This window comes from Sitophilus oryzae, unplaced genomic scaffold, assembly GCF_002938485.1.
Source record: "Sitophilus oryzae breed Bouriz unplaced genomic scaffold, Soryzae_2.0 scaffold_1442_pilon_pilon, whole genome shotgun sequence".
Lineage (NCBI taxonomy): Eukaryota > Metazoa > Arthropoda > Insecta > Coleoptera > Curculionidae > Sitophilus > Sitophilus oryzae.
In genome coordinates this window covers 3792913-3865001 of record NW_022146107.1, presented here as the reverse complement: position 1 = coordinate 3865001, position 72089 = coordinate 3792913, and positions in this window count along the sequence as shown.

Below are 72089 nucleotides of genomic sequence, written 5' to 3'. Positions count from 1 at the left end.
AAAAAGATGGATATAGGTACTTTATTTCGTTGTATAATCTTTTGAATACAACTAGATGTTTCGGGATTACCTAATACTTTTGCCTGACACTCAATGCGATACCGAATAATAGGGTAACGCATTTCATGTCACGTAAAAGTATTATTCGGTAATCCCGAAACATCTTGTGGTATTACATTCGAAAATCTTTAATTTTTGTCATTTATGACATGTATTGAATATTAAGAAACCACATCCAGTATCTCTAGATTGGTTGCTCGTCACAATTTTTACCAAGAGACATTTTTTACGTAGTTTTACAATCACAATTAGAATCCTCTACTAGTTCGTTGTACATTACTTTAGCTTTTGTTAAATTCATTTTAAGACCCACTTTATTTCTGGCTGTATTTAGTTCGTCAATTTGTGCTTGTAGTTCTTCAGGACAGTTCTTGAGAACCAAGAATATCGAAGACAAACTAATATATAAAAAAGCCCAATCTAAAGTACGAAGAGAAATATGCCAGAAGAAAAATGTGATATGGGAAAAGAAGTGTAATCAACTAAACACATATATAGGAGGTAGAAGAAGCACAGAAAGTTGGAAATTTATAAAAAATGTCAGAAAGGGAAAAGGCAAAGAAATCATCTCCCAGATTACACCACAAAAATGGGAAGAATACATGGAAAATCTTTTGACGGAAAATAGAGTCGAATTTATGGACTGCCCTGATGTGACGACAAATATCAGAACAATGTGATCCCCGATTAGAATATCAATGGACGAAGTAATTAAGGCATGTATCTCACTAAAAAATCGTAAAGCACCCGGACCGGGAAATATACCGGCAGGGTTAATTAAATCAGGACCGAAAAAACTGTACGAACACTTAAGGAAAATATTCCAAGACTGCATAAACGGAACAGATGTACCACAAGAATGGAGTGAGGCTTACCTGTCAACTATATACAAAAAGAGAGATCGTACTAAGTGCGAAAACTACAGGGGAATAATAGTAACAGCCACCGTGAGTAGAATATATGGAAAAATTTTGAGAAATAGAATCGAAAGCGAATACCAAGAAATAGAAGCCGAAGAACAAGCAGGATTTAGAGCCGGAAGATCGACGGTGGACCACTTATTTACAGTCACTCAAGTAATAAGTAAAAAGAGCAATCTAAACCAAGAGCTACATCTTGTGTTCGTGGACCTGCAGAAGGCATACGACATCGTTCCCCTTGTGAGACTTTGGGAAGCTGTGGAAAAAACAATATAAATGTAGAGCTAATAAAAGCAGTAAAATCATTATAAAACAAACAAAAAACTAGAATAAAAGTCGGCAAAAAGTTAACAACAGGATATAATGGAACCAAAGGTCTGAAACAAGGGTGCTGTATTTCACCAACACTGTTCAAGATATATCTCGAACAAGTTCTCAAAGGTTGGAAGCAAAAATGTAGAAATATGGGAGTACCCATTGGGGATAACATGCTCTACACACTTTGCTTCGCGGAAGATCAGGTGATCATAGCACAAGATTACGATGACATGTAAGCTTATAGAAGAATATCAGAAATGGGGACTCGAGATCAATACTAACAAAACAGAATATATGTGTATCGGAGGAGAACAACAAGATCTAATGCTAGAAGAAGGGAAGAAAATTTAGTGCTGCACAAAATACAAATATTTGGGTATGCAAATCACAAATGATGGACTGTTGGATACAGCAATTAAAGAACGAAACCAACTTGGAAGGAATACTATCACGGTATTGAATGGAATACTGTGGGACAGAAGCATAAACAACAAGAACAAAACTTTAATATACAATACCATCATAAAGAGTATAACCACGTTCAGCTGTGAAGTCTGGCCAATTAAGGAAACAACAAAACGAATGCTGGAAGCTACAGAGATGGATTTTTGGAGAAGATCAGCAGGCAAATCAAGACTCGAGCGAATAACTAATGAACGCATAAGAGAGATTATGGAAGTTAAACATACGATAGAGGACGACATAAAGAACAGTCAACTCATATGGTACGGGCATGTCCAAAGAATGGCAGAAATAAGAATCCCTAAGCAAATTATAAACTGGAAACCTGCAGGAAGAAGAAAACCGGGTAGACCGAGAAGAAGTTGGCAGGAGGGATTGACACGTTTATGGAGGAAAGATCTCTCGGAGACGGTGCATGGAGAGACAGACAGGCATGGAGAGGTGGCATCGGAAGACGTAGAACGTTTTAAACCCATTAATATATATAGTACTTCAGAACTATTGGCAGTGGTACTTTATTTTCAATATGTTATTGTTAACTGAAATTTCTGTTTTAATTTTTCTCTATTCACAGGATTCCTGTTTATTATCGATATCTAATGAAGTTTTCTTTTTCCGACTCAACCAGTGTTAATAAAAATACTACAGACAGTTACATAGTTGGTCACTATAAAAACTTTCAACTAAAAATATAAATAAAATAAGCTGATTTTAAATGGTTTGGATTATTACTTCGTACAATAAAAGGTAAGTAAAATAATAAGAAATATCGATAGCGTCATCACATTTTCCACAACTCTTGCCGATTTCAACGAAAAACATCTAGAAATACCGATAACTCACTCTACACTGATCCAAAAAAATTTATCGAGGCACACAAGCAAAGGCGTACCTTATAGTCCGAAATAGTAATCGACTTTGTAATAATAAATCTTCTAGAAATTAAGTTGCAAACTATAATCTAAATCGCGAAATGGACCGTATTGTCGAGACAGCCTTGGGAAATAGACGGCTGGCGCTGCTATTTGCTGATAATAATGCAGAACATGTAGCGGTAAGAAGTATTTTCAAGAAGAATGGTACGTGAGAATAGAAACAGAAACAAGTTAAAAATTTAATAAGAAAAACTGGTACATTACACTCCTGGAATATATATTAAGAGAATACTAACAAATGCTATTCTAAAATAGAGTTGTAAAATTTACTAAATAAAAAGATTATTTAACTGAATATAAGTAGGTTTTATACCGTGTTGTGCGTTGGGACACCGGACATAAGAAATCACTTGTAAATTTTGAAAAGGTCAAATATTATCTCCCCGCTGTTGTGATCCTGAGTTTATCCCACCGCTGCCACCAATTCCCACCATCAAATTTTTCCGAAAATTTGTATGATTTTCCGTAGCCCGATCTTTCAATTATTTAATTTTATATGGTATATTATGGTTAGGTTAGATTGCATTTTTTTAATGAGAAATTTTGAGAAGTAGCAGTTTTTAAGAGAGATGAGATGAACAATTAATTTTAAAAATACATATTTGTATTACAGTTGAGGGTTGGAACCTTTGGTGTTACACAGCAAAATAAAAACACTAACTCACCACAATTATAAACTAGAGTTTATAATCATCTGCTGATGATGCTAACATGGTTAGCGAAACGCGCGTCCAGTGTAAAAGTAAAAGTGTTTTGGTGTATTGTGGTGAGTTAGTGTTTTTATTTTGATACATATTTGTATTTTAGATGTTTTAATAATATGAATTTGTTGAACTTAATAATCATATTTAAGTAAAATGGTTATCGAACTCAAATTTTGGGGGTGAGAAAATTAAACTGAAAGTTTTACACGTGCCAATTTAAAAAAGTTAACAACATTGTATTTTGTTTATGCTAATTCTCTTACATGTGTTTTTTATGAAGAAATATTTCATTTCATTTTAAAGTAAAATGCCAGTAAAAGTAAACATTATTTTTAAATAGTAATATAAAGTAATAAAAAGTAATATAAATAATTTTGATTTCTGATTTGTTATTTATATTTTCCTTCCATTATACTGCATGCTTTGAAAATTAATAAATGTTTATATTTCATGTTTTCCTACTTATTCCTTATTTTCCTACTGTTTTATTATTGTATTTCTCAACTAACTCAAAAATAAATTTGTAATTTAACTATGCTTATCAAATTTAAATAAATACTTACATTAAATTGGCTTCACAATGGTAGATATGGCTTTTTGAAGAACTTCAGGCTGGCGTCTTATTTTCTAGAGCCAGATTTTTCACTGTTTCTCTTGGATAGGGTAATCTTAAATGTTTTTCCAGGAGTGGAAAGTGTCGTACTTTTGCAACTTGGTACCATACAGTGTCGATAAATCATTTCGCATTCGAAAATTAGTGAAACACTTTCAAGTTGAACACGTCCAAGCCAATGTTCTAATAGACAGGGGCGGCTTGTCCTATGAGACAGATGAGGCAGCAACCAATACATTTGAAGAATTACACGTATTAATCGATAAATCTTTAATCACAATTTTATTTTTTTTTTCCTATTTGCATCAATAAAAATTGTTTTTTATCCGTCATTCTACAATAAATTACGTCGATTCCTTTCCTATATGCGACAAACTCGACGATGTATATCCATCTCATTTGTTCTTTAAGAAGTATATGTGCAGAGGTTTGCCTCTCGCCTTTCCTTGTCTAGCGTATTGTGGTATATCGCATTGACGGAGCGACAGCGTTCACTGGAATCTTAAATATATAGAATGAAAAAGAAAAGCATAGACAAAACCTTTGAAGTTGAAGAGATAAAATGTAAGGAGCCGTAGCGCGTAAAGACCGTATTGAGAGGCGAGCCTCAAACAAATCTTAAACCTTAAAAGCCGTTCGTTAAAAAATATGATCACTTCCCGATCAGCCTCCGAGAGATTTTAGGCGACAGGTATTGAAAATGCAGAATTACATTATTTGGGAATTTGTTAATTTTGAATCAGAGTTTGAATTAACTCTGCCGGTTATTGCACTGTTTTGTCTCTAATTGATTAATATATACGTTTTTAAAGTGAATTGCAGCCGTTTAATTACTCGTCTTACTGATTACAATCGTATTAAGCACAAATACCTAAATAGGGCAGTGACTCTGTTGATTGATATGATGATTTAGAGGGACCATGCATCATCAGAAGACTCCCCAGGTAAAGTTTTTTTCGAATTCGAATCATTTAGATAAATTGTGTACTCGTATAGTCAAAAAAGTAAAGCAACCTGTTACAGATTTCATTTTGTTTTATTTTATAGGATGGGTAGAAACAAAATTTTACCATACACAGTAAAAATATAAGACAAAATATCCTGAGGTCGCTTTGATAAAATTTACTGTTGCAATAGCCCTATGTAATAGGTACCGTATGATCGAAAAAAACGGCGTCCAGTTGGTTTGACATTTCCCATATAATTTTAAGATATAATGACAGCGATCTTCATTTCATAGCTATCGCTGACGCCTGTTTTTATTCGATCATACGGTATAATACTGCGAATTATATTACAAATAAGGCTATTTCCGCAACTGCTAAAAAATTTAAAAAATATTTTAAATACAAAATGTGCGCTTTTAAGTCTGTAGGTATCTAAAATACTAAAAATAATATACAGTGTGTATTGCATTTAAAAATTGAGATATAGCATTATAATATTGCAATGTTGCTCGTGCCATAAAAAAATCCCTGTATAAAATAATGTAAATTTTTCTCGGATTTCTTTCTTTGTCCTATATACCCTCACTACATATACATACCCTAACAATAATATATCAATAAGTTAAATTCACTCCAGGTTTTTACCACTTTTTAAAAAAATGAAATTTTTCAAATATGAATTCATGGAAATCCTGCATATATAGTGCTTTAAATAAATCAATAGTGTGATGTATGCTGAATTTTATGCTGAACCCAATTCTGTACAGAAAAAATGGTAATGCGATTGCAATTTTAAAGAAAATATTTTTTTAGGATATGCACTTTTTATATAGAACTTTTTTTCATATATTTGTCAACTACGAAGATACTGGACTTCGTCGTACTAATGGTCACCCATATAGTACATACTAATAAAAATTTCTCTTCTAATGTGCCTTGCCATCTTCCAGTGCTACGAGCCGCCCCTGCTAATAGATGATATATACACCTATGGAGAGAGTACAAAAATATAAATATCTAGGCAGTTGGTTGACCGAAAACTTGGATCAATCAGCAGGAATAAAAGCTCGAATAGAAATAGCCAGAGCATCTTTTGCAAAACTCAAAAAATGTCTGTGCAGTGGAGACATCAACTTAAAGCTTAGACTAAGAATGTTAAGGGGTTACATATTTGCAACTCTACTCTATGGTTTAGAGGCTTGGACACTTAAAAAGGCCGAAATGGAGAAGAGGCATTGAGGCATTCGAAAGATGGTGTTATCGGCGTATTCTGATGATTGCATGGACTGACAAGGTTACAAACGTAGGACGAAGAGGTGATTAACACTCTTAAAAAGAGAAAACTTGAGTACTTTGGACACATAATAAGAGGACCTAAATATGCCCTGCTGCAGAATAAAGGGCAGAAGGAGCCAAGGAAGAAGAAGAACATCATGGCTCAAGAATTTGAGAGAATGGTTTGGAATGACTTCAAACCAGTTATTCAGAGCAGCCGTTAACAAAGTTAGAATTGCCATGATGATTTCCAACCTCCATTAGGAGATGGAACCCGAAGAAGAAGAAGAAGAAACACTTCGCCGAAAATCGTAACTCAATAGAATGTCAAAACAAAATAGTACTTAGTGGCGTCACTATCGTACGCGCGGTCAAAGCCGACGTTTTAGCGGGCTTTTTATCAATTTGAGAATTTTAATCATTTATTAAACGGCGTTAATACACCAGATATTTTAAAAATTCTTTACAGGGGTGCTTTTGGGGCTAAATAATCATTTTAAGAAAATAAAAAAATACCTTCATGGGACCTATTGATATTTCCAAATTATTAAAGCACTGTATGAATCCAATAAACCTGTACCTTCAGTAAAAGTTACCAAGACAACGTAAGAAGTTACGTAATAGCTCCATTATTTAATGGGCTTTCTGAAATGTACCGTCAAGCAGCGCCTGCTTTTTCTCTCTAAAGAATATTTCGACTTTGACATTATTACCCCTAGAGCTCTTTGACACGGAGGAAAAAGGGCGTGCAGGATAGCGATATTCCTGTTCTAGTCGATCGATTTCCCAGGTTCTATCCTGAAATCCGGATTTTCCGAAGCATATTTATAGATATTTTTGCGCTTCTTTGAGTTGTGTTAAAGTAGAAAAGGTATGTGCCTCAATAAGCGCATATTGTGTGCATGTAAAACACCAAATTTTTATTCTTTCATGCCTTTTATTAATAATGGTATTTATTATAAAACGACTCTTTTATACAGTATAGGTCCCTCGGATTATCTCTACAAAGGAAACACATTTTTATTATTGACACTTTGAGAAAATGTATTCTTTATCAAAATGTTTGCTTCTTCTGAAATGGTTAATCCCGTTTATACCTTTCTTGTTTCTTTTAATTAAAAAAATCATGAAAATTAATAGTTATTGAATTTTTATAAGTCCTATATATCAAAACGCGTTTATGGTAATATAATTTCTGTCTTCATTCTTTAAGAGATTGTTATTGATAGAATTTTAATTAATGTCATATTTTTGCTGTTTTAAAATGTTAAAGAAGCACAAAATTTATTTGGTGCAATGCTACGTAAAGGGTGATAATAGTTACCGGAAAATGTGATACTTTAACTACAGCCAAAAATACGACGTTAATCAAAATTAATAATAACCATCTATCAAAGAGAGAAATCGAAATTATATTATCATAGAAACGCCTTTTAATTTTTAGAACTTTTTATGTTTTTTTTTAATTTTCCCTAAACGGTATAAAAATTTGGAACATAATTAACGGGTTTAACTATTTTAGAACAAGCAAAAATTTTTCTGGAGAATCAATTTTTCTCAAAATATCAATAAGCAAATTAGTTATTTCTCTTGCAAAAATAATCGTTGAATTCGTTATTTACATACTACCTACATTATATACATACGTACTGCCATTACCCGCTGATGATTTCTTATACCCACCAGTGGGTATAAGAAATAATACATATTAAAATGGAGTCCCTCTAACCTCCAACCGATGTCATCAACTAATGTAGGATTATTGCTAAACTTACCTTGAAATTTTGGGATCAAATCGTCATCTCCCATGCCTGAAGAAGGTCCTCCATTTTCACATATCACAAGCACAAACGATAACAAAAAAACTTTATAATTTTATAAACTACCTAGTCGGCGCGTCTAGTAACTAACCTAAAAGTAAGAAGAGGCTTTATTTTATAGTAATATGAATTGAATAAAGTAATTATTACATGTACACAAAGAATTTCTATACTTAATGCAATAATTTGCTAATTTACAAATAAGTATAAGTAGTACTAGAAACAAGATTTTATCTCGAATTGTCTGGAGTGTAGTTATAATCTTAATTTCAATACTAGGTAAATCTTAAATAAAAGATACATTTTCTTAGCTTCTAAGGATAAGGTTTTCTTGAAAAGAGTATAACTAGATTTGCGGAATGGGGAAACTAGTTATTATCGTTGGTTCTAGATTAACAATCTTTAAGCCAGTTTAGCTTTTTTCCGTGTTCAATGCTCTCGTTTGAGACGTGGCAGACGAGAAACATCAAATCTTTTTCCAGATTTAAGTAATCCTTACTAATAATTACTACCTTGGTGTCTGTAAGGAGTAGTTTGAAAATAAAATATGCACTATGAAATTGTTCAACATATATTCAACAAAAAAATAAGTGAATAAAATGGCTAAACTTCATGTTCAAGTCGTTCGATCCTGTGTGCACTAGGGATTTCCTTAAAGGCCACGTTAAGAAAAATATAACGGTTATGCACTCACGGATCATTACTTCTAGAAAGTCAAGTTTATAGACTTGGCTGCCATTATGCTGCTGATGCGATAAGAATATTTTTCAACCCCGACAAAAGCACTTCTGAGACAGGTCAATTTTAAAAAGGCGCTTTGTAAAGTGTAAATATATTTGACTTATATTTAAATAAAACACATTAATATGATTATACAGGGTGAGTTTCCTACGATGTTCTCTATGGGTATCTCGGAAACTACTGGAGATAGAGAGTCAGTTAAATGGGGAAAGAATTGCAGTTTTGTGGGGTCATAAATATGCGCTTTTCAGATTTTCTAGATATTTCGAAAAAAAACAAATTTTGGCTATTTTAAAAATTGTCCCTAATTCCATTATAATCTATTTTAGACAAAAAGTTTTCAGATAAAAGTTGTAGATAATCACATCCCTAATGAGACTGTGTTCTCCGATTTTTTCTAAAGCCTGTCATTTTTGACATATGACACAAACATATGTTTTTTAAATGGAAACCATAGTTGGCCATGACTTCATAAAAAGCGCCGTTTTTTAAGCTTTTCAACGATATAAGCTATAATATGTTTCTTTCACAAAATTACTGAGTTATAACCAATTATCTTTCTTGACTAATTTCACTTAGTTAGCCATGGAAACAAGTTCAATCGTCGTTGCTCTCAGAAATGTGAAACTGTCACATCCAATCTTTGTATATTAACATAAACTAAAATTGTAAATAAGAGTTTTTTAAATGAAGAACAGCGTGTAGAATTATTGGTTCAACTTTTCTTGGCCATACAGTTTCGAGGATATGTTGACCGGTGAACGTTACGTTTTTTAGAAAACGGTTTTCAAGACATGTTAGAAAAGTTAAATTTAGATACTGATTTACATGACTTTCATTATGACGCACCAACCCCCCCAACATGACTTTCATTATGTAGACTCAGGGAGGTGGACCAATTGCATGGGTCTCCTCGGTCACCTGACCTATCCATTTTAGATTTTTTTATGCGGTATGGTTAACAACAAGGTTTACAAAAAAACTTATGAATTAAGAGAGGCACTCGAAGAGGCGGAACAGGAGAAATTTAATTAAGGCGACCGGTTGTTCTGTGACAATAGCTAGAAATTCAGTTTTAAAAAGATGCATTTATGTTCTCAAAATAATTGCGGATTTTTTGAACATTTTCTAAAATAACTTAAAGTGTACGTAGTGATATTATTTTTTTGAGTTTTAGTTTGTGTAATCTAAATTGTAAAGAGCCGTTTAATAACATATTTTGTCTTTTTATAAGTTATAAATCACAACAAAATTTGGACACCATTGAAAACCGTTCTCTAAAAAACGTAAGTAACTTTCACCGGTCAACGTATCCTGTATGGCCAAGAAAAGTTGAACCAATAATCCTACACGCTTTTCTTCATTTGAAAACTTTTTATTTACAATTTTTGTTTATTTTAATTTACAAAGATTGGATGTGACACAATTTCACATTTCTGAGAGCAGCGACGATTGAACTTGTTTCCATGGCTAACTAAGTGAAATTAGTCAAGAAAGATAAGAATTGGCTATAACTTAGTAATTTTGTGAAAGGAACATATTATAGCTTATATTGCTGAAAAGCTTAAAAAATGGCGCTTTTTATGAAGTCACAGCCAACTATGGTTTCCTTTTAAAAAAACATATGTTTGTGTCATATGTCAAAAATGACAGGTTTTATAAAAAATTGGAGAACACAAACTCATTAGGAATATGATTATCTACAACTTTTATATGAACATTTTTTGTCTAAAATAGATTGTAATGGAATTAGGGACAATTTTTAAAATAACCAAAATTTGTTTTTTTCGAAGTATCTAGTAAGCCATGAACTTTTTCAAAAATCTGAAAGGCGCATATTTATGACCCCACAAAACTGCAATTCTTTCCCCATTTAACCGACTCTCTATCTCCCGTAGTTTCCGAGATGCCCATAGAGAACATCGTAGGAAACTCACCCTGTTACTAACGGCAAAATTAATCTACCAGCCATTTCTTCGGAAGCAACTCGCAGCAGTTTTTTTGATAGAGGAAGCATTTTTATTTTTAGTGATAAATGATATTGATGGCTAGTTAATATCAAATAAATTTTTAATTTCGGTCATAAATGACCTAAATAAAGAATATTTTCATGGTATCTGTCTGTCTGTCTGTCTGTCCGTCTGTCTGTTGGTCTGTAACACGATAACTCAAAAACCGCTAAACCGATTTTAACTAAATTTAGCACAAAATACTGTGGCACCCGAGAATCTTGGCCATTAGTTTTGGTGGGGGTGGGGTTGGTATGGGGCATGGAGGGGGTTAAATATTTTAAAAAATCGTAACCCAAAAATTACAGTAGCTAGCGAAACGCGCGGCTTTCAATTTAATAACATATATATAATATATCGATAACATCAAAATCAGTCAAAGTCGCAGTTTTGCAGATAAAAAATTGGAAAAATTTCTTTACTTTGAAAAACCAAAAAGAACTGCCTACCTTTTATTAACATATTTTAGTATGGGCGGCTATACGTGCCTCCCTGACGCCAAATTTTTAATCAAAATATTTTATATATATATTTGGGATTAATCTTAAAAATACAGTTACTGTACTATACAGATTATACAACTAAATGTTGCCTTCTCAGTCTCAATCGCCAGCCATCTCTATCGTATACGATCTCTTCGATATTCCGATCTCTCATCGCCTGTCGTATACCATCGTTCTAGGACCGACGCGGGCGTCCCCTTTATTTCTCTCAGTGGGTGACCATTTGAATACACGTTTTGGCCATCTTCTCTGTCCTCCATCCTCATTAGATGACCAAACCATCTCAAACCTCTTTTCATTCGTTGAATTACTGTTTCTTGTGCCGATGTTCTGTTCTGTTTTCAAATCAAAATATTTTAGGAAACAAAAGTAAATTAATTATAAATATATAAACAACACTCACCTCCTTAACAACAAGAAAAGAGTGTCACATCATTAGTCACTGAGAGATATTTTCCTAACAAATACAGAAGTTAGGCAGGGATGTGTGTTAGCCCCTCTTCTATTCAACGTATTTCATGGCATCGCTCTCCATTATAATGGGCAGCAAACTGCAGGAAAGAGGAATGGGCATTAGATACAGATACGACGGCGGTATGTTCAACATAAAAAGACTCAGGGCAAAAACACGTACAAAATTCACCAAAGCACTTTAATACGCAGTTGACTGCGCTCTAGTCGAAAAAACGTTACAGCAATTACAAGAAATTCTGAACACATATTACCTGGGTATACGAGGCTTTGGATCTTAAGCTGAACATCGATAAATCAAAAATCATGTAGCCCCGGAAGATTACCAATAATGCTGTAAAGATCGGAGAAGAACTATTGGAATATGAAGTGGAACTAATTACCTCGCCAGTTTGATTTCGGAAAAGACCAATATCGACTCTGAAATGCAGCACAGGATTGTACAGCCCCTTAAGAGCATTCTTGAAATTAAAGACAGGGTTTTCTACAATCAAGACTTGACCACAAAACGAAACTTGCAATGTAAAACCGAGCAATAATAATAATAACCTTACCATGTTATATGGAGACGAAACCTAAGTGCCGTACCGCCGACACATGAACGCATTAAACAAGTTGCAACAGAGACACCGTAGACAACTCTTAAGAATCAAATGGTTCCAAGATGTCTCGAACGTATCGGCTCCTTGATAAAGCCAGCTGCAAGAGCGTTGAAGTTATGATTACTAAAACCCGCTTACGATGGGCTGGACATGCATGCAGGATGCAAGAAAGCCGCCTGGCGAAATTTTTTTCTTTACGGTGAGCTTGTAAACGGTAAGGGGAAACCAGGTGGACAACTAAAAGGTACAAGGATATTTTCCACAACAAAATTAAGAAGGGGATAAGCATGCAGGATCGCAGGGAAGAAGCAGGGGCACAATAGAACGCAATGGAGAGGAACCAAACTCAGTTAACAGCGCCAACCAAAAAGTAAGAGATAAACAAATCATTACTTTGTTGCCTCAGATTTTTGTGTGTCCGGAGCGCGGAAGAGAGATAAGATCACGTATCTGGCTTTTTTTCAGTTACACAAAAACTCATGAATGGAAACGCCTTGCGTAACAAAATTTCTGATGTGTCAGTCACTCGTCAGTGGGGCAATGGCAGTAGTAGTAATAGTAGTTTTCTTGGCTTGTTTTACGATACTTTTATACCGTAGAGCTTTTAATATGGATAAAAGTATTTCAGAACACGTGTGCTTCTCGTAGCTGGTCCAGCCCAGATGTATAAATTATGGGTGGGCGCATTTATATCTGCGCCAAACACGCAACAGTTGCACAATTGGTCGCATTTAGTGGTTTTCTAATTAACATGGTAGTCCATTGTCCGCAATTCGGCCATTAATTATGGCGAAGCTGACATTGACGCACACAATCCGATTGATTTTAAATAAAATATTTGTTACATCCCGGGTCGCGATTAATCATCCTGCTCGGTTTAGTCGTTTTTTGTTTGGGCTGCCCGTTTTTTTTTGACACAGGAACGTTGATTTTGGTGGTTGTTTTGTGGCGAATATAATGAGGAATAGTATTAGTAGTTAATCATGATAATGAACAGTTTATACGATTTGTTTTGTGAATAAAATACTCTTGAAAGGGTTAATCCCATCAAAAACATAGGATGTAAAAAAAGTCTCGCAACACAATTCTTCCAACTATAAAAGTTTTTTAGTGTTCCGTACCCAAAGGGTAAAAACGGGAACCCTATTACTAAGACTTCTGCTGTCCAAAAAATAAAGTTATTGAGATGAACCAAAAACGAACTATCGAGAAAGGATGTGCCTAGGTGATGATGTAGCGTTTTATAAACATTACCACTGCGAACGGCAGCTTTTCATCGGAGAGCAGTCGGGTAAGGTATTTCACTAGAGAGAAAACTAATCAATAACAATAAACAAAAAAATATAGATATTAAGCGCCAGGCATGTACAGAGAAAGAAACAAAGTTGTATATTATTTAAAACTAATGGCTATATTTATTCATGATGAATTCTGATGGTAAATAGCATTGTACAATTTTAATAATTAGTATAGTGGTTAAATACCGTATGATCGAGAAAAAACGGCGTCAAAGGCGGCTTAGGAATGACTATCGATGCTATTTTTGACGAGATAGAACTCTAGACGTCAGTTATTGAGAATTGACATAAAATTTGTCAAAAATTAATACCTTATATAGAAAAACCAGAAAAGAATAGAAAGTTTCCAGATACACATATCTGTTTCCATAAAATTGTTTTTTCAAATGTTTCGATCTGCACCAGTTCTACTCAATAAAAAATCGATATTAAATCATCCTTAATGCAGTAAACGCCTTTTTCAAAATAAAGAAGAGTAAGGCCAGTAAGACTCTAACCATGACTCTAACCCATTCTAACCTAACTAAATCTCGTCGTCCGACAAGCCTCCGACCGAGACATTTCGACAAAATTTTTGATTATTTACAGTTAAAATGTACGGATTAGCCTTTTATTATTGTTTCATACACACTAGACCGTTCAGATTTACTAATATTGCATTGATTGTAACTGTAAATAAAAATAATCCGTTAGTACCAGTAAATAATCCGTTAGTTGATGAAAGAAGTATCGTGTTTGTCGACAAAATTAATTGTAGGCTTTTAAATTTTGCTTAATATGGTCATATTTTACAATATTTAACTCATAATTGTTGATACTTCTGGTGGATGATGTTCATTTATACATATATAAAATATAAACAAACCAAATTGAAGTACTAGAAGCAATAAGGTGAGATAGTTATTTTTACGAATCCCTTTATTATTACTTCTTTACTTATAGAGTATCTGTTTCTGTGTATGCCTAAGTTTCTGTTTTCCAAGAAGCATATTAATTAAATGAACAAAACTGTGTCCAAGAAATAATCTATTGCATAGAGAATTTAATGAAAACAAAATTGGTGATGCTGTGTTCAAGTAAAGTTCCATGCAGGAATCAATGGTTATTGCTAAAATATTTTATTGGTGTATTGTCAATTTTATTTACTTATATATTACGTTATTTAATCTCAATAATTTTAGGCTCCTAAGTCATTTATTTACATACTTAACTTTTAACGTAACTACTGGTAGATTGTAGGAAATAATATACACATTGGAACAATTTAAGTAAATAAATGAATTAATATAATACATACATCAAGAAGTAATGTATAATTTTACAAAAAGCTGTATTAATCACTTTCGAAAATCATAATTGTTTTTTTTAGTAAGTCGCAGACAAATATTTTAGGTTTGTTATTAAATTAAATGATAATGTAATAAGTACAGATTTAGACTCTTGAACCAGGCATAGTATATTAATTAGTAGGGTTCACAGTAAAACATATTTTGTAATACCATTCGAAAGAAAATAAATACCTATATTATACTGTTTATAAAGTGAGTTTCATTGTAACATAACTTAAGAAAACAATTAATATGCATATGTCAATCATAAGAAAAGAATCTATTAATTTAATGAACTATACCCATAGTACTCGGCAAACAGTAAACCAAACCAAAGAAACTAAGACTTACAGTGTTAGATCATGTAGTATATAAATATTTTAATTTTATCATTTAATAAATAAATACAATATAAAATTTAAAATGCCAATTTTTTATTTTAAAACAAGTGATTTATATATGTATAAACAATTTACAATTATTTATCATTTAATTTATTGGCCACAGCTTCCGGGATTATAAGGCTAATATTTTGCTGCCTAAGTGCCTATATCTCAAAAAGTTGGAGAATAATTAAGATTAATTAATGATTAAGTATCCCTGTATTTTTAAATGTTGAATCTTATGGACTGAAAAACTGCTGATGATATTTCTACTTTCACTGACCGAAGATGCAGAAACCAAAATTCAAAAACAAATTACAAACATTTTAAGTGTTTTCCTTAAATCCTCTATACAATAGACTATTTCTTGGATATAGTTTTATTCATTTAATTTGTTTCTTAGAGGTTATACACAGCTGTAGATATTCTATAAGTAAAAAGTAATAATACAGATTCGTAAAAATATCCCACCTTACCGTTTCTAGTACTTCAATTTAGTGTGTTTATATTTTATACATGTATAAAATTGAACATCATCCACCAGAAGTATCAACAATTATGAGTTGAATATTACAAAATATGACCATATTAAGCAAAATTTAAAGGCCTACAATTAACCTTGTTGATAAACACAATACTTCTTCCATGTATAGTAATGAACACACATAACTGGTTTACAGCTACAGTTTTACTAAATCTGAAGGGTCTAGTGTGTATTAGACAATTACAAAAGGATAATCCATACATTTTAACAGTAGAATAATCTGATTTTTGTTAACGAGTTATCGAAATGCCTGGAACTGGGACGGGCGATTGTTAGGTTAGAGCCTTTTTGATTTTTCTCTTCTTTACTTTTAAAGACGCATTTAGTATTAATTACGATTTACTGGATTTACCTAATATAGATTTTTTATTAATTAAAACTGGTATAGTTCAAATTATCAGAAAAAAATATTTTTTGGATATAGATTTCTGTATCCGGAAACTTACTATTGTCTTCTAGATTTTCTACATTTAGTATTCATTTTAATTAAAATTTAATTTTTTTGAAGATCTTTAAAGTGAAAAGAAGAAGAATTTTAATTAACTAAAAAAATCAAAATAAAGTTAATTAACTTTGAGCAGAGTTCGACCTCGTCAAAAATAGCATCGATAGTCATTCCCCAGCCGCCTTTGACGCCGTTTTTTCTCGATCATACGGTACTATTACAAGGCGTAATCTAATGAAACCTAAAATCTAAATCATATTGTAACTACTAAATCGACATAAATGTTCTTAATTATCTAACCACTCAAATATAGTCTGTAACGATATTATTTAAAATGTACGTTATTAAGTTTAAGACTGAAAATCGACTGAAAATCTGAACCTAAATCTACACTTAGCTGTTCTTGAAGCAATCCTGTTTCGAAGAGTAGCAGCGTGAGGTAGGCTCATCTCTGCACTCGGCCATCCAATACAACAAAAGGGGCCAGAATGAGGACACCATGAATTGATACAGCCGTAACTACCAACTGGCTTATAGATGGGAAACGAAGCAGCATGGGGCCCAAGCTACATCCACGCTGGGGCACTTTAGGATGTAAGATAAATCAACTCTACTGGGGACACTTCGTCCACGGGACATCCTTCCATAAGATAATGGTACAAGGGAACACTACCCGTACCCCTTGGAACACTACTAGGACCTTGATAATGCCTGTACCTTTGGAAATAGTCCGTACCTTGGACCCTAAAATATGAAACTCTTGTTTAAAACCAAACAAGGTCTAATAAACAATAAACCTACCTGAATTACTTCCTGAGGGCTCAATAATAAACAAAGAAACTGTCTTTCTTCCATATAACATTCTGGAGGACAAAAGAAAAGGGACGCCAACGTGCCAGCAAAATACAAATACAAGTTGTTGGGACATCCAAAACTCCTACCCTAAAATATGCAGTAATAACATCGAATCTAAAAAGGATAATATTTCATCTTTTACCTGTTGCTTTGAAATAGCAGCTGATTCAGATTATACAGCAAGATTTAAATAATCACCATTTCTAAAAAAGCCGGGATGGTTAGGTTAGGCTACAGAGCGCTAGTAAAAGCAAAAAGTCAGTCGACAGCACAGAGAGTTGACAGAAGCGATGTTGACAGCACCTCCACAGAGCGTGATAACAGGGTTGTGTCAAACGATAACAGGGTTTGTGGACTAGAGAACGTAAAAAATTCGTCAAACAAATTATCCGGCCGGAACGATAGGAATCCGGTGATGATACGCCAGAGACATCATATATCATAATCAAAGACATGTAACGAACTAAAAACGTTACAGTGATAAAGTGATTTTTAAATTTCTTGCTGTCTTAATATATTTCATAGGGTGTTTCAAACTTTCACCAAAAAATCAACATTATATTTTCCCTCATATATTGACAGATGGGAACTTTCATTTTTAATTTAATAAGAGATACTAGGAAGTTAAATAAGTTAGGTAGATATTGTCCTTAATCTCTTTATTCAAACGTTGCAGCTTACAAACCATAAAAAAATAACATTTTAAACCTTTTTTAATTCTCTCTTGCGTACATACACACATTGCAGAAAACTGGCATTTTGCAAAGTTTAGGACAAAGCTATAAATTTTAATTTGATGAAACAGCCATATTTACAAACAACGCCTTATAGTCTAATTTAATATCATATTCTTTGTTTTATGTTTCATAAATAAACCTCGAAATTACACATAATATAATCTACTACTGTTTTATTTTCGTAAAAGCAAATATTGTTTTATAGGCAGAGGGTTATTATGCAGGGTTTTATATATTTGACTAATAGAATATTATTTGAGCTCATATTTAGTTAGGATAATAATACAAATATTTAATGGAGGTTTGAACCATTAAAGGGTAGATATGTCAAGAAGGACGCACAAATATCGGCCATTATTCGTTTAATATATACATATTAAATGAAAATCCACTGCAAAACATAATATCGATGGATATAATATTGTATAATATTAAAATATTTAATATATTGAGTTGTTTATTATTAAATATATCGCGAAACCATTGTTAAATATTAAAAGGATATTTTAATAAAAACATTTTGCTGTACAGTATGTCCCCAGACGTGCAGCAGCACTCTTGATCATTGAAGAGCAGATCCCAAAAAAAATGTATAAATGAAATTAATCATTTTATAACAACTGAAAACTATTTGAAGAATGATTTTTTATATTATTACTAGTGTGTACCCGCGACTTCGTTCGCGTCGAAAGCAAAGCAAGAATTTCCATTAACATAACAAACTGAATAAAATGTTCTCACATTTATGTCAGCATGAGAAAACAATTAAAAACCCTCCTTATCGAACCTCTACACCCCACAGTCAATCCGTTTGCCAAAAATCAGCTTTAAACGTCAAGCTAAAGCGCTAAGCAGAATCGTGATTACTCAATGGTCATATTTTATGAAACACCCTGTATAAATTTTTAAAAATCTTAATATATGTAAAACAACAAAAATAAAAATAATATACGTGTTAAGAGTTTTTCCGAAAAACTCACCGGTTTTTAAATAAAAAATATTCTAATATTTGAGGGGTGATTTCAATTCTTTAGAATTCGAGTTTCAAGAATCCCTTCTATCGAACCTCTACACCCTAAAGTCAATCCGTTTTCCAAAAATCAGCTTTTACTGTCAAGCACTTTAAGCAGGACTGTGATTAAGCTAGTGACCAGATTTTTCGAAACACCCTGTGTATACATTTTTAAAAATCTTAAAATATGTAAAAAAACAAAATTAAATATACACATGTTTAAGCTGTTTTTTCGAAAACTTGACCGTTTTTTTAAATAAAAATATTGTAATATTTGAGAGGTGGTTTCACCCCTTGGAACTGGACTTTCGAAAAATCCCTTCTTATCGAACCTCAACACCCTAGAATCAACCTGTATGCCAAAATTGAGCTTCTTACGTTGAGTGGTTTGAGCAGGATAGTGATTAATCAGTATGTCAGTCACATAAGGATTTTATATATTAGTATAGATTTTTAATGTATGGGAATACAATTTACAGAAGTTGTTCCTCTTATAAAACCGTTCCGAGGACACACTGTATATACATGTATTATTTTATTGAAAGTTAATTTTAACTAATGACGTACGGGTTCGTTGAAAATCAAGTACTTTAGATATTAAAATTTAAACAATTGTAATACACAATTAAACATTAATGAGAATTACAGTATTTTAAATTATTGAAATTTGTTAATATCATACAGTAATAACTTTGCTGTAAATACTAGTATTATTAATTAAACAATATTTGATCCAGAATTACAAATTATGTTATGAACATAGAATAATTAAAGGTTCAATCAGTGATGGAGGGAGGAATAGGATATCTTTTCCTCTGTATTCAGTATCTCTATTCAAGAAATATTCAATACTGAAAAGATGTGCAAATCATGTACTATTAAATGATGAAAAAAATACGTATGTCTTCAATCAATGATTTTTGTGCCAAGTTAACTATATGTATGTAAAAAGCCAACAAAAGCTAATGAACATCTTATGATCATAAATTTTAACCCTAGTTTACATAAATAAATATTTATAATAAATGGCTGTTTCAGTTGTGATACATGGAAGGAAAAAAATACTTATAAAAAACTAATTAATAAAGATAGAGATGTAGACTTAACTTACAGTAACTAAAGTAGTATTTCTTTAAAAAATTACTAATCTACTGAGTGTATTTAAGCACCAATTTACTCAAAATGTTTGTAAACTCTGTACGGCGCGGCATATGCTGTACACAAGGTTACACAGAAAGTTTACTATGAACTCTCCAATGTTGAACTTTGCAAAATAGATTTCTTACAGTTTACTGACTTGGAGCTACATTATAAACACTCAGATTGTCGTACATATCGTCGGCTTTATGACGAAAAGGTGTATCTCGATTTTTGGCGATTTTGAGATATCAACGTCATGACATGGGTCATATTTTAACATAGCAAATTTGCGCATCTCAATATTGTACCTTTTTAATTTTATATTCGTTTGAAAATCTGCCTCATCTCAAATACTACAATTCTTCGTTATGACGAAGATACATGTTGAGATAGGGCTCTTTGTTATATCAATTGTTTTACCAATTGTTATACTATAAGAAAGATGGAATTTGAGATCTTTTTGTTTTAAGTTATGAAAATGCATGCGAAAGAAAATCACACCAGTCTACCTAATTATTTTCTGATGGTTGCTTGGGACAAAATAAAACTTCTATCATGGCAGCAGCTCTCTTTTACAGAGTGATTTTGAGTCTGTTTTTTGCTAAAAACCCCTGTTAGAATGAGCTAGACTCTGGACATAGCTGTATCGGGTATGCAAAAGATTGTTCGAGAATAAATGGCCGAAGAAAAATTGATCGAAAGCAAAACGACAAAACGAAAATTGCCCTAATGGAAAAATTCCCCAAATTATAATTTCCCTAAGAACATTTTAGCGAACCAAAAACTTGCCCGAAAAATACAATAATTTTTATCTCATTATCATTGTCAGGCCATTGGCATTGTCATCCCTGTCAATTTTTGGAAAATTTTATTTATTGTGCCTATCATCATCCTGCATATAAACACGTAGAATGTGTTACGGTTATATATTTTAAAGGGGAGTTAATTTTCTTATATTTATTTTAATTGGTATATCTTGACAAAATGGTGAGTGTGGTGATTTATTATTTTATTTATAACCTTGAAGATGACACGTTAATAAAATATAACAATAGATTTCTTAATACATATTAATTATTTATTTATTTTCTATTTACAAGTAAAGTAAATGTGCATTAACTTTAAATCATAAGTTAACTTCATATTGTTGTATTTTTAGCCAAATGTAATATTTTGTAAATAATATCTTTGACTTGATCTTGAGGTATTATTCTTCAGGTTATGGAAGGGTAAATGCATCGTGTAAAGACTTCTTATTTATCTAAAATAACGTTAATTAAAGTAATATTAATAATAACCACTTTATATACTTACTTTTGGTATTTGTTTACTTCTGTTCAAGTGGAAATATTCATTGCATTTTGTTAGTTGTTTGGTTGCTACAAAGGGAAACCATATTATATTAATTATATTATACGAAACGATGTACATACCTTTTTAATAACAATAATACCTTCAATAATTATTATTAATAAATAATCTGATTGTGATTTTTGTTTAGATTAATTAATTTGTGGTTAGGGCAGAAACGTCAAATCATCAACGGGTCTAACGGTGTTGCCAGCTTCTTGAAGTTTTCTTAAATCATATTTCACCTCATTCATATTTAGTCTCTAAATAATTAATTTTAGCATTTAACTTATTTTAATACTTTTATTTATTAATGATCTTAAACTCTTATCAATTGTATCTAGTTGTAATTGCATTTAACTTATTATTATTGTTTGATTTATTATTAAGTTTCTTTTATTATCGGATTACTCCTGGCAACATTGGTACTTAACTGGTTGCGGATGTACCTAGGGATTTTATAGCTAAATTTATATCAGGAAGGGGTATCGATATTAAAATTCCAAGCGCCCACCTGTCTGGTGATTTCCTTTCTTTTCTTTTCGGCACGCTGGCAGTGAAGTCACGTTTTGAGTTGAAAAATCCTTTCATTTGATTTTGGGAAAGGTTAATAATTCTCTACGTTTAATTGATATTAGTTATATCATACGGCTACGGCTGGATTGAGACGAAACTAATAGCGTTGCATCTTTTGTATTATTTCCAAGGAAATCGCCCACAGTAGTTTGGGTAAGTTAATTTTGGCTTATTAGTTATCACGTGGGACAAATTTTTATTGGCTTAATTTTAAATTAGGCACCTTGGTTTGGTTTTTCTTTTTTTACACACAGACTTGATTCCACGAGGGTTTTTACGACTGGCTAGCGAGGTTCCTGTTCAAACCAATTGATCAGCTAAGGGGAATCCACGTGGTTGGGCCTTTTGTTTGTGCGGCAGACCTGGCGTAGGGGATTTTTGGGACCCTTACGAATAAAAGCTAAGTACCAAACTTTTTATTAACTCCCTCTCGTTCCTGCGTACTTAATAAATATTGTACCTATATTTTTTGTTGCTTCGGATTAGTTTTAGTTAAAGACCATTTATTTAGTAATTATAAGTATCATTTATATCGTGGGTACCCCGTTTTTCATTTATATTAAATTTTAGTAGAGTAGGTAATTTTTTAGTCTAGGTTACACTAACTGGTAACCAGTATTACCAATTGTTGCACATATTTAATTTATAATATAGTCATTTTAATTTCCCTATATTATTGTAATAATTATTTAAACCATTTTAAATTGTATTGTTTCAAATGATGAGCTACCCTACTCTGAATAAACGTCTGTCTTGTTAATCTGTGTTTTATTGTGTAATTACATTGAACTAAAATTTGGTGTTTTATATAGGTACAATTTTGAACCCACCTCCCAAACGGGAAGGTAGCAAATGGAAGTCGAATTTGTTATCATTGAACAGGGAAAACAGAAACTCTTAGTCCATAGTTATTTGTATCAACAAGGCACGAATGAATAAACATGTTTTGTTTTTGTTTAGTTTGGTTTTTATTAAATGGACCGTGAGTTTAAATGCCTTGTATTAATGCCCTCAATTAACTGAATAATTACTAAAAATATATTAGTTAAAAAAATGTATTTTTGTATAAAAAACAATATTATTAAAATAAGCTAGATAAGTGTATTTTAATTGATTATTGTCTTTGCTTCTGGAATGAAAATTTTCTTTGTTTTCAGTTGATCTAATTCAACGCGAATAAAAGTATTTAAAACTATTAGTTTGATTTTTTGGTGATTTTCAGATTTTTTCTGTATGTATGTATTGTATTTTCTTGTATGTATTCCATAATGTGAATATTGTATTTTTTTCCCTTATTAAGAACACTTTACAATCATTTTTAAATTTATTTTAAATGGGCGTATGTATACTGTTCGTTCGGAAATACATACATACATACTGCCATTACTCGCTGACGAGTATTTGACACGCATCAGAAGATGGTCACGCAAGGCGTTTTCTTTCATGAGCCTTTCTGTGACTGAAAAGCCCAATACGTGATGTTATTTGTCTACCGCACTCCGGACATTCAAAAATCTCATTGCTTTGTTGCCTCTTAACTTTTTGGTTCTCACTGTTAACTGAGTTTACAATTCTTCTCCATTGAGTTCTATTGTGAGCTGCTACTTCCCACTCATTCTGCACATTAATCCCCTTTAAGTTTTCGTGGAAAATGTCCTTGTATCTTTTGAGTTGTCCACCTGGCCTCCTCTTACCGTCTACAAGCTCACCGTAAAGCAGTGATTTTGGTATGCGGTTTTTTGCATTCTGCATACGTGACCAGCCCATCTTAGTCGGGATTTTGTAACCATGACTTCAATACTCTCGCAGTTAGCTTTTTCAAGAACCGATACGTTTGAGACGTGATGGAACCATTTGATTCTTAAGAGTTGTCTAAGGTGTCTCTGTTGCAGCTTTTTTAATGCGTTCATGTGTCGGCGGTACGGCACCCAGGTTTCGCTCCCATATAACATAGTGGGGATTATTATTGCTCGGTACACTGCAAGTTTCGTTTTTGTGCTCAGGTCATGGTTGTAAAAAACCCTGTCTTTTAATTTCCAGAATGCTCTTGAAGCGCTGCTAATCCTGTGCTGAATTTCAGAGTCGATATTGGCCTTTTCCGAAATCAAACTGCCGAGATAATTGAATTCCGCTACATATTCCAGTAGTTCTTCTCCGATTTTTATAGCATTGTTGTGATCTTCCGGGGGAGTGCACATGATTTTAGTTTTGTCGATGTTTAGCTTAAGGCCCAAAGCCTCGTATGCCCAGGTATATGTGTTCAACATTTCTTGTAATTGCTGTACAGTTTTTGCAACTAGAGCGCAATCGTCAGCGTATTGAAGTTCTGTGATGAATTTTGTACGTGTTTTTGCCCTGAGTCTTTTTATGTTGAACAGACCGCCATCATATCTGTATCTAATGCCCAATCCTCTCTCCTGCAATTTGCTGTCCACTATAATGGAGAGCGCTGCCATGAATATGTTGAATAGGAGAGGCGCTAAGACACATCCCTGCCTAACTCCTGTATTTGTCAGGAAGGGATCGCTTAGGGATCCATGATGTGACACTCCCTCTTGACTGGTTGCTGTTATGAAAATAATTTTATTATTAATTCGGAAATAAATTTATTATTAATATAACAAAAAGGCCTAACTCTATTAAACAACTAAAAAGAAATTATTTATTAGAATTTACGCGAAATTTATCTTCAGAACGTTTCCTCAATGTCTCCGTTTAAGTGTTAATACAAAAACACTATTAAAAAATTAAAGACTTTACATTTATTGGCCAAATAATGTAAGTGATTTTCTTTAAATTGCTCTCCTGAAAAGTAGCAAAAATCGAGAAACGCCTTTTCCTCATAAAGCCGACGATATATGCCTGTTAGGAAGCCTAGAGTGACACAAATGCGTCATATGTTTGAACTAATAATTTTAGAGTATTCATTTAGAATATGTTACATACAAATATTTACAAGCGAAACCAATTAAACTTTTAGTTACGTAATCGAGGGCGCGATTTTTAAATTCATTGTTGCCAACCATGGACATATATGGCGCCGGGCTGACTAACTGGGATTTAAATTTCCCGCTGGAGATTCAGGTGGTAGGTCTGCTGTAAAAAACGTCAAGTTGTCACATTTATTTATTTATTTTTTGACATTGTCATTCATTTTGACACTTTTGTATTACGAATTTTTGGTTTAAACGAATTGTGTTGTGATATTTAAGCTTAAATTTGTTTAGTAGCAGACATTGCCGTCGAACATTGTTATCTTTAGAACCTTTTTGCGGAGTGTACAAGATAGATTAATATCCGTTGCAAAAAACTCATTGCAACTTTGTTAGAATATTTTGAACGGGAAAGCGGTAGTAATGGCCCTTTATGTTGCTTAAGTGCTGTTAAGCAGGTGAGTTTTGTTGATGTAAACAATAACTGTTTCTGTTTATATATTTATAATTAATTTATTTTTGTTTCTTAAAATATTTTGATTAAAAAAATATGTAAAAGTGGGCAACGCTGTGCCGGTCAAGCTTAATCACATGACTAAAAGTATATTTGCTATGGTGTATATTTCCATTTTTCTTTTTTACTTTTAATATTAAACAAATAAGCGGAAATTGAGATATCTAATTAACCATATACCGGCATACAATATATTTAGTATACCATGCAGATTTATGTAGCGTTGACATTTTATGATATTGGACACGGTAGTGGAACAGGAAAGACGCCATATTTCGCGGTCTGGTGACCGTCCAGTTATTAGATCGGAGGTCGGGGGTTCGGTCCCGTGGGAAACGACCTAACTTGCTACAATTTTAGATAAAATCGTATAACGGGAAACAGGCAAGGGAAAACTATTTTGTGTGGAAAATTATATTGTAGCGATTCTTACTGTGTGTGTGTGTGTGTCTGGACACTGTTCAAAATTAATTGAAATAAGGTAGTAAGCAAATTTTTTGAGAAATATCCGAAAATTGTTATGTTGTGAATATTATCCTTGAGTGTCTAGACTTTCGTAAACTTTTATTAAAATACCGTCCTTAAAAATGCCTGTTTCAACTCTGCTACACTTTTTTTTATTAGTTTTTACCACGTTAATTCAATTAACTCGCCTGTACGACCAAAGAAACCCCGTCGGGGTAGCTTTGAACCGTTAATAAACAGATTTTCTAGCAAATTAACCAAAAAAAAAGTGTAACAGCCGGTGCTGTATCAGGTATTTCTTGTTGTTTTCCTGCAAAACTACGTCGCGAAATATTTATTTTTGAAAGCGACAAAAGTGCAACAGATCGTTGAAGCTAAAGATAATTTTGTTGTCACACCGGTTCACTGACTGCCGTGTTATTAGTTTGGATCGCTATACATTTATCACGTTGTCAACGGAATATAGCGTTGCTCTATACAGGGTGCTACAAATTCGAGGTCCAAGCATTGGTATCTCAGTAACCGTAATAGATGCCATCAAAAAAAAATTAAAAATTTCAAGGATTACTGAGTTTTTTGGAAAAAACGGATTTTTTTGAAAATAAATTTTATTTTTTCCTGTCGTTACTTTTAAGAAAATCAAAAAACTAATTGCATATTCTCATAGCCACTTTATAAGGGCTATCTAATAGTATTTTTAAATTTTCAAATTAGCAATTCAAATTAGCAATTCCAGACTTGATATAATATGTAATTTTATACTTCTATAAATGCTAACTTCAAAACGAAAGTCAAAAATTATTATTTATCACAGTTTCGGCAGAATGGCATCGTTAAATGAAACCGAACACATCGAAATTGATTAAATCCAATTATTGTTTAAGTGATATTTTCAAAAGTCAATAACTCGAAAGAGGTTGGTTTGAGGTACATTGTGTGTATTTCGATTTATGGTTTAGAATAATTCTAACCATATTCCAATTCTTCCTTCAATTATTGAAGGAAGAATTGGAATATGCAATAATATACAGAGTGTTTTATTTAAAAAAAAATTGATGTGTCACGACTTTCTAACTGACCCTGTATACTTCAATTTATTACTTGCTAATAGACATTATTTAAAAACTTATAACCTTTAACCCTATAATTTATATATTTAACTTTTTGCGGTACCTCGTATATTTTACCTAATAAATGACCGTTCCCATGCATATCAGCGACCCTATATATTTGACGTAAAATGTTAAAAGAGTTAGATAAATTAAATCTGTTTTATACATATTTTACTCGAGTTTGTAATTTACTTTTTTCCATAAAATTCTATTTGTTTTTGACAGTATTGAATTAAATAATGTTCGAAAGGATTAATATTTTAGGTAAAACTTTTGATAAAATAAATATCTGTATATAAAATTAAACTAGAGAGACACATAAAAGTTATGGTAATTATTTTGTTAATTAAAATTTTGAGAACATGTGTTAATTAATAAATTAATGTGATAAATTATAATATTTTTACAATAATTGCGCTACAATTGACAAAAAGTAAATAATAATTAAAATATATAGATCATACCAAATAAACTTTTAGTCACGTGATTAACCTTGACCGGCACAGCGTTGACTACTGTTACATATTTTCTTCTAATCAAAATATTTTAGGAAATAAACAGTTATTATTTAAAACAACAAAACTCACCTTCTTGACAGCACTTAAAGGACATAAAGGGCCATTACTGCCGCTTTCCCGTTCAAAATATTCTAATAAAGTTGCGATAAGTTTTTTGCAACGGCTATTAATCTATCTTGTACACTTCGCACTAAAAGAGTTACTAAAAAGAACAATGTCCGATTGCAAGGTCCGCTAGTAAAAATGTTTAAGCTTAAAATATCACAACAAAATTTATTTAAAACAAAAACTAAAGTGTCAAAAGGAATGACAATGTCAGGAAACAAATAAATAAATGTGGCAACCTGACATTTTTTGCAGCAGAGCTATCACCTGAATCCCCAGCGAGAAATTTAAATTCCAGATAGCCAGCCTGTCGTCGAATATTTCCAGGGTTGGCAACAATGAATTTAAAAATCGCGCCCTTGATTACGTAACTTAAAATTTAATTGGTACCGCTTATATGTTTGATGTATTATTAAAGATTACTTGCTTTAAAATAGTGTCTAAATTAATATATAGTTTTTTAACGCTACTGAATATTTTTCTGTTCACAAATAAATATCTTATGTAAAATTAACAAACCACTGACAAATTTATGTCTGTAGATATACCAAAGACCAAAGGGAGACAAACCAATTTACATTTTATCGCGATCACGAACCGTGTTCCGCAAAATCGATGATGACAGATTTATGCGATATGTTATAGAAAACGGTTCGAGTTCCAAATGTTATTATTGTTATTAATGTTTTTGGGTACCTATAGAAACGTTAAACTAAATATCTGTATAGGTATATAACTTTAATTAATATACATAGATTGTGCCAGGATTATACCTTTGAAATTATTTTTAGTTTTCTAATTAAATTATATCAAAAAAAATTACAATGACAACTAGCGGCATCGCTGTGGATTCATCTTTACTAAGAAATTGTCGAAATCTGTGGAAATTATGCTGACATTTGACGTTTTCATTTGTTTTCATTCAACTTATATTTGACAGCGCGCGGTGTGAGTTTTTGCGGTTGTGAGTTTTCTGCGGTTGTTTTTTTGTAGCTTCTGAACAACTTTCTAATAATTATTAGTGTTTATTGCAAAGAAAGCTATTTAAAGTAGTTTTTAACTATCTACGATGGTTCGCCAGTGCATGGTTTGTAAAAAGGTGGACTATTCTAACCCTGAATTGATATTTGGACGGTAAGTGTCATTACGTTTTTTTTACCTTTAGCCATGCTTACAGTAGCGTATTTAGATACTTTTAGTTATAAGGAGATTATTACAAAAATACGTATATTTTCTTATTCGTTGGCGCTTTCGATTCTGAAGCTACCCTCAGTTAGACCTCAGGCAAAACTAGTTATACTGGAAAATTGGTCTGAGGCAATCCCAATCAGTTTTTGATAAAATTCATATCACGCGACCGTCACGCCACTGATAGAGCCAAATGACAGAAAGATAGACAAAACTCAACTGTGTTGTCATATTTATGTACCCATCTCTTTTTAACTCCCATAAAAGTGTCAAACCATGTATGATTCTAAAAAATTGAGTTTTATGAATGGAGTGTTCTGTCTACCCATTTAGATGTCTTTGGATATAACAATAATCCAGTCCAGTTAACGGAAGATTAGTTTTAACGTCTTAATCCAACTTAAATAGTATGTGTATCAGTATAAATGTAGTAACAAAAATTTAACAAGAATAATGAAGTAGCAATAAACACAAAATTAATATTTAAAAGATACATATACATACTCGTACAAAATGCAATACTACATATTTTTATTTTTGAAATATTGAGCAATCAGCTGGACGAAGTTAACAAAGCGTTTATGCATTTTTGAATTTATAACAACCTGTCATTGGATTTGTTTTATCGTCCATTTTGCGTGAATACAGACGATTTTTGCATTTTTCAGTCAAATAAAAAATGTGTAGTTAAAAGTAACAGGTAGAAAAAAACATTAATTTTTATTCTGCATGTTTATGAGAAACAAAACAAAACTCTCTCAAAAATAACAAATCTTTTCAAAATTAATATAATTAAATGTTACTAAAGCCCATAAAGAGAATAAATACATTTTTAAGTATGTATATGGATATCTAGTTTTTCGAAGATTGGCCATCAGACAACGAAATTAAATGTCGCATCGAACAAGCCCGGTAGCATTCTTAAGATATGGAAGAGTATTTTTCTGTTCCCATTTTGACTTTAGATTAAGATTTGTGAAGTGCTATGTGATACTTCATGGTAGAGAAGGTTGGGCATTGAAAACAACTGCCATTGACAAACTAGAGGCGTTTGAGATGTGACTCTTATAATACGTGTTCCCGAATAGTCGCATTTAAATATTTTAAATAGTTTTTTTCTTTATTCTTTGTATTTTTTTTGCTTCCGACGACGGAAAGAGATAAACTTTCCGAAACGTTAAGCATTTTCTTGTTCGTTAGGCAAATTTATCAATTTATCTGTAAACCTAAATGCTGGCAAGTAGTTTCCGTTGGATTAACGCAGCAGTGTTTACAAAAAATAACTATTTTATTTTATAGATTTTTATGCAGTGGCCAAATACCCATATAGGATTTTTCTGGAGAGTGGCTCTTATCCTTTATAAAAACTTAAGAGTGTCAAAAAAATAGTGTATCTAGCTTTGATGGGTGATTCTACAGATAAAAATAAAATAAAAAGTTCCTATGAATATATGCCCTAAAATGCTTCCAGATGAAGTTACAGCCCTTGAAAGACTAAATGGAAATAATATATTTTGTTTATTTTTACGAACACGCATTTTAATGCAAAAATGAATGGCGATCGTGCAACCTAATTAAACTAGTTAAACCTACAAATCTCTCGATATAAAAATATCTAAATATCAAGACCTCTTTCATATCTTTTTTTTTGTTTTATTTGAGTGAAACAGATGAAAATTACTTTACGTTTGTTATAAAAGGAATATCTTAAAATATCTTAAAATATCTTAAAATATCTTAATATATCTTAAAATATCTTAAATATCTTAAAACATCTTAAAATATGCTTGCTTCATCCACGTTACCGTAGATGGAGCTGAAAGTTTTGATAGGGTATATATAAACAAACAAAATACAAGAAGCGAAAAAAGGAGTCAAAAAACCTACATATATATGCTTATTCTCTGCATTAAGTTCATTAGACTGAAGGGAACAGCCATTCGACGACCGGTTTCGGAGATTTATCTCCATCGTCAGGCCGACTTTGCTGTAACCCTCAATCTGACAAGATGAACAGCATTCTTGTATTTTGTTTGTTTATATATACCCCATCAAAACTTTCAGCTCCATCTATGGTAACGTGGATGAAGCAAGCATGTTTGTCCAGTAGGCCGCTGGTTTTAATTTTGGCGGTTCGATCTGTGATTGTCACAGCTACCGCTAGATGGAGAGAGCATCTAGCACTATCCATAGTAGTACGTTTTGTACTCAAATGCTATTCTATGCTTTTCGTTTTGTCAGATTGAGGGTTACAGCAAAGTCGGCCTGACGATGGAGATAAATCTCCGAAACCGGTCGTCGAATGGCTGTTCCCTTCAAGGGCTTCAAGTCTGATGAACTTAATGCAGAGAATAAGCATATATGTAGGGTTTTTTTGGCCCCTTTTTTCGCTTCTTGTATTTTGTTTGTTTATCTTAAAATATCTTAAAATATCTTAAAATATCTTAAAATATCTTAAAATATCTTAAAATATCTTAAAATATCTTAAAATATCTTAAAATATCCTAAAATATCTTAAAATATCTTAAAATATTTATTATTATTAATATTTTCTATAAAATATCTTAACATATTTTAAAATATAAATCATACATTTATTTTTATTAAAAATTCTCGAAAATACACCGTCATAAAAAACGTACAAGAACGAAACATTTTAATGAGCAAATATTATATTCCTGGCACATTTTTTCGTCCCGCCACAAATCAAAATATAAATACAAGTCTTCGTAGAACGTCGTCTAGACCTCGAGGTTTAGATAATTTATCAAAATTATATAAATATTTCTTGTACGTGATTCGAACGAATCATCCACTAACCGAACTTTTATTGAAATAATTTATGGCCTAGCGAAGGTAGCTATTTTATTCTCCGCTATCACGTTTCTCCGTCTTCGATTTGAGATTATTGAGAGAAAATCTCGACTGGAGTCACGATTTTACTTGTGCTAAAGTTAGTCCTATCGGTGATTCTATGAGGATAATAAAAATTTACAATGTTATAATCTTATTCGGTGTAGAATTTAGATTGTGTAGGAGTGGAGTAATCATAGCGACCTTACAGATCTATTGTGTCCCTTTTCCTTGAGTTATAAGTCGTCAAAATAAAAACACTAAATCACCACAATACACCAAAACACTTTTACTTTTACACTGGACGCGCGTTTCGCTAACCATGTTAGCATCATCAGCAGATGATTATAAACTAAAGTACAATCTACAAGATGAGCGTTTATATACTCGCCCAGTGGGCACCGAGTGGGCGTGGCAAAAACTAGCCAACCGAGTCAGAGCCAACTGAGCGTAACAGTTAGATTTCCGCCACTAGAGTAGTAGGAACAAAGAACTTGAAGGAATTGGACCGTTGTCTCTGTTCATACTATCTTTACATTTATTAATTCTGATGCTTTCATATGCATCTAATTGCCTGTAATTTGAGACTTGTTTAATTAATTTTAAATTATTAAGATCTATACAATGTTCTTTATCAACAATATGTTCGGCAACGCAAGATTTATCCGGTCTACCATATCTTATCTGAGCTAAATGTTCTTTAAATCTAGTTAATATTGATCTTCTAGTTTGCCCAACATATTTCTGATTACAATCTTTACAAGAAATTTCATAAATACCCGACCTTTCCAGTGGAGGTGTTTTATCCTTTGTATTGCCTAATAATTGTTGTAATTTATTATTAGCACTATACACAAGTTTATAATTGACATTCTTAAAAATTACTTTTAGACCACAGGATAACTCTCTATCAAACGGTATCGAAAAATATTTAGACGTATCTTCCTCCACTTGAAAAGTCGAATTTTCAGGAAATCATTAAGCTATACCTACGTTTTCTAATTAATTTATCAACTAGTGAAGGAGAATATCCATTACACTCAGCTACATTCCTAATGTAATCTCTTTCTATTTCATTTCTTTCGTTGGAAAGTGGGAAACTAAGTAATCTATGAACTAAGAAATTTAAACTAGCCATTTTATGTTCAACACTATGATGTGATTCATTAGGAATATATCAGCGTGTGGTATTTTTCCTATAGATATCAAATTCCACGCAATTATTAGTATTTCTAATAACTAATACATCTAGAAATGGTAATCTGTCGTTGTTCTCAATTTCATGCGTAAATTTAATGGAAGGAAAACGATTATTTAACTTAGAAATAAAATTATCTATGGTGTCTCAATGTGTGTCAAAAACAACAAAAATATCATCCACATACCTAACCCATACTCTTGGAAAATACTTAAACTGATTCTTAGCTTCCACTTCAAACCTGCTCATGAATAAATTAGCCAAAAATGGAGACAATGGATTACCCATTGCTGTACCTTCCCGCTGTTCAAAAAAGTTGTTATTAAATTGAAAACAGTTTTGTTTCATACATAACGATGTAAGCTCAATATATTCAATCACAGTTTTGTTGTCGAGACCATTTGCGTTCAGTAATTCCTTCAAATAGCCTAAAGTATGTGGAATTGGAGCACTTGGGAACAACGAAGATACATCAAAGGAGACCAAAATTTCACCTTCATGCAATGTTATATCTTTAATTTTGTTAATGAATTCAATATTATTTCTAACTGAGAAAGAAGGTTCATGATCAGGTAAATTTTCAAACTCACTTGATAACCATTTTGCCAAATTATAAGTCGGAGAACCTACAGCCGAAACAATTGGGCGCTTAGACTTGTCCGGTTTATGAATTTTTGGCAAAGCATACAATTTTGGTAATGACAGATTGGATACTTGCAATTTCCTCTTTAAAGAAAGATCAATAAGGGTGTTACATTCTTTTAGAGTTTTTTTAACGTCTGCTACCATCTAGACAAAGGATTCTTTTTTCAAATTTATGTAGGGGCCATTATCGATTAAGTTGTTAACCTTATCGTAATAGTCTTTTTTATCTAATATAACAACCTTATTTCCCTTATCAGCTTTTAGGTAGAAACAATCTTTGTTACGCAAACTCTTGACAATATTGTGCTCCTTGTTAGATTTTAATGATTTACTTGAAACGATATTTTTTGATAACTGATTTCTACAAGCCTCTCTTGCAAATACTTTAGAAGCCTCGGAAGCCTGAAATTTTTCCTTCAATTCACATAGTCTTAGGGCTTTGACAGGAATTAGTATACGAGACGGTTTTATAGAGGTTAGTTCTCCATCTCCGATATCAGTCGTACCAAAGTTTATGGCACGAATAGTTGTCGTCTCGGTGCATTTAGTGATCCATTTTCCAGTAAACTTCCCGAGAAGTTTACTGTCTAGGTTTCCAGATATTTAACTACCTGTGATGGCAGTATTTTTTCCATCTAGTTGGATTTTTTTACTAATGATTATAAGCTTAGTTAATTAAAAGTTTCTTGATGAATTAATATTATCTATAATCTAATAACATCCTAATTTATTGAACACTATTACTACTACTGCCATTACTTGTGGTTTTCTTGCATCCTGCATACGTGACCGGCCCATATTAAGCGGGATTTAGTAATTCTAGCGGGATTTAGTACTTCAACGTTCTCGCAGCTAACTTTTTCAAGGACCGATACGTTTGAGACAATTTGGAACCATTTGATTCTTAACAGTTGTCTAAGGTGTCTCTGTGGCAACCTGTTTAATGCGTTTGTGGCGCCTACGCCATTGCCGCCTCCAACGGTATCAGGCCCGGACTTAGACAAGGAAAGAGAGGGGACAGGTAACACGGCAGCTGAAAGTGAGGCCACTTGTCACCACGCGAAATTCTCCAATGGCCTAGCATCAGAAATTAGCTTGTACCTAGACGATAAAAAATATTTATTAAAACGTTTTAAAAATGTTAGAACTAATATATCGTTTATTTTTGAGTAATGCATATACAAACTGATCATCAAGACAATTATTTATTTATTAACGTGTGTATAATGTATAATTAAATAAAAAATAATGTAAATATATATGTTTTAAAGCTATACATAATATATACCGTATGATCGAAAACAACTGCATCCTGATTGTTTGGAACTAAACGCCGATTTTTTTTCGATCTTTTAATAATAAATATTAAATATCATCATATAATAATGAATCTAGCCAATCCCCTTCACACTTGCCTACGAATTCAATGAGTAATGTAATTTTTAATATTTGTTACCTTCAATCATAAGAATATCCTAATTTTCCGCAAAAAAAACAATTATTCTAGAAGCTTTGTGTTATTTTATTTATTTATTTTTAAATTTTTATTAATTACTCACTGAAATTATTATTATACACCTAAACTAACAAATTTTTTGAAAGGATATTTAAAAAAATATTGTAACAAGTAGCCCACCACAAGTTTATCCACCCCCAGCAAATCTTTTGGCAGGTAAATTTAAGTTTTATGTAACAACTATACATATAGATTTTTTATAACCAAAATTTTTCATGTTTCTTTTATAGTTTACAATTATCATTTTACAAATTTGATAACAATACTTTATACATTTTTTTTACATGTAAAATATATAAAAAAATGTTTATTGCAGAAGTTGTATTTCTCTGATTATAATACCCTACGCCACTGGAGAAATCGTGTATGAGTAGCTTTATTTATAGTTTCAAACATTAATTATAATATAGGATATTGAAAATACTACTTGGAATTAATAAAAATAGTTTGCTTTGGATGTGGTACAAGACATATTAAAAGCATTTTACATATTTTTACGGCTATAATGAAAAAAATGTACATTTTATGACTACATAGCACAAGTTGTGTATCAACTTTTACCTGTAAAATGTAATTCCAGTCATTTTTTCTCGCTTCAGCCTTTGCAGCCATAAACCGAACATCTCACCATACTAAACAACACAGTTTATAAATTTAAAACAAAACAGTATTCACAAAAAACATAAACATTCGCTTGGTGTCAACTCGAAACCTTGTCACCAAAGTATGGCCGCCGATCAAATTTTGGCCTCAAAAATTTTTCACTGAAGAATATGCGTGTTAGCTGTCCCCTTTCTTTTCTTGTCTAAGGGCCCGGAGGTTCGACGGCGCAAACTGCTACTCCAGCCTCGAGAAGTTTTCTCTTGCCCTTAGACAAGGAAAGAGAGGGGACGGCTAACACGCATATTCTCCCGTGATCGGTTAGTGAGGCCTAAATTCGATCGGCGGCCATACTTTGGTGACAAGATTTCGAGGTGACACCGAGCGAATTTTTATGTTTTTTGTGACAACTGTTTTGTTTTAAATTTATAAACTGTATTTTTTAATATGGTGAGATGTTCAGCGTATGGCTGCAAAGGCCGAAGCGAGAAAAAAGTGGCTGGAATTACATTTCACAGGTAAAAATCGATACACAACTTTTGTTATGTGGTCATAAAATGTACATTTTTTCATTATAGCAGTAAAAATATGTAAACTGCTTTTAATATGTTTTGTACCACTCCAAACCAAACTATTTTTAATTATTCCAAGTAGTATTTTCAATATCCTTTATTATAATTAATGTTTGAAACTACTCAGCATGGATTTCTCCAGTGACATAGGGAATTATAATCAGAGAAATACAATTTCTGCAATAAAATTTTTTTTATATATTTTACGTGTAAAAAAATGTATAAAGTATTGTTATCAAATATGTAAAATAATTGTAAACTATAAAAAAAATTAAAAATTCTAGTGATAGAAAATCTATATGTATAGTTGTTATATAAAACTTAAATTTACCTGCCAAGATTTACTGGGGGTGGACAAACTTGTGGTGGGCTACTTGTTACTACATATATTTTTTTAAATATTCTTTCAAAAAATTTGTTATTATTATACGATTATTTGTTGTTATTATACACCTATAATAATAGTCTCAGTGAGTAATTAATAAAAATTTAAAAATAAATAAAATAACACAAAGCTTCTAGAATTGTTTATTTTTTGTGGAAAATTAGGAAATTTTTATGATTGAAGGTAACAAATATTAAAAATTACATTATTCATTGAATCCGTACGCCTCGTAAAGGGAATGGATTCATTATTATACTGTATGGTTGATTGAAAAAAACGACGTCCAGTTGGCTTGTAAATGACGATCGACGACATTCCCCATATAATTTTACATATAAAATGACAGCGATCTTCATTTCATAACTATCGCTGACGCCGTCTTTTTCGATGTCGTTTTGTATAGTTTTTTATTTCATTTTATATGTAGAATTATATGGGGAATATCATCGATCGTAATTTACAAGCCAACTGGACGTCGTTTTTTTTCGATTATACGGTATAATAATGAATCTAGTCAATTCCCTTCACACTTGCTTACGGATTCAATGAATAATGTAATTTTTAATATTCATTTGTGAAATTGTCATTTCCAAACAAACAAGACGCCGTTTTTTTTCGATCATACAGTATAGTACATATATGTATATACACATTTAAAACATATGTTATTACATTATTTTTTATTTAATTATACATTATACAAACGTTAATAAATAAATAATTGTCTTGATAATCAGTCCACTGTGACCTTTGAATAAGAAGACTGTGACTGTTAAATAAATTTTGCATTATCGACTTAGATATTCTAATATTATAAAGGTGAGACTATAAAATACAAAATTGTATATGCATTACTCAAAAATGAACGATATATTAGTTTACGTTTTAATATATATTTTGTACCGTCTAGGTACAAGCTAATTTCTGATGCTACGCCATTGGAGAATTTCGCGTGGTGACAACTTGCCTCACTTTCAGCTGCCGTGTTACCTGTCCCCTCTCTTTCCTTGTCTAAGCTCTTGCCGGTCATGAAGGCCAAGTCCACAGAGAAAAGAAGAACCGAGTGACAGTCCGCGCTGTCATACGTCAACGAAGCCACTGAAGTTAGTCTCAGTCAGTCAGTCAAGATGGCCGCACGCTAGTTAGATTGTGCTCCTTCGTTTCTGTTAAATTTCAGTCCAGTTTATATTAATGTTAAATAAATAGTTGTTAGAACACGCGCCGCATTTCAATACGACCACCACACATCCCTAAACGTTCATGTGTCGGCGGTACGGCACCCAGGTTTCGCATCCATATAACATGGTGAAGATTATTATTGCTCGGTACAATGCAAGTTTCGTTTTTGTGCTCAAGTCATAATTGTAGAAAACCCCGTCTTTTAATTTCCAGAATGCTCTTGAGGCGCATCTAATTTTGTGCTCAATTTCGGAGTCGATATCGGCCTTTTTCTAAATCAAACTGCCGAGGTAATTGAATTCTGCTACACATTCCAATAGTTTTGAATAATTTTTTGATATTATTGAACAACCCCAAATCAAGAGCAAAAATAAAAATTAAATCAGTAACCATGTCTAGGCTGAGCTTGATCAAGTTTATAAGATTATATAAATATTTCGGATACGTGTCTGGAAAATTCAAGCGAATCATACCTTACTCGGAATTTTCTTGAAACAATTTATGGTCTGGCAAGGCGTAAACTTTTATTTTATTCTGTACTATCACGTTTCTGCTACGATTCCATATTATTGAGAGGAACTGGAGAAAATCTCGACAAAGTCACGATGTTACTTTTGTTAAAGTTAGCTCTGGCTTTACTGTACTATTTGTATAATAGCCTAGCAGTTCTGTGCTGTATTTTAGTTTGTTGAGAGATTTAGTTTTTACATATTTTCATAGTTTAGTCACTTAAAATTTCACCAGTATTTAAAAAAAATCAAAATATAATACCCTCAGATGAAATAAAAAATCGGTTAAAAAACTTTTAAGTTAAACGGTTTTATCTTATGTGCACTGGAAACTAGAAAATAATAATAACAATTAGGTATTTTGAACTTCTAGTTCAGAAATATTTTAGTACTAGGCAGAATAGCTTTTAGGCATATTAGACTAAAATAAAAACGTGGGGCCCCTCTGAAATCCTACTTATGGCAAAGCATATCTTTATGCTTTGGTAGATCATGAGCTCGGCGTTCGCTGGTGAAGCCGCCACGGCTGGTTATTGATTGTCAAAATCTCCAGTTACGATTATAGTAAGTCGATGCAATCCACACTTAGTATAGAAGAAAGTATTACAGCAATAGTTAATGGGCCCCACGTTTTTATTTTAGTCTAATATGCCTAAACGCTATTCTGCCTAGTACTAAAATATTTCTGAACTAGAAGTTCAAAATACCTAATTGTTATTATTATTTTCTAGTTTTCAGTGCATAAGATAAAACCGTTTAATTTAAAAGTTTTTTTACCGATTTTTTATTTTCTAGTTTTTAGTATTTAACGGAAATGCCTACCGAATATTCCCCATTCTATTTAATTCATTTAGTGCATCATTATTACGTGGTTTTTTACCTGATAATTTATTACAATCTGACGCTCAGGTGTTTCTGACGCTAACAACTCTCTTTGTCTCTCTCGTTGTGATGCCAGCCTAGACTCATGACGCTCAGGTGTTTCTGACTCTACCAGCTGCCTTTGTCTCTCACGTTGTGCTATTAACCTGGCATCATGTTGCTCAGGTATTTCTGTTGCTAATCGTTCTGTTCGTTTCTGTAGTCGACTATAGGTTTCATTTTCACTTTCTTTTGCACGTTTCGTTCTATACTTTTCTTTCGCCTTTTCGAGCCTTCTTTTTCGTTGTGTAGCAGTTTCGTTTTTATTTTTGTTTGTTTTTTTATTTATTGTTTCCATGTTGTTCCCACGAGTAATGGACATTTTAACGGTCGACCCCCAGAGGTTCAGTGGAGGGGCAAGGCTATAATATACAACAAGAGGCGCCCAATCTTGAGGGGAAAACGCTTGCGACATTACATTTTTGGCCACCCTAATGCCATACAGTCCTCAGCACGTTTTAACCTATTACCTTAACTTGGGTGGTAAAGCTACCGCTAACTACGTAGGTACATCTAATCACACACACACACACACACCTATTTCTTTTATCTGTCTTTCTAACGTCACACAATCTTGGACACAACTGTTCTGGGCACGACTACTCATGCCCTCACCTAATACGTCATTTTGTAACGACGTCCATCTTGGATTTTAAATTTTGTCATAATCACAGTATTCTACTAGTGTAGCCCTTTCATTTGATACCCATATTGAGGGGGTTTTGGAAAAATATGAAATCCGCCATTTTGTACCGGCGGCCATCTTAGATTTACATGTTATTGATATTACTATATTGTATTGTCATCGGAACTAAAGGTGTGTACCAAATTTCAGATCAATCTGACAACAGGAAGGTACTTAAATTTCAATTTCTAATTTTGACCCAAATAAACAAACAAATAAATAAATACCGTACGGGTCGAGCTAAATAAAACCGTTTAAAAAAAAACGCAACGGAGAAATTTTTGGTAAAATTTAAAGTGTTGTATTTATGTTATTTTTAGCCCTATTTTCATGATTTTTTAGCAAAATGTTTATAATTATATCAATTTTAATCCGTAAACTCAGATTTTTATAAACTTTAGTATTTTGCATATTATACAGGGTTAATCGAGGGGTTGTTTTTTACCTTAACTTTAAAACACCCTGTGCAATAATTTCGTTTGTAGATTTTCCTAAGATATAATTTTACGGTCAGAACCATGTCTCCTGAGCCTTTTGTTATTTGGATCATGTCAATACATGCCTTGGTTAATTTTGAAAAGCGAGATGAACATGCCACCAACAATTTTCATTTTTTTCAATAATTATCATTTCTTTTTGAAGCCACACCTATATGACAAGGCGGCTTTGGTGATTGTGAACACATACTACTATGACCGCCCATCATGTTTGACATTTGTGAAAATAAATGTTGATATTTTGGTAAAAGTTTGAAACACCCTGTGGAATATATTTAGAGGATTATTGAAAAGTATTTATAGTGAATACTTTAATATCATAATCATCATTATATTATTATGTTAAACATAATAGTAAATTTAATATACATCCCTAAAATATTTTTTAAATATAACTTGTAAAAAATACAAAACGCACACAAATTTAATTGCTTTAAATTATTTTTATTTATTTGTTCAGAGTCATAAATTTCTTCAGCTGTATAAAGCACACACGCATTTCTGCATTTTTAAAATGTTTATTTAAAATATATGCGAATTTCAGAAAATAAAACCAATCAAAAATATTTTATAAATATATAAATTTTTAAAAATTTATAATATTCTAACAAAAATTAAATTAATTTATTTAATGGTGTTTGCCTCCATATTTGGAAATAAATGAAAAACATCTATTAAAAATATTATTATTAAAGGTATAAACTTAAACAAGCAGTTTATGTATTTTTCGTTTAATTTTTGAAATTATTTTAATAAAATGTATACATTGCGGCGGATTTATTTTATTAATACAAAACCTAATGGAAGAAAAAATTCTATTAGCAATAATAACAGTGCTGCATAGCTATTGTCAATGTTTACGCAAATTTATGGCATTTGTTGCTGGTTCAACTAAATCCAAATTTAAACTCCCTCACTCGATTTTCAACTTTTTTTGTTTAAAATTCGAAATCAAACCAATATTTTATCGGATATTTTGGTATAGGAAAACGATAACACAGAATTCTGCAATTTTTAGCATCACACAAAAAGCATTATAACATTTTCAAGTTGTGTGTACTATGTATTAAATCATGCAGGGTATTCAAAATTCTACGCCAAACTTTCTAAAATATAAAATAACTTTTCTTCGTTTTTTTTAGCCGGAACACGCGGTATATTATTTGTTTAATAGATGGAGAATTAAAAAGAACATTTTTGTATTTAGAGTATTTCAAAATAATTATAATTTGGTCATGACGAAATTATTGCACAGGATGTTTTAAAGTTAAAGTAAAAAACGACTTTTCGATTAACCCTGTATAATAAGCCAAATACAAAAATACAGGGTGGCCCGTCGAAAACGTTCCGCAAGGCATAACGGCCAGGGTAATTTTTTTTTTCAGAAAATTCAAAAACACCTCAATTTTGTTTGCGAGAGGGACAACTTTTGCCCCAAAAATGTTTGCAAAATCTTCAACCCTCTAAGCGGGGGTCAATCAATCCTCCAACTTTTTTCAAATGGGAAGGGAGGTCAAGTGGTACCGCAATGAAAAGGGCTTTTTATTCTCTATACTTTCCCGCTTCGTTTTTGAAAATCGGTCGAGTCATTGAGAAAATATGAAGGATTGAAATTTGAAAAGTTTATTTAAACATTTATCGTTAGATAAATGATAAGGATAAATTCCTTCGGCCAATTTGCTGTTTTTTCTTATTATTTCTAGATGTTTACGCATTTTTTCACTTGCCTCAAGGTTGAACGATCAGGTGCGGCAGTTGCTAGTAGAGATGGGCAAAAGTAACCGGTTTTTTGAATAACCGGTATTTTCCTCTAAAATAACCGGTTATTTAAAGGTAGTTTTTTTTCACCAGTTAACCTAATAACCTTGCATTACGTTCAATAACCTAGAGCCGGTTATTCGAAGAAGCGAACGGCACGGATCTTCCAGATATTACGACGATAACGGGAGATCCCGCTCCCGCTCCCAAAACGAAAATATATGACATCAAACATCAAATGTCAAAATTAAATCAGGCATCAGGCGAAACCTGATGATAATAATCAAAACAACAGCCGAATGGCCCTGACAGGTCAGGCCGTAAAACAAAGTACTAATGGCATAGACTACTACTAGCCACCAGCTAGCCAGGTGATACGAACCTAACTTCAAATAGATTCTCTAAATTCTATATTTAAATTTTAACCCACTTTAACGGATTGTCAACGGTTCTTCAAAAGTTTTCCATGGTTTCGCCCAGTTTCACCCACGTTTCACCGTAAATATATTTTATTTGTAGTTTGAAGTCTCTCTTGAAGCTTAGACTAAAGAATACAAAATTGAAGTTCAAGTAATGAATGAAGATAATCTTTCATTATCTATTCATTCAGTCTCCTTATTTTTTTTTTGGTATTTGATTAAAATAACTTGGTTGTAGATTGTAGAACTTGTGAGTTGTGTGGTTTATTTGAACGTTAAGTAATTACTAGTTTTAATATCATATCCATGTCTACTCAAAAAAGTGAGGTTAGCATTTTTATTTAAATTCATTTTGTACATATACATACTTACATTGCTACAATCTCTATTTAATCATGCGATTTAACTAAGTTTATAATCTAAATTTGAAGTAGACCTATGGAGTGTAGAGGTAAGTAAACATATAGAAAAACTAAATATTTAGTTTTGCTAGATTAGGTTATTTGAATAACTGGTTAATTTGTGTCGGTTAATTTTGTCAAGTTATTATTTTTTAAAAATAATTCCGGTTAACCTATAACCGGTTTTTTACCAATAACCGCCCATCTCTAGTTGCTAGATAGCTGTTCTGTGACTTGTGCGTTGAAGTTCTTCTCAATATCGTTAAACTTTTTAACAATTATGGTGTATTCACTTGCAGAAAAAGTGGAAATAATCGAACTTTATTTTAAAAATAGTGAATGTAGCAATCGGGTTCCACAGATATTTAATGAATGCCATCCTGAAAAACACCTTTATGGCAAAATTGTTCGCGAGTTAGTAGCAAAATTTCGCGAAACCTGGTTCCGTTCAATGAATAAAAAGAGGCAGAGGGAAAACCCTGTAGTAAATGAAGCTATGGAGGTATTCGTATTTGGCCAAGTTGCCATGGATAGTACGCTGAGTACAAGAAAATTAGCCAATGCAAAATTAGCCGGCGTGAATCGTACCAGTGTCCAAAGGATATTAAAAAAACACAAGTTCCACCCGTACAAAATTCAGTTAGCACAAGAAGTCAACGAAGACGACTTTGATCGTCGCTTGCAATTTTGTGAAACTGTGAGTGAACGAGTGGCGAATGATAATAATTTCCTATTTAATGTGTGTTTTTCGGACGAGTGTACTTTCTTTTTGAACGGTGTAGTTAATCGGCATAACTGTCGGTACTGGGCTGAGGGGTTTTTCACGAGGTGCATACACAAAACCCTCAGAAATTGAACGTGTGGGCTGGTATTTTTGGAAATTCTATTTTAGGTCAGTTTAATGATATTGAGAAGAACTTCAACGCACAAGTCACAGAACAGCTATCTAGCAACTACCGCAACTGATCGCAGGGGCGTAGATAGGTGTATGCTATGGGGGTGGTACTATGATTAAGTTGCAAAAAAAATCGCCGTCGGAATTTTCTTGCCGAATTAAAACGACGGCGATTTTTTTGTCTTCAAAAAGATATAAAAACATAACACAAAAATTAAAATATAGATTTGTAAATTACATAAACAAAAATAAAACAACGACGTTTATTAGTTATTTTTCTATAAACTATAAAAAAAAACTCTAAACTATCAAAAAAAAAACTATAAAAACTATAAACTATAAATAAAACTACAAAACAAAATCAAGTTTTCTAGTACGCTGTTTGGAAAACCTATCAATAACAGCATCAACATTTATTTCAATATCTTTATGGATATTGATTAGAGTTAACCCTAACTAATCTGTCCTGGTTAATAAGAACACTTTTGTGTGCTTTTAATTAGGTCGAACATATTATAAACGATAAATCAACATAATTAAAAGCATACAAAGTGTTCTTATATGTCGGATTTTTCCTTTCATAGTCAATGACTATTTCAATTCTCGTATCTCGTCAAAAGTCAGGGGGGGGTACTGTCCCCAGTTGCCCCCCTTATCTACGCCCTTGACTGATCGTTCAACCTTGTGGCAAGTGAAAAAATGCGTAAACATCTAGAAATAATAAAAAAAAACAGCAAATTGGTCGAAGGAATTTATCCTTATCATTTACTCTGATAAATGTTTAAATAAACTTTTCAAATTTCAATCCTTCATATTTTCTCAATGACTCGACCGATTTTCAAAAACGAGGCGTATAGAGAATAAAAAGCCCTTTTCATTGCGGTACCACTTGACCCCCCTTCCCATTTGAAAAAAGTTGGGGGATGACACCCCGCTTAGAGGGTTGAAAATTTTGTAATCATTTTTGGGGCAAAAGTTGCCCCCCTCACAAACAAAATTGACGTGTTTTTGGATTTTTTGAAAAAAAAAATATCCTGGTCGTTATGCCTTGCGGAACGTTTTCGATGGGCCACCCTGTATATAAAAACATTAGTTTAGGAATTAAAGTTAATATATTTGTACCGGGTGCGTCTCGAAAGTGGCTCACCCCTATAACTTTTTTATTTTTTATATAAAAAAATGAGATTTGATATATTAGTATATGACATAAATTAGGATTGATAGACGTATTGAATTATTGTTATTGGTCACTTCCTGTTTCACAGGAAATGACTACCACTTTTGATTTTTAAATGGCACCCTCGGTATATTTCTACTTTATTCGTGAGAAAATGACACTCTGAATATAATGACATATATTATGTCAACTTTTGATATATTTGTTTAAAAATAAATCGTATTTAAATTTTAATCTAGAGTGCCATGACTGTGTTGAAAACACTAATTTTTAATGAAGGAGCCTGTGAAAAATAGTTTTGATCGTCTAATGTTTTGCGTGTCTTGTCCTGGTCGGTTAAAAGATGCCCAAATCGTATTTTTAATCATATCTCATTTTTTTCAAACGGAACAAGTGTGGTTCATTAGTATATTTGGAGAAAGAATTTTTTACGAATAATTTGGTACCACACACTTGGTATTTCGAGTCAAATTGTCTATATGTACCTCATGTTACAATTTCAAATAAACCATATGCAAAAATGTCTAAAGATGATATATGATATGTCATTCTATTGAGTGTCATTTTCAATCGAATGAAGTAAAAATATACTGAGGTGCTAATTAAAAAGAAAAAGTTGTAGTCATTTTCGGCGAAACAGGAAGCCACAAAAAACAATTGATCACAATCAATCCTAATTTATGTTATATACTAACATACCTATTTTCGTTTTTTTATCTGAAAGAATAAGGAAGTTTTGAGCCGCTTCTGAGACACACCCGGTATACAAGTTGCTAAAAAATTCATAAAAATAGGATTAGAAATTTTAAAAAAATTACTTTAAAATTGAGGAAACATTTTTGCGTTGCGTTATTTTTGCATCTCAGTGTAGTTTAAATGGAGGAAAAACAGTGATGGCCGCCGAGAGCAGCTTAACTTTTGCTTATTTATCTCCAATTTGGAGCGGGCCAGTAAATCACCGAGGCTCCATTAAGACACGGCCAGACAATGGAAAGAATGGAGGAGTAAAGAGCTGGAGAAACGGGAGGAGGCATTTTACGATGTTTTTCAAGCTGGCAACATTGGAAAAGTGCCCGGTTTCCATTTCAAGACTAAGTGCGGTGAAGTGTGTAGTTAGCAGTACACACCGATATTTTTTTTATATGCATAGGGTCAAGTTGTAAAAAAGCAGACAATAATAACAACCATTTTAAGACAGAAGTATTTCTTCTATATAAGGTATTTGGCGATAGCGAGTTAAAATCTAAAGGATCTGAAAGAAAACTCTAAAATTTTTAATAATTTATTCTCTTAATAATTTATTTATCTTAAGTTCGACTGCAGTAATTACCGTGGTATATCAGTGACGAGCACAATGAGCAGGTTCTATGGTAGAATTTTACGTGATATCATAGAAGAAGATCATAGAGAAAAGGAGGAAGAAGAATAAAATTGTTTTAGGGCAGGAAGGGCCGTGTACAGATAACGTGTTCGATTTAAAACAAGTTATAGAAAAAAGATCGGCAAGAAACTTGGACAAACATATAATATTTGTTGACTTATGGAAAGCATACGACACTATCGCAATATCCAGACTATAGACAGTACTGGTACAATCTACCTTTAACCATACATATATAACAGCTCTTAAGGAACTATATAAGGACGCAAAATCAAAAAAGAAATGTAGGAAAAGAGCTTACCTAAACGTTTATAACTATCAAAGGCCTACGTCAAGGTTGTTGCATCTCCGCTACCCTCTTTAAAATATTATTGCAGTGGCTTTAAAAAATTGGAAAAGAAACATCCGTGGTATGGGCATGGAGATTGACAATGAATGTTTGTTCACATTTCAATTCGCAGACGATCAAATAATAGTCTCCAATGATAAAGATGATATGCAATATATGCTAAGAAAACTTATTCAAGAATACGGAGAATGGGTCTAGACAGTTAACATAGATAAAAAACAAAATATTTATCTATAGGCGCACAAGAAGGAAATTTGAACTAGGACAACAGTCAAGAAATTATTCAGTGTCAATAGTATGAATACCTGGGAATTACATTTGATAACACGGGTACTGATGGCAGAGAAATAGAGAAAAGGATTATCAACGCAAAAAAAAATAATCGGATGTCTAAATGGAATCTTATGGAGCAAATCAACAACAAAGCGAAGAAAATTCAATATACAGGGTGGTTCGAACTGTATTCCGGAAACTTCGGCAGCATATTCTGCAGATCAAAATAAGTAAAAAAGTTCGTATAAATGTATGTCCTAAAATGCTTGGTTTCGGAGATACAGGGTGTAGAAGTTTCATTTTTATTTCAATTCTTTCCAAATAATTTCTGAAGTAACGTCAATATTTGGATAAAAATTGGTGTCTGGGAGTTTTTTGACATGAGAAATTTGATTTTGATGTTATTATGACTCCTATGTGTAGAGGGCGCCACCTACATGCGTTTTAACTGTTTTGGAGAGTAATAACTTTTCGTCCGTACCTGTATAAAACTACTGAGTGAAAAAATATACATTTCCGTGATTTTTTACGCCAAAAATGTCTCTCGGTAAAAGTCGCTACGAACAACCGTTCTCAAGATATTTAGAATGGAAATAGTCAATACATGTCATTATTGACAAAAAATAAGCTTGTTGAGTATACAGATATTTGACTGAAATTATAAATTTGGGAACTTTTTATTTTTTTTTTAAATTAATCTTAAAATTTTCTGAGAAAAAATGATGTTAAAGAACTTTTAGCACAAAAACATTTCAAATTTATGATTTCAGCCTAATAACTATTTAGTTAACATGCTTCATTTATGACAAAGATGACAGGTTTTGATAATTTCGATTCCAAATATCTCGAGAACCATTACTAGTAGCGATTTTTACTAAGAGACATTTTTTACGTAAAAAAAGTTGTAAATGCATATTTTTTTAATCAGTTGTTTTATAAAGGTACGGACGAAAAGTTATTACTCTTCAAAACAGTTAAAAATATGTAGGTGGCGCCCTCTGCAAGTAGGAGTCATATTGACATGAAAATCAAATTTGTCATGTCAAAAAAACTCTCACACACCAATTTTAATCCAAATATTTACGTTACTTCAGAAATTATTTGGAATAAATTGAAATAAAGATGAAACTTCTACACCCTGTATCTACGAAATTAAGCATTTTAGGACATACATTTATAAGAACTTTTTTTACACATTTTTATCTGCAGATTATGTTGTTGAAGTTTCCGGAATACAGTTCGGACCACCCTGTATATATGAGACAATAATAAAGAGCAGAAACATGGAGAATATCTGAGAAATACAAGCAGAGGATAGAGGCCGTATAAATGAATTTCCAGACAACAACGAGTAAGAAATAATACCATAAAACAAATGGGTATCGATGGCACAATAACACAGGATATAGAGAGAAAACAGCTGGTGATGAAGAATACAAGATGGCCCGAGAAAATAATCAACTGTCAACCAAAGAGCAGAAGAAACCAGGATAGACAGAAACTGGAATGACAAAAAAGCGTACACAAAGCGATGAGTGAAAGAAACCTGAACCGAGGATTGTACGAATAGAACAGGCCGAAAATTGGGTATCACACAACGTAGAAAAACGTTTGAAACCGACTAAATATATAATAATTTATTTAGATAGTACGGCCCTGTATTTTATGAATAACAAATTAAATTCAACTCCATATATACTTTAACCTAAATAATTTGTAACCGACTGAGTTTGTATTGTTCGGCACAAAACATACACATGTGTTTTTGTTTTGGAAATTCTCATACGTCCCGGACGGATAAACCTTTGTTTTTGCGCAAGCGAACTAAAACCGGCTTGTGCACGTATTCCAGCTTATGCAAAACTTTATTTATCGCATTAGTCTATTTATATTTTGTTATCGTTTTGTTTTGGGCAAATCTATTTAAATTTATATACCGAAAATAAACAGATATTTGCGTCAGGGATGGGTACTAATAAATCAAAATTTGACATTGTATTCTAACTGCAAAAGATCGAACACTCCACTAACTGGGCTAGAACCGTTTTGCTTCACCAAGTGGAAACCAAAGCGGAAGTCAAGAACCTGGGAGACTCCATCCGTAACCTGGAATGGGATTCCTCCAACTGTCTAAGACACTGGAAGAGATTTCTCAGGACTTCATCATCATCATCATGTAGCCATCGTTGTCCACTGCTGAACGTAGGCCTCCTCCATATTTCTCCATGTCTCTCGATTTTGGGCCGTCATCATCCAATTTCCAGCAATCCTCTTTACATCATCGGTCCAGCGTGTCGGTGGTCTGCCTCTGCTACGTTTATCTGCTCGAGGTCGCCATTATAACAATCTTCTAGTCCACTTGTTCTTTGATGTTCTCGCCACATGACCTGCCCATCTCCATTTCATTCGAGTTACGTGTTCCACTATGTCTTTAATTTTGGTTTTTTGTCTGATAGTGTTATTAGGAATTTTGTCTCTTTTAGTTATTCCAAGCATGGCTCTCTCCATGGCTCTCTGGGCTACCCTTAAATTTTCTGCTGACTTTTTCGTTAATGTTAGAGTTTCCGCTCCATATGTAATTACCAAGGATAATTACAGGACTTACGACTAACAAAAATCAAAGATTTTCCTTGATTAAAAGATTTTTACGTTTTTAACATTGAAAATGTTTCTGTTGTCCTATATAAGGGAGACCAAATCGAATTAAAATGCTACATTTGCCACACCATGACGTCATATATACAAGGGTATAGGAAATTTCGGCGCAGCGGCGGCAGTCGGCCAGCGCGCGCAAAACCATTACATCGCTAATTGTTTATTGATATATCTTTATTAGTTTAAAAGCAAAAATATGGGGTTTGCTTTGATACCTTGTCAAGACATAAGCGAAACTTTTAAATTGTTTTTTTTCATTTAGGCCTCGTTTTCGTTAAATGAAAGTTATATTAAAAAAATCTATTTTTAAACCAAATTTTAGCATGATTGAAATGATTATTCACGTTTAAAGTTTTTTGGTCATAAGCGCTAATGGAAATGTTTTTGTAAATACTTATAAAAAATTACTCCCACGAAGACTTTTATTGTGTACTGGATCAAAAATAAGTATTTGTTTTCTATACGGTGGTATTAATATATCGATTTTTGATGATAGTGCCTTTTACCCGGTCTAATTTTGTACTACTTTCGGAATAAGGGTCCCCTATATCATGTACTGTGATGTACTGTACTTCCATCCCTGAAAAATTCAGCTTGTGACACCGAAGTGAGAGGTAACGTCAAAATAAGCTTTAATCTACCTACATCATAGGTAGGTGTAGGTACTCTAGGTAAATTCTACCTAGACAGTAGCTGAACTAGCTGACAGTAGTAATTAATTTGTTATCTAAATACGCTACGCAGTCAACTTATTCCTATGCGCGGATGAACGTCTTCAAGACTCTTCCTTCGGCCAGGGTCACGACGCGACGCCGCCGAAGAGGAATCCGCCTACGTTTGGCTAAACAGGCTGGACACGGTGGAGTACGATATTGGCGAGTCTGAATATTTATAAAAATTTGCAAAGTAAAATATGTTGGAAAAATAATTAATCCATACATATATAAAAGCTCAAAAGGTTTTTTTGTTGCATCCATCCCGCCGAAAGCGCTTTACCAATCTTGATGATTCTTTTTTTAAATGAAAGGTATATATGTGTAGATTTGTTATGAAGTATTTTTATAGTGCTTAATGGCTATTTCTTTGTGTAAAACGACTAAATACTAAAACATACCTGAAAACACCTACACACAATACCTCCAGAAATAAATTAGTTGTCATTGTCAGTGGTGTGTCAGTTAGATTATATATTACGTTTTTAGATATTTTAGAGTGAGTTGATGCCGCCAGCTTTAGATACATAAATATTAGCACAAAGGTTCGTTTAAACGACATTAGTGAATTAGCTACACAAAGCGATTTTAGGAAATTCATCCTCTTAGAGAGTAAAATTATCTCGGAACAGTTTGTTGTATGAAAATTCCTTACTATTTCGTCTAGAAGAATGAAATCCTACAAAAAGAATTAGAAGAAATTTTTGAAATTCATCAACCAAATGGGTAAAGTTAGTAAAAATTTATATAAAACTTGGTGACGTCTGGATTATACACATAAAAATTGGCACAAAGGTAAAGCGAATTTATGAAATTTATACCCTTAGGGAGTAAAATAGGGAATGAAAGTTTGCTGTACGAAAATGCAATACTATAACATTATAAACCAGACAGTATAAAATTTTATACAAGGGTTTATTTAGTGACATCATAAGGAAATATATCTTCCTCAATTATCCTTCAAAGAATAAAAAATAACCTATAAAGAGAGTATTAGTGCTCTTAATAAATAAAAAAAAGATGAAAAATAAAAAACATCTATATGTTCACTAGCTCTCTATAAGAAGTAAAAAATCATTTAAATCAATGCATGAACGATTCGAGGTGTAACGCGAACGTAGTCGCGAGAAAAAGCTAGTAATTTATTAAATTATTTTATTTAACTCATTAATTTTCATTGAAAAGGAATTTTTGTAATTCGCCACTCTATTAGTTAAAAACTAAGAAACTCATATCAAATTTAAGTTTTGCCATTTTGACTTATACTTTTTACAAAATCTGAACACATTTTAAAAGAAAAAAAGTTTTTGATATTTGTGTAGATTGACTACAAGTTGTATAACATAAATTTCTACGACCGGTCTACCTAGTGGTCTGCAGCATCGCCTTGTGGTGCAAACGTGGGCCTATTAATCTGTGACGTGACGCACAACAGCCAAGAAAAACAGAAGCGTGGCTAAGAATTTAGTAATTTAAAAAAAAGTCTTAGATACAGTAGTAGGTATTAAAAAGTTTTGTGTTTAAATGGGGTTTGCCTTTAACAGTTAAAAAATTATATCGTAAAGTGTAACTTTCCGTAAGAATTATTTATCTGTCATTGATCATGATCTGTCATCATGTTAACCTGATGTTTTGTATGTTATTTTGTTTTTTCGAGGTTTTTTGCTTGCTTGTATTTCATTCGAGTTACGTGTTCCACTATGTCTTTAATTTTGGTTTTTTGTCTGATAGTGTTATTAGGAATTTTGTCTCTTTTAGTTATTCCAAGCATGGCTCTCTGGGCTACTCTTAAATTTTCTGCTGACTTTTTCGTTAATGTTACAGTTTCCGCTCCATATGTAATTACCAAGGACAATTACAGGACTTACGACTAACAAAAATCAAAGATTTTCCTTGATTAAAAGATTTTTACGTTTTTTTTAACTGGACACTATTTCGTCAACGAACACCTCAGTAGATTAAAGCTAAGCCGCGTACACATCTGAGCAAACGACCCGAATAAGCGCTTTGAGCCGAATGAGCATTCAAATGACGGACGCACGCACTGCGCCGAACACGCTCATGCGGTGCGCCAGCCGATCCGAGAGTTGTCGGTCCATCAAAGGAAATTCGTGCTCAGTCTGGACGGGTTTTTAGTAGCGTAAACACACACCGAACGGCCCAGTACGACATGGATTTTTCGCAAGACAGGTGTTTACAATTAATCAAAGAATTTGAGAAAATGCCTATTTTATAGAAAGTTTAACATGAGCTGTATTTCAATAAAATTATAAAAGAAGATGCTTGGAGGGAAATTGCTGAAAAACTGAACAGATAAATAGAAGATATAATTGTAAAGACCCTTTTTCTTTAGCAATTTATAAATAACTATGAACGTAGCACTAGCTACTCCTAAATGTTTCATGTTTCTCACTAAATTCGGACACAAACACTGGAGCGCCTCCGAATGTAGGTTCATACGGTTCTGTGCGGAAAAAAACACAATTCGCCGGAATGAATGCTCATTCGGCTCAAAGTGCTTATTCGGTTCGTTTGCTCAGATGTGTACGCGGCTTTAGAAACAACGGCGAATGCAGTGTTCGCGATTCTGTGTGGAAAACACTAGAACATCTCCCAACTGAGTGCGCCGAGACGACAACCATTTGTACCATAAAGTTTAGTACGACTGAAATCGGAGATGGAGAACTAACTTCTGTAAAACCGTCTCAGATACTGTTTTTTGTCAAAGCCTTGAGACTGTATGATGAGTTATAACTCTAGAGAGGAGGTCACAATAGATCTGTAAGGTCGCGTTGGTCCTATCCCATATCAATCTACATTTACAATCTTCTTTTCGGTGATTGGCTTTCGATCAATTTTCCGGATACGTATCCTAGAGACCCTACAATCGAACACTAGAATAAGATTATTAGCAGCGCTTCAAGAGCATTCTGGAAATTAAAAGAGAGGGTTTTGTACAATCATGACTTGAGCACAAAAACGAAACTTGCAGTGTACCGAGCAATAATAATCTCCACCATGCTAGATCGAAGCGTCGCTCCGGCACATGAACGCATTGAACAAGTTACAACAGAGACACCTTAGACAACTGTTAAGATTCAAATGGTTCCAACATGTCTCAAACGTATCGGTCCTTAAAAAAGCTGAGAGGGCGCTGAAGTCATGATTACTAAATCCCGTTTAAGATGGGCTGGTCCCAATGCAGGATGCAAGACAACCGTCTACCGAAATCTCTTCTTTACGGTGAGCTTGTATAGGGTAAGAGGAAACCGCGTGGAAAACTCAAAAGATACAAGGATATTTTCCACGAAAACTTAAAGGGGATAAGCAGGTAGAATCAGTGGGGGGAAGCAGCGCACGATAGAACATAATGGAGAAGAATTGTAAACTCAGTTAACGACAACCAAGAAAGTAAAGAGGCAACAAAGTAATGAGATTTTCGAATGTCAGGAGTGCGGAAGAGAGATAACATCACGCATCGGGCTTTTCAGTCACAGAAAAGCTCATGAAAGGAAGCGCCTTACATAACCATCTTCTGATGAGTGTCAAATATCGTCAGCGAGTAATGGCAGTAAGTAAGAATAAGATACATTCTCGTCTAGTGTATAATTGCTGCGCTTTATTTTGTGTTTATCTATGTTATGTTATACATAAAATATTGCAAACATTTAAATGGAGTATTAAGATTTTAATTTAGTACACTCCCGACCCTGGTTTGCATCGATGGACGTTGACTAACGCAAACAATTTGTTTAGGGTATAAACAATAAAGTAGATAAACAAATAAAGTGCCGCGTAGTGACCGTAAACATATAGCTAAATTAAAAAGGGCTGCCCCTGAGGGAGAAAGGTCCCGACGCAAAGTTTGTTGATTTTATGTTCGTTGCTCTAAAGCGGAGCGGAGCTGTGGCAACCTTGCATACTCTCTCGGCCTCGCTATAAGCTTTTATGCAATTAATTAGAACAAATTTGCATGGGGGATTTTAAAAGAACTAATTTCGTTTTAAAATTCTAATTTACTTAGCGTCTTCCGTGGTGTTTGCAAGCTTTATGTAAGTAGAAGGGTTGGTTATCGTTAAATTCTCTTGCTATAGAGTCAAAAAGAATATATCGCTGCTTTCCATAGACTTAAAATAAAATATAGACTGAGCATCTCATTCATAAATAGCTGGAACATGCGGTCAGACACTGTCTTGTTATTGTTGTGTTATTGTTTTAGGTTATAACGAGTGCGACACGAGCGATAGATAGGTTGTCTCTGTCGTAACGGTCGTTCCCTGACGACTCTGCCGAGAAACACAACACTGTCTTTCGTTTCTCAAGTACACCTGAACTCTCCGTATCATAGCCGGGTAATTTTTTTATTTTAATGAAGCTATAATTAAATTAAAAATATATCGTATTTAAACTTTTTTATATTTTATTAAGATTTTTTAAATAAAAGTTTAGAAAAAACAATTTAGAGTCCAAAAAGGATAAAAATAATAAAATACACGTTATAGAAGAAATTTTATCATCGAAATTAGGTAATTTTTGAAATTAATAATAAATTATTAATTTTAGTCAAACATTTACAACCCCTAATATTAATGAAAACAGGATCTATTCCACAGATATAATAGAATCGGCGACAGAGAGAGAAAAAAAAATATGATTGTTGTAATTTTTTTTCTGGTTAAGTGATGTCTTATTATGTAAAATAGAGAAAACATAAATCTGTTCCATTAAAGCAAGGAAGGTGATAGGAAGGGGATAAAATGAAAACTACATTTATTTAACTCGGTACTGTCTTTATTATACCGGGTGCGTCCCAAAAGTGGCTCAACCCCATAATTTTTTTATATTTTCAAATAAAAAAACAAGATTTAGTATGTTAGTATATGACATAAATTAGGATTGATTGACGCATTCAATTGTTTTTGGTCACTTTCTGTTTCACCGGAAATGACTATAACTTTTAATTTTTAAACGGCACCCTCGGTATATTTCTACTTTATTTGATAGAAAATGACACTCTGAATAGAATGACATATCATATGTCAACTTTTGACACTTTCGCATATGGTTTAATTGTAATTGTAACACGTGGTTCATAACGACAATTTGACTCGAAATACCAAGTGTGTGGTATCAATATATTCATAAAAAAATGCTTTTTCCAAATATGCTAACGAGTCACCCTTGTTCCATTTGAAAAAATTGACATATGTATGATTAAAAATATGATTTGTACATCTTTTAATCGGCCTAGACAAGACACGAAACCCATTAGACGATCAAAACTATTTTTCCAAGGCTCCTTGATTAAAACTTAGTGTTTTTAACAACACCATGGCACCCTGGATTGAAATTTATAATACGATTTGTTTTTAAGCGACAATGTCAAAAGTTGACATATGATATGTCATTCTATTCAGAATTCTATTATCATTTTCTATCGAATAAAGTAGAAATATACCGAGGGTGCCTTTAAAAATCAAAAGATGTAATCATTTCGGTGAAACAGAAAGAGACCAAAAACAATTGAATACGTCAATAAATCCTAATTTATGTCATATACCTACTAACATACAAATCTGTTTTTTTATCTGAAAAAATAAAAAAGTTATAGCGGTGAACCACTTTTGAGACGACCCGGTATATTAAAAAATATTGTCTCATAATGTAATATCATATTAAAATTCTTGTATGTTATTTTAGATTCTGAAGATAATTTTAGAATAAACCGGAATATATTTTTAATAAAAACATTATTAATTATTAACAGGGTTATAATTATGATTTTGTTACAATGTAAGTAAGTAAATAATGTAATATAAGAGAAAAAATTCAGATTTTACATTTTACTAAAATATTATCTAAATAAGCGCCTTTCTACAACAACGCCACTGACTCCCAATGGGTAAATTGAGAGTTGCCTACCGGTCGAAAGTCGTTTCAAGACTTAAATGGATTATTTAAGTCAAATTTCTTGCAAATTTGGCACTGGCGAACCATATTTTATAGTTCTTGAACAGAAAAAGTCAATAAAATAAACACTTAAGGACTACAAACTAAGAAAATGCGTTAATACAGCCGGGGACATAGCGGCATCAAAGCTTTACCGCACACTTGCCACGCGTACTACAAGGTAATAAATGAATGAATAGGCTCCCTCGCCTCTAATCGGTGTTATCATATTGTAAAGAACTTATCCTTTTTAAACAGTATCCGACTTATAATTTAGTAGTATAAGGACTATTTAATACATCTATGGAATATTAAAACCTACTTTATTAAACTGTAGTATTAATATCTCAATATATGTGTATAACAAGAAAAAAAATATTGATAATATTAAAGACGTGACAACATAGGCTGGATGAGGAAGGCTCGGTCGACTGTACCCAGAAGTAAACATGTGTACAAAAAAGCTTGTTTGACCGCGTTGAGATGTAAATAGTGTAGTCTATATTTTATTTTAAGTCTATGCTGCTTTCCGACAAAAGCGGCACAACTTAAAATTAATAAACTTTGCATTAGAGGAAATTGAAATTTTTTGGATCATGTTATGTTTTCTTACACAACCAGTTTTTAACTAATCTTTAAAATTCAGTACATTTTGTAATTAAGTACATTTTTAATTCCGATTGCTTTTTATTATATTACTAGCGTTTACCCGCGACTTCGTTCGCGTTGAATTAATCATTTGTAATGGTGATGATAAAGCAAAGCAAGAATTTCCATTAACATTACAAACTGGATAAAATTTTCTCACATTTATGTCAGCATGAGAAAAAACATAATGGCGATATTATTATATAACTTGGTAATATTTGAGGGGTAGTTTCATCTCGTTGGAATTTGACTTTCGAAAAATCCGTTTGCCAAACTTTTTGGAACACCCTGTATGATTTTTAAAAAATTTCAATATATGTAAAAAAAAAACAAAATAAATTATGCGTGTCCAAGCGTTTTCCCGAAAGACTAACCGTTTTTTAAATAACAAACATTGTAATATTTGAGGGGCGTATTTTGTTCTTGGAATTTGAGGTTCGAGAAACCCCGAAATTAAAAATTTATCGAACCTCTACACCCCACAGTCAATCCGTTTGTCAAAAATCAGCTTTAAACGTCAAGCAGTTTAAGAAGAATCGTGATTACTCAATGGTCATATTTTATGAAACACGCTGTATAATACGTGTTTAAGCGTTTTTTCGGAAACTTGACCGTTTCTTAAATAAAAAATATTGTAATATTTGAGGGGTGGTTTTATCCCCTTGGAATTGGAATTTCGAAAAACCCCTTCTTATCGAACCTCTACACACTAGAATCAACCTGTATACAAAAAATTGAGCTTCTTACGTTGAATGGTTTGAGCAGGATCGTGATTAATCAGTGAGTCACTTAAGGATTTTATATATTAGTATAGATTATTATTGCCGAACCCTGTATATGCCATAAAGTAATTTTAAAAAGAACTAAATTTAATTTTACCTTTTATAAAATGTAGTAGGAATTTTTTTACGTATTATTTATTCAGTACATTCATTTCCATTATAAAGCATATTTTTCCATTCAGCCTGTCGTCAGAGACATAAATAATTTATTTGTTTCCAAAAATGGATTCGTATTTTAGGCTTTAGGATATAAAATGACACATATTATAAAGAAATTCCTTTATAAAAATACAAAAAAAGTGTAGAGAAAAAACAAGAAGATGTTAGAAACGTTATCGTTTCTTTGTTCTTTTTCAATTCGTTTTTTCTTTCCATTTCTGTATTTACTTAATTCTGCTTTTATTTATTATGGAGAAAAACATTTTTTAATATTCTTTTTCTGGATTATACCGTTTTCAGCTTACGAATAATCCCGCTAGGGGCGTTCAAATTCGGAATATATTTATTTCGGTTGTTTTGAAACAAAAATATATTTTCCTAAATCTGATTTTCTTTCATCTTAAATACGGATAGACCAACAATGGTTGAAAGAGATGGCAACAGAGTGTTAGAGGATTCTAGGACTAGTAATTGGGCACTGATGCTCAAACAAATTTTCAATATGGAAAAGTGGAATAGCGCCAATAGCCAATAATTCTAATTCATTAGAAAGGCAGCAAAGAAGAGATTAGAAACTATAGACCAATAAGTCTACTATTTGTATGTTCTACCTGTATAATACGCTGTATACAGGGTGATCCGAACTGTATTCCGGAAACTTCAGCAGCATATTCTGCAGATAAAAATAAGTAAAAAAGTTCGTATAAATGTATGTCCGAAATTGCTTAATATCGGAGATACAGGGTGTAGAAGTTTTATTTTTATTTTGATTTTTTCCAAATAATTTCTAAAGTAACGTCAATATTTAGATGTAAAAATGTCGTAATTGTATATTTTTTACTCAGTAGTTTTATACAAGTATGGACGAAAAGTTGTTACTCTTCAACCAGTTAAAAAATATGTAGGTGGCGCCCCCTACAAGTAGGAGTCATATTGACATCAAAATCAAATTTCTCATGTCAAAAAACTGCCAGATACTAATTTTCATCCAAATATTGACGTTACTTCAGAAATTATTTGGAAAAAATCGAAATAAAAATGAAATTTCTACACCCTGTATCTCCAAAACTAAGCATTTTAGGACATACATTTATAGGAACTTTTTTACTTGTTTTTATCTGCAGAATCTACTGCCGAAGTATTTCCGGAATACAGTTCGGACCACCCTGTATACAGAGTACAGGGTGTCCCACTAAGAATAGCTCTCGGCTGTCTCTCGGAAATTATTAGCCGTAGCGGCTGCGGAAAAAAATATTTATAACTAAAGAGGCTATGGGGAATTGCTGGAAATTGTTTTCAAGCTTGTAGAACGACCGCTAGGGGGCGCAACTGCAACAAAAAATAAGAAAATGGAGTTTTTACACAATTTTGCCTAGATAAGGTGTACTATAAGTAACAGCTTCATAATCTTCAGTAAATTTTGAATATTTTTTGTTAGAGCCATTTTCCCCTATCTACCAAAATAAAGTGGTGGGGGAAGGTTAGATCTGTTTTTATTTGAATATTAATAACTCTGGACTGGATGATCGGAATCAAGCGAGGGCTCGTTTAAAAGAGCGTTTCTTACTCTATATTGCACCATAAAAACAATAATAATAAGCTTTTGAACGTAGACACTAGGGGCGCTAGAAAAAACGCGCTATGTTTGTTAAATTGTAAGAAAGCACAATAAAGATTTTTTTATTAAAGTCTTTAATTTTGAAGTTACCTACAAAAATAAAATATACAAAAAATGTAACAGGTTAAAAAAATAATCAAACCAATTTAAGAAAAAAACTAAATTTAGGTGAAAAAAAAACAAAGCTGTGAACGTCTCTGTTAGATAAAATAACAGACAAGGTCAACAAAAAAGTTTATTGAGTGCCTTACAACCACATAACCAGTGTTCACTTTTATAAACATTTTCCCTAAAATAAAGAATACACAATTTTAATTTAGTATTAATATTCAAAATATACTTTGGAGGTCCTTCTTCAACAGCTTTTAATTTTTTTGAATACACCATGATTGCAAAATTATTTCTGTTTTACAGCCGAACTCAGAATCGGACATTTTTTGTTTTATAACGCGAACGAGATGTGTTTAAAAAGCCGCATCACCCACCGACTTAAACAGCGAACGGAAGACGTAATCGCGGCCGGAAAGTTCGCTGACCTCGGCTTGCATTCGGCGGCGGTCAAGATGTAACGAGGACAGTCGCATTATCGCGCTGTCAAGATATTTTTATTTTTTAGCATTTAGCGTAGGTCTTAGCGTTATCTATGAAACCGAGAATCTATAATACCGAGAATTTTAATTTATTATAGGAGATCTCAGTAACTTTTTTAAATGAAAACGTATTACAATGTTTTGAAGGGATGCGTCGCATCATCCGCATCAATGGAGGCTTTGACGCTGAACAATATTAACAAAATCACTTGACTGCTGTGCAGGCTGGTTTAGTATAATTGAGCACGCCGCTGTGAAGGCGGTGCATAGGGAGAGCAAGCCTTTAAATTTCGTTGCCCGCCTACTAAAAACCATTAAGCCGAAAATTATTCTCGTGGATAAAATTAAGTGGTTTAACTCTGCGCGGTAATGGATAAGTGCTTTAATTAAAGCTGGTTTATAGGAAAATAAGCCTATTTATTTTTGAGCCGGGTGCTTTGAGGCAAAACAACGTTTTAAACTTGCGTTTTGAACGTTTTACTATGAATACATATATGGGTAACTTTAAAAAAGAATGATATTAACCACAAAAAAAAACAAAAAAAATAAGCGATGCCAATTAATCCTTTATAGGGCAGTACTAATTATTTTCTAGTTTGTTAAAATTGACTTCAAAGATACAGGGTCTCCCAAAAATAAGTGCAAGTATATTAACTGGTAGTATAGTTCAACCCCAGACACACGCCTATGAGGTTTTTTTTCTGGAAAAAAAATAAAAATTCGAAATTTTTTGAAAAATTTTTTGAATTTTTAGTTAAAAAACATAATTTCTTGATAATATGACAACATAGGTATTTGATTAAATTTACAAGAAAGAAAATCCAGAAAAGATCCAGCGATTCTCAAAATTTTAGCAAAAAATATTTTTTTTGGAAATTTTCAAAGTAAAATAACTCCGTTATTTTGGACTTATTTGAAAAACGATGAAGAGAAAATATGTTTCTTTTATGGAGATCTACCCGCCCTTAAAATACTTGCACTTATTTCAGGGGGACACCCTGTTTATTAACTAGCACAAAGGAAGCATATCTCCTTAACAACATTTAAAAAAAAAGTTAACAAATAAGAGAGTGGGGTGGTGGTCGATTTTTCAACCAGAGACTGTTAAAGCAAATAGATAATATTATGTAATGATCTAATGTGTATAAAATATAAACTAGTAAGTTCATTTTGACTATCTCTCTTAGCTCTGTACTCAAAAATATGCCCATATCAAGTAAATCAAATTTTGTTTTTCGAGAAACTCGCATCTTATGAGAAATGATCGAAAATATACAGGATGTGTTATCAATTTTAGAAATAAAAAGAAATAAACGTCAGAGATACATTTGTTTCGATATTTTTAAATTTTTATCGCACAAAATTTGCATAGAAAATGTTTAGACGACAATTATTACCTATATGATACACACCAAACTCAGTGTCATCAATGCTTACTGGTCGAATATTCAACCACTTACGTTAAATTTTCGTGCCAATTCGGCCAACGTATAGATATGGTTGATTAAATGGCCAAGGCGCTCATAGAAATAAGCGTAGCAAACAAACTGGGCGATTATACACCTCCACGCGACTGATTAGTTGGTTAAATTAAAGTGGTCGATTTAGCGACCATCAACCTATAAAGGGTTAAACTTTTAGTTACGTAATCGAGAGCGCGATTTTTAAACTCATTGTTGCCAACCATGGACATATTCGGCGTTGGACTGACTACATGAAAATTAATTTTCCCTCTGAGGATTCTGGTGATCTCAAGTTTCCACATTTATTTATTTTTTTCATGACATTGTCATTCGTTTTGACACTTTACTTTTGTATAACGAGTTTTTGGTTTAAATGAATTGTATTATAATACTTTAATTTTAAAAAATTTTACTAGCAGACCTTGCATTATATATTTCTAATTAATTTATGTTTCCTAAAATATTTTGAACTGGGCAACGCTGTGCCGGTCAAGCTTAATCACGGGACTAAAAGTTTGTTTGGTATGATCTATAGGTAGTGTATTTTTGGGAAATAAATTATTAATAATTAATTAATGATTATCGAGAGTCAACAGATCAATGGGACAATTGCTTAGACGGACCAGACATACTAAAGGAGGAATCAGTTAAAGCCTTGACAGAAACTAAAAATGGAAAAGCTGTCGGTCCTGATGATTTATATGTTGAAATCCTCAAACTGTTAGACGAAGAAAATATGAATCTTCTACTTAAATTGTTTAATCGCATCTGCAACACCGGAAAGATACCTAAACAATGGCTACAATCCACATTTGCAACTCCCTATAAAAAGTAAAACTCCAAAAGATGCAACGAGTATCGTCTGATAAGCCTTATGTGTCATACATTAAAAGTGTTTCCACGTGTCCTGCACTCTAGACTATGGAGAAGAATTGACGAAAATATAAGTGAAACTCAATTCGGCTTTAGAAGTGGGCTGGGAACCAGAGATGATTTGTTCTCAATACAAGTTTTAGTCCAAAAATTCCTCGATCAGCAGACAATCGCATGTTTCATAGATTACGAAAAGGCATTTGATAACGTGAAACATGACAAGCTGATACATTTACTGAAGCAGATTGGGTTAGATGGCAAAGACATCAGAATCATTAGAAACTTATATTGGAATCAGCCAGCTTATATAAAAATCGGAAATATGTCAACAGCGGATATAGAAATTCTTAAAGGCGTCAGACAAGAATGTATATTATCGCCACTAGGAGTGGGAATAAAGGTGAATGGTAAACCCATTAATAACATCCGATATGCTGACGATACGGTGCTCCTAGCTGGCAATGAGGAAGATTTGCAGTGCCTGGTGGACAGAGTTAGCAGTATTAGTCAGAGTCATAGTCTTAAAATAAATATAAACAAAACAAAATTTATGATTATCAGCAAACTAAACATTGAAAATATCAGGATACAAGTGGAAGATCAAAATATAGAAAAGGTAAGAAGATTTAAGTACTTGACTTGCTGGGTGAATGATAAATGGGATCCTGATGAAGAAATCAAACATAGAATTGAAATAGCCAGAAACACTTTTTTCAAAATGAAAACTCTGCAACCGAGACCTGAATCTGACTCCTCGATGGCGAGCTACCAAATGCTATATACTGTCTACATTGTTATACGGAGTCGAGGGATGGACGTTGAAGACACGGACCATGTCACGCTTGGATTCATTTGAGATGTGGTTATACCGATCGAATGTTGAAAATATCCTGGACCGAACGAATAACAAATCTCGAAGTATTAGAAAGAAAGTGTAAGAACCAAAAACTATTGACTGCAATAAAACGACGGAAAGCAGGATATTTTGGTCATATTTTTCGAAATAACAAATATAGTTTCCTACAGCTGATCGTTAAGGGAAAGATTGAAGGACGACGAGGCATCGGGCGTAAACGGTTTTCCTGGTTGCGGAATTTGCGCCAGTGGTTTAATATAGGAGAGGCCAGTGCAATTATCCGTTTGGCCAAGACAGGGAATTCCAATTGATGGTCGCCAACCTCCGATGAGGAGAAGGCACATGAAGAAGAAGAAGATTTTTGGGAAAACAAGTACATATAATATGGAATATTAAAAATGCTGAATTTTAATAGATTTTGACTCATTATTACGATTTACACCGTAGCCTCCGGTTTACACTACAAATACCAGGGCCAGAAGCGTAGTCAGGATTTTCTCCAGGGTGTAGAATTGCCTCTGGACAGCGCTTAACTGAGACTGTTTGACGGAACGGGATTGTGACGTGACTGATAGTGTGAATTGATCTTTACGCGAAGTAATTTTTTCGCCGATCGTATTTCGCTGGCGAAAATCCCGATGTTGGATTGAAGCCTAAATTACACTGACAGCGACATAGACGACCGAATGAACAAATGCCAGTCATCCGATCTTTTTTTTTTCGGGCAGCTCAAAGCCCGTTATCATTATTTATCGAACAGTAATTATTTCACTCAGTTTTTGACGAGTTTTTTTCTTTTGTCGTCCAAATTTTTGCCAGTTTTGAAATGATTTGGAAACAGGTCAGTTAGAAAAATATAAAACGACTAAAACGTTGCTTTTTTGTTTAACTATTGTGTTTCGTATAGAGATAAAAAAGGTTCGATTTTTATTCATGTAGGGAATAACTAAAAGATACCTACAACTTCGGGTAGAAAGGTTTTTGATTATACAGAGTGTCCCACTTAAGATGCGGGGTGTGTTATTAAGATAAGACATTTTTATTTCTATTGTTATCTTTTTAAGTACTTACGACGAAACTGGATAGACGACTGGTTTATTATCAATAACCAATTATAACCAATTATCAATTAATAATCGATTTAAGTTTTCAGATAGCTTCCATAATAATTAAGATACGATACAAAAAAACTAAATATTTTCAATTTATTTTGTTTACTTTAAAAATTTGTTTTTTAAGTTTGCTAATACAAAATGATTAAAATGAGTTACAAAATAATTTTAAAACCCAGTTTTCAGTTGAATCTGAAATATGATTTTTTTTCGTTTTATTGAGGAATATTTTAAAAAATCCAAATAGTTATTTAAAACAATCACTATTCACTTTCAAAAATATGGTCTAAACAAAGATTTATAAAACTGTAAATTAAAATAATAAATAAATTGAAAATATTTAGTTTTTTTGTATCTTATCTTAATTATTATGGAAGCTATCTGAAAACTTAAATCGATTATTAATTGATAATTGGTTATTGATAATAAATCAGTTGTTTATCCAGTGGCGTCGTAAGTAATTAAAAAAATAATAATAAAAATAAAAATGTCTTATTTTAATGACACACCCTGTATCAATATTTATAAAAATTAGAACTTAAGTATCTTAGGTAAGGAGGATTCGATATAATTTATCAGATTTGTAATAAATACTGTCCTAAGGGTAGTTTACTCTTGAGTCGAAAAATATCAAACCCCATTAAAACGTACGTCTATGAGGTATCGCATTTCTTACTCTGGGCAAAATGTACGTCTTATAGCCATACAACCTCCTGCCAAAAATGAAAAAGATCGCTCAACAAACAATCAAGATATTGGCTTGTATCCATCTAAAGTGGGACACCCTGTATAGTCCGTTTTCTGGTCTAGCAGATGTGGACTCGTGTTCGCCATGATTTCCCTTATCATTGGCAATATCCTCAGTGACCGTAGTTGGTCTGGCTTCATAGATTGGATTTCCTTAATCTTAGAGCACCCTTAAACAAAGCACAAAATATTAATAAAACTGTTATTTTTTCGTAGCCCACATTATTTATGTTAAAGAAGGGAATTGTTTTTGGCACTTAGTAACTTTGACGTACCCGCCACCATCTTTATTCAAGCCTCTTTCGAAAACGTGCCCGGCCTGCTAAAAGGGCGATATTGTGTCCTTCTCCGTAGGTTTTACATGCATATTTTACGTTTATGGCCCTTACGGGTTTGGCGTTAGCACCTTTACCCGATTCCATTGATTTATTTAAAGCGTTTAATAGAAATTTTCTCGTTTACCGTTAAGTTATTGAATTTAGAAGCAATATTTGCTAATATAATTCATATATTTTATGCATGGATTACGTAAATGTATAAGAGATGCCAATTAAACTTCTAGTTACGTAATCGAGGGCGTGGTTTTTAAATTTATTGTTGCCAACCATGGACATATTCGGCGCCGGGCTGACTAACTGGGTTTAAAATTTCCTGCTGTATTTCTGCCGTAAAAAGTGTAAAGTTGCAACATTTTTTTATTTGTTTCGTGACATTGTCATTGGTTTTGACACTTTAGTTTTGCATTACGAGTTTTTGTTTTAAATAAATAATGTTGTGATACTTTAGGCTTAAAAAGGTTTACTAGCAGACCTTGCAGTCGAACATTGTTCTTTTTGCGAAGTATCGAAGATAGCTTAATAGCCGTAAAAAACTCATCGCAATTTTATTAGAATATTTTGAATCTGAAAGTGGTAGTAATAGCACTTTATGTCACTTAAGTGCTGTTAAGGATGTGAGTTTTGTTGATGTAAATAATAAACTGTTTATATAGGTATTTATAATTTATTTATTTTTGTTTCGTAAAATATTTTTTTAACTATTATGTTTTTTAACTAAAAATTAAAAACATTTTTGGAAATGTTTTTAAGTTTTAGTTAAAAAACTTAACAATCTTTTCAAAAATAATATTATGAAAAAAACTCATAGACACAGTGTTTCTGAGGTCAAAATATAAAACCATCCCTAAAAATATTTGCACTTATTTAAGACTCACCCTGTATAGATATGTTTCCATAAGGGTTCAGGGGAAAAACTTGATAATTGCCAATTTTTTAATTTTAGGAATTTTCAATATTATTAGTAGGTCTAAATGGTCCCTACAAAATGTATAAACTCTGCAAGGCAATAAGCTGTTAAATCCTATGATATAAGCCTAGTAAAAATATAGAATACACGGCAAGTACCTGATAACTAGATGTGGCAAAACAAATCAAACTAAATATTCTCAATAATCACAATCACCGAGTCCGAAAAAATTGGTAATTTTTTAACTTATGTATAAGTATATATATATATATATATATATCGGTTTAAAACGTTTTACGTCTTCCGATGCCATCTCTCCATGCCTGTCTGTCTCTCCATGCACCGTCTCCGAGAGATCTTTCCTCCATAAACGTGTCAATCCCTTCCTGCCAACTTCTTCTCGGTCTACCCGGTTTTCTTCTTCCTGCAGGTTTCCGGTTTATAATTTGCTTTGGGATTCTTATTTCTGCCATTCTTTGGACATGCCCGTACCATATGAGTTTACTGTTCTTTATGTCGTCCACTATCGTATGTTTAACTTCCATAATCTCTCTTATGCGTTCATTAGTTATTCGCTCGAGTCTTGATTTGCCTACTGATCTTCTCCAAAAATCCATCTCTGTAACTTCCAGCATTCGTTTTGTTGTTTCCTTAATTGGCCAGACTTCACAGCTGTACAGGGTGGGTCAAATTCGACGCTTTTAAATGGAAACACCCTTTTCTATAGCAGATAGACAAAAACTAATATCGGTGTCTGGAGTTCAATTTTTGTCAAAAACATGATGGTGAAAACCGCACATCGATATCTGTTACCGTTTCGGAGTTACGGGGTGTTTTTTCAAAATATGCATTTTTAACAAATCGCTGTAACTCTTTTGGTATGGAAAATTTTGCATTTTTATGAAAACATTTCCAAAGCACATTTTTACGTAGAATTTAATGGTTTAAAGTATAATTTTTTAAAATTAATAATTTAAGAATTATCAACAGAAAATTTGATTTTTTTATACAGGACACCCTGTATATTTTTAATTAGCTGAAAAGAATTTAAAATTACCTTTCCAAAAATATAGCACACTTGATATTTTGTTATAATCCCTTCGAAATACAGAATTTTTAAAGTTCGCCACTTTTTAACTAGTAGGCTTTGGACCCCTCATTGATGATATGCCCTTAATGGAACTCGAAACCATATTTTTCCCAGCAAGACGACGCACTGCCTCTGAACGCTAAGTTATCAGCAAATTTCTACAGCCAATTTCAAGAATAATTGAATAGCTGACCAAGAACCCAGCCGTTGGTCGTCGAGGCCGCCTGACTTAGTGCCCATGAATCTAATCCTATGGATATATTTGCGGAAGAATAAAGGTTCCTTATTCTTCTGTATAATCTAGACAAGAATTAGAAATACCTAGCAGTTATGAGAGGGTATCTTTCACCCCCACTTAGTTAATGAATTCCGCGAGAAATGTTCAAAAACTGCCCCGTCTGTCCATAACAGAAGACGGTCGATATGTCGAACACCTGTAGCAAAATCTCATGTCCTGGTTTGCTATTTATTTTTATTGTTATTAGATATAGTTTAAATGTGGTGATGTCGGTTAAATATTTTTTAAATTGTTATAAAATTCTGCATCTCTCATAGCAAATATTATTTTCGTTTTAATTGATGCTCATAGCTAGAATTTTTTTACATTACAGCCGGTGCCGTTCAAAGCCTACTTATTTAAAGCGGGCAAATTTTTATATACTCTATATCTCGAAGAGGAATCGAGCAAAATATCAAGTGTGTTATATTTTTGAAAGGTAATTTTAAATTCATTTCAACAAATTAAAAATATACAGGGTGTCCCATATAAAAAATCAATTTTTCTGTTGATAACTCTTAAATTATTAATTTTAAAAGTTATACTAAAACAATTAAATTCTACGTAAAAGGTGCTTTGGAAATGTTTTCATAGAAATACAAAATTTTCCATAGCAAAAAAAGTTACAGCGATTTGTTAAAAATGCACATTTTTGAAAAAAACACCCTGTAACTCCGAAACGGTAACAGATATTGATGTGCGGTTTTCACCATTATATTTTTGATGAAAATTGAGCTCCAGACACCGATATTAGTTTTCGTCTATCTCCTATAGAAAAGGGTGTTTCCATTTAAAAGCGTCGAATTTGACCCACCCTGTACGTGGTTATACTCTTTATGATGGTATTGTATATTAGAGTTTTGTTCTTGTTGTTTATGCTTCTGTCCCACAGTATCCCATTCAATAGCGTGATAGCATTCCTTCCAAGTTAGTTTCGTTCTTTAGATTAGCTATTGATTAAGCCAAATTATCGTATTTTTTTTCTAATAGAAATATGTGAATAATCCCACAGGATAAAGATTGATAATTTAGTAATACAAAACTAATAAAAATACACGTTCCCCTTCTGCATCGTCAAATTTAAAAACGAAATTAAATGAGGGCAAAATATAATGTACAGCCGTAGTCCTATTAAATTCAAAAATTTAGCACCCATTAGGGACCGGCTCATTATCTTATTCCGAATTCTCTTCCAAATGACCGCCATTATTTATAAAAATTTCCCTCCCTGGCAATTCAGAAAATATGACGAAACACAATAATTCGACCCAAAAGGATTCTCCGTCTCTCTCTCATTCTCTTCCCTTCCACTAGACTTCATCCATAAAAAAGCACGAAAATTTCTGGCCAATTTACGCAGCCAGCCATGCCTGTCATTTTTCATTCGATATCTGAATGGAAATAGCGAGATAATATACAATGGACACACCTCAAAGACCTGCAAGCATTAAATTTTTTTGGGTTTTTGTTATAAAATTGTCAAATATAAAGCGCCAGTTTACATATCTTATTAACAAATTGCAATTTGGAGTTGACGCATATGGTTTAAATTTGAGATGCATGAAGCTTTTGACGGTTTCACGTTATAGGAATGTAGCATAACAACCCCATAGTTTGTTCAACAAAGTTGAAAAAGTAATATTTCGACTGTATAAAAAAATATTTAAATGAAATAAAGAAACCTACGTTGTGTTAATAATTATTTTTTATACAAGACGATAATGCAATTTTATCGTCGTGTGTAAAACAATATTTCTTTCCATAGCGAGTTACGTTTTAAAAATATTCATTCAGAAATTATTATTTCAAGGAATTTATTACGAGTAGTAAAATATTGTGCTGGGTTGGCGTTGGTTTCTATGTAATTTGACAAGTATATATAAATAAAGCTGCCTCTTTAGTTGTCAGTTTTGAGTCAATATTTTTTAATTCTCTTTCGTGTCGATTGCTGATTAAATTGGAGCCAGAAATGGCTCAAAACGAAATAAGTAAATTACCAACAGATATTCAGGCTGAGGCGACAAAAGCCATATCCAAACTACGTCCATTTAAATCCCGAATAACTTATGAAAAGGAATACAAACATTTTCAAAAACGGAAGCAATTAAAAAACGTGCGAGAAGAAATAAAGTTTTTAACCTATCCTTCCTGTTAAAGTATCATTTAATCCACCCTTGTGGTTAAAGTACTATTTTATCTACTATTTTTGATTTAGAATTTTTTTTTTTAGAATTTAGAATGAGTGGGAGGGGGGTTAATCACTTCGACCTTACAGATCCATTGTGTCCCCCTTTCTTGAATCATAACTCATCATACAGTCCCAGGGCTTTGACAAAAGCCAGTATCTGGGACGGTTTTGTAGAGGGTAGTTCTCCATCTCCAATATCAGTCGTACCAAAGTTCATGGCACGAATGGTTGTCGTCTCGGCACTCTCAGTGATGAGGTGTACTGGTGTTTCACCATCTTCCCCACAGAATCTGCATTCGCCGTTTCTTCTTGAATTTCAATCTACTGAGGTGTTCATTGAGGAGACAGTGTCCTGTTAAAAACCCCATGACAATCCGAAGATTGTTCTTACTCAGACCCAGGAAGATCTGTGATTTTTCTTGATCATAAAGCCCCCTCAGAAACTTCTTCGAGTGTCTTAGACCATTGCAAGATTTCCATTCCAGGTTGCGGATGGAATCTTCCAAGTTCTTGAGTTCCGCCTTGAGTTGGTTACCACTTGGAAAGCAATAAGAACGGTTCTGGTCCAGTTAGTTGAGTGTTTCGCTCCTTTCTTAGCTAGATTATTTGCTTTTTCATTGCCTTCTATCCCTTGGTGAGCAGGCACCCAGTGTAGGAGGACTTTGTTTTCTTTGCCTAATTTATTCAGCTTCTCTATGCATTCTTTGACCAATTTCGAGTTGATTGATACTGAGCTGATCGCCTTTAACGCTGCTTGACTATCAGATAAGATGGCTATTTCCTGTTTCCGATAGTTCCTATCTAAGATAAGTTGTACGCATCTCTCGATAGCGTAGATTTCTGCCTGTAGGATACTAGGGTAAGTGCCCATTGGTTCGGAGTAATTAGCTCTCGGCCCAAACACTCCGATCCCTGTTCCCGTATTGGTTTTGGAAGCATCAGTATACCAAGTTATGGTATGGTCTTTTAACTGCTGACTATTTTTGATAGATATAAGGCAACTTTAACAGTCGCTTTGAAAAAAATATATTTTTTTATTGTGATTACCTTGGATGCGCTCGACAGAAGCAATATTTTGGGAAATTTGAGGAGGATAAGTTATGTAAATCAAACGCTAAATTTGTAAATAGCCCTACTTATTTTATTAAATAAAATGAAAGGAGTGCCGTACTCTGCCTGAAATTCACAAGTAAAAGAGCACGGCAGAGAAAACTTCCTCTTATCTCCTAGAGATAAGAGGAGAATAGATATTATTCCAGAGAATCCAACTATGCTGTTCTGAACATTAATTAAAGAAAAATAATAATAATACAAAAACTGTCCTTGTACCAAGATTTGTAGTTTAATACATTCAAAACATGCCACAATTGCATTCAAAACTAAAGAGTTTTTGTTAGTTCACCAAGTCTCTACCCGGAGGTACTAAGGTAGGCGAGTCCCGGAGGTTGCGAGTCTCGAAGCTAAAGTTGAAGGGTTGGTGCAAATATCTTTAGATGAGTTATTCTATTCTTTGGTTTTGATAGTTCACTTGTTTGCTAAGATATTCGCCAAGTCATAGAAAAAAAAAATGTTCAACAACAAGGCCCTTTATATCACACTGAACCAAAAACATCGGCACGAATGGACAGTAAACTATTGTATTTAGATTACTTTTAAACTGGAATTATTCAGAGCATAGTCGTTTCCATTAAATACATACACATGTTATACAGGGTGGTACGCACTGTTTCCGGAAACTTCGGCAGCACATTCTGCAGATAAAAATAAGTAAAAAAGTTCGTATAAATGTATGTCCTAAAATGCTTAGTTTCGGAGCTACAGGGTGTAAAAGTTCCATTTTTATTTCGATTTTTTCCAAATAATTTTTGAGGTAACGTCAATATTTAGATGAAAATTTGTATCTGGTTTTTTTGACATGAAAAATTTGATTTTGATATCAATATGACTCTTATTTGTAGGGGGCACCACCTACATGTATTTTAACTGTTTTGAAGAGTAATAACTTTTTGTCCGTATCTGTATAAAACT